The following is a 64,853-nucleotide window of genomic DNA, read 5'->3' as shown; positions in this document are numbered from 1 at the left end:
TTCAGCCTCTCCCCGCGCCTGGGGCTGCTGACAACCATGGCGGTCCTTGTACAAGCGTCACTGTGTCTCCCTCGCCTCCCTGTCTGTGCCCGAATCTCCCCATTGGGTAAGGACAGGAGTCGCCTCGGACAGAGCCCTCTAGTCCTCTATGGCCTCACCTTTCCCCTCAACGTCACGTTCTTTCAGTCCCAGCAAGAATGTAGGAGCAGTCTAAAGAGACGCCTGCTGATGTCACTTGTAGGACAGAATTTTCTTTTCTTTTTTTTTTTTTTGAGAGAGGGTGACAGACAGACAGGAAGGGAGAGAAATCAGAAGCATCAACTCCTAGTTCAGGCTCCTTAGTTGTTCACTGATTGCTTTCTCAGATGAGCCTGATTGAGAGGGGACTCCAGCCGAGCCAGTGACCCCTTGCTCAAGCCAGCGACCTTGGGTTTAAAGCCAGAGACCTTCGGGCTCAAGCCAGAGAGCATGGGATCATGTCTGTGATCCCACACTCAAACTGGTGACTTCCCAGGGTTCCAACCTGAGTCCTCAGCGTCCCACGTCCAGGCTCTATCCCCTGCACCACCACCTGGTCAGGCTCTTTTCAAATTTTTTTATTCATCTTTAGCATCATTCATGTCCATTCTTATTTCTCTGTCCGAATTTCTGAAAAATATTTCTTTCTTCTTTTCTTTCTTTTTCTTTTTTTATGCGCACACGAGAGGGGGGGGGAGAGAGAGACAGAGAGAGAGAGAGACAGAGAGAGAGAGAGAGAGAGACAGAGAGAAGGAGCAAAGGAGCAGGAAGCATTGACTTTTCGTATGTGCCTTGACCAGGCAAGCCAAAGGTTTCGAACTGGCGACCTCAGAGTTCCAGGTTGAGGCTTTACCCACTGCGCCACCACAGGTCAGGAGCCATTCACTTTTATTTTTTTAATGATTTAAAAAAAATTTTTTTTTTCTTGCCTGACCGAGCAGTGGTGCAGTGGATAGAGCATCGGGCTGGAATGCAGAAGAACCAGGTTCGAGACCCCAAGGTTGCCAGTTTGAGCGCGGGCTCATCTGGTTTGAGCAACAGCTCACCAGCTTGGAACCAAACTCGCTGACTCGAGCAAGGGGTTACTCGGTCTGCTGAAGGCCCGCGGTCAAGGCACATATGAGAAAGCAATCAATGAACAACTAAGGTCTCGCAACAAAAAACTGATGATTGTTGCTTCTCATCTCTCTCCGTTCCTGTCTGTCTGTCCCTGTCTATCCCTCTCTCTGACTCTCTCTCTGTCCCTGAAAAAAAAACCCAAAAAACCAACAAACCAAAAAAACAACATTTTTTTCTTGCTTTTACACAGAGAAAGGGATGGTGGTGAAAGAAGTATCAACTCATAGTGGACACTCCATCCACTGAGCCAGCACAGGCCTGGCAGGCATCATTCACTTTTTTTTTTTTTTTTTTTTTTTTTTTTTTTTTTGATGGGCTGTCATCTTTAATTCTAGCTTGCACCTGGAAGGCAAGTAAAACACACACTGGGCACCAATACCCACTCACATTCATTTTCACAAAGCTACTGACCTTTTTGAGTTTCCTAGAATCAAAGGTTTCTAGCTCACCAGCCTTATTCACCTCTGTTCCCCATCTCCTTCCTTCTTTCTGCAACTGGCTTCTCACTCAACACTCCACCATCTTGGCTGCTTCTCCTGGCCTACTCCATGTGGCCTCCTTCTGCTCTCTGCTCTGCTCTCTCCTCTAATGATAATCTCAGGAACCAAGAGAGAAAGCTCTCGTTCTGCCCCTATTTTATAATGTAGAAATCAAAAACTTAATCCAATATACAAAATAAGGAAGTCTCTAATACAAAGTCACTTATCTGGGGCATAATGGGATTGCACCACCCCACATCTAAAAGGGTGGGAAAGGCTTAATCCCAAAACCAAGCCCCAGACTACAAGGATTTGCCTGCCCACATCCTTCCCCCAACAAACATTAATATCACTTGGGTAATGGCCTCCACGTGGGCAGCGCCATCTTTAACAAAGTGAGCATAATATATTTTATCTGCCCAACAATGTGAAATAAAAGAAAGGAGGGAAGAAAGCCTAAGAGCTAGAGCCAGACAGGATGAGAAAGTAGGGAAGAGTTTGTGCTCACCCCATCTTGCAGGAGGGGACTGTCAGGGGGCAGGTCAAAGGTATTGTTGGAATCCATGAGAGTCCAAAAGACCAGATTAGCAGGCTTTATTGAAAGAAAGAAAGGAACCCTGCTGGGCACTTCTCCCAGGGAGAAGAGCGCCAGTTACAGACTAGGGGCAAATTATATAGTGTTCAGGAGAGCCTGAGGGGATACTGAGGCAAAAGTTCTGGTATGTCCGGAATACTCCTCCTTGGGGGTCTTGCCAGCTTCTTGGAATTCCTCTGTCTCAGGGGCAATACTCCAGTCAGTATGAGGTCTGACAGATAAGCAGAACATCAAGAGGGCAGTTTGGAATTCACGTATCTGTTATTTCTCAACTCTGTGGTTACATATCAAAGAAAGGCAGTTATTAATTTTATAATATATGGTGACGGGTGATGAGAAGAAAGAGGAGAGAAAAATTGGAAAATTATTGCTTTTTCATGAGATAATTCAAGAAAAGAACCTTGCCATCCAGTTAAGGAGGTTGTCAATTTCTGTGCTATCAGGTCTGAACCAGGTGATGTCTTTGAAAACCTGAGTTAGGAAATAAAACAAAATTTTGTGAGGTAATAATTGTGAATTGCTTGCTGCAAGTTCTGCGTGGACAGAGTGACAGGGTGATCCATGGCCTCCTGGATGAGATTCACGAGACATGCTGGTCTGGGTCCTCTCAAATGGGAGGACATGTCGAGATTTGTAGAGACAGGGAACCTGTTGTTGTAAGTTTTTAGAAGGACTGAATATGTGAGGTTAAAAGGAAGGTGGTTTGGAGAACATTCATGAGGGACCTTTTCAGGCTGAGGGACCGTTTCTTCCTGCTGTCATCTCTACTGATTTGATATTTCCCTCATGAAGTTCTCCTTGGGGTACTGGGGAATAGGAGTGTAGGAGCATTTGATTGTAGGTAATTCTAGAGATCTCCCTCATCTGGGCCTATAGGAACTTGATAAAGAAGGGGGCAAGCATTAAAATTAGGCACAGAATTAGGATTGGTCTTGTAATTGGTGCTAGCATGGAGAACAAGAGTTTTTTTTTACCATTTTTAAGAGTAGGGATCAGTACTTGCCTGGCCACTGTAAATTTGTTCTTAAAGTTTTCAGAGAGAGTTGATATTCTCCTCAACCAGGCCAGAGTTGTTGATGTAATAGCAACACTGTTTCTGTAAAAAGAGACAAGTACCAGCTTTCTTGGCTGTTAGTATATCTAAAGCCCTCTGGTTTTGTAGGGTGACCTGAGCTAGAGATGTCAGTTGTCTCTGGAGGAAGGCTAGAGAGAATAGAAAATGGAGGAAGAAAGAGGTGTTTAAGGTTTTTAGAATGGTTACATTGCACCAGAAATGAGTTCCATTAAGGCTGGTTAGAGAAGTTTTGATTGGGATAGCCTTACTACATAATGGGGTAGACCAATTGAGAGGGTTGAGGTGGGGTCTTCTTGGAAGAGAGGAACTCCAGAAAGAGAAAAAGGGTTGGATTTTTGGTAAGGTTGAGTGGGTAGGGTAAAGGAACCGCAGTGATGGGAGGCTTATTAAGAAAAGCACAGAGAAAGTAGTAAGAAGTGTTGTATACAGAAGTGAGGTTGAGAATTTAGATGCCCTGTTTGATGAGTCCTAGCCATGGCAAAGTTTGGGAGTAAGGGTGTATTTATAGGGTTTTTGATTTTTTCTGTTTCGTGAGGGCAGGTTTTAGGGTTGGTGTGTAGGGTTAGGTAGCTTTTTTTTTAATTTTCTGATTGGCGAATGTCTACATGCGTTTCTGCAAGAAATTAGTGAACAAACATACAAGGAAGGGTCCAAAAGTTAGAAAAATAAATAGGAGTGAGTGGACTAATGAAAGGCAATAGTCAATGTAAGGTCAGTGAATAATGGAGGATGGTCACATGGGGAACCCAGACCCACGAACTTTGGCTAGGACTGCCCACAAGCAAGCAAGCCAAAAGAAGTTTCACAGGAACCCTTTGGAAAAAAGCGACTGTAATCCAGTGAGATTTCGCTATGTCATATTAGCCCGACTTCCCTAGAGGACCCCTTTAAATATCTCCTATGTGGTTTAATCCTTGCAACTTCCCTGGCCTCCATCTCCTCTATCTTTCTTTGAGGCCAGGGAACCTTGTTGGGCAAGATGAGCTGTACTCAATAAAGCCTTTTGTTATTCCACACCTCGTTGCTCCGGCCCCTTCCTTCCTTCTCGGCAGGGAAAAATACCTTACATTTTGGTGCCAAAAACCCGGGAAGAGTTAGAAGTCTGCAAGGACCACTCCTCTTCCTCATCTCCTCTGAGAAAGAACCAGGATCTTTGACCTTCCACCCACTTCGGCTCATGGTGTGGTAAGTACCCCACCTCCAACCTCCCCCTGCCTCAATTCTTTCCTCCAAGAATCCCTGTCCAAAACCGTAGCTACATCAGGGAAGTCTTTCCATTTGAGTGCGTGTGCTTGTGGAGACATCCTGAGCATATCCACTTTAACTTGTCCATCCGTGGCCAGACCTTGAGTTTTAGGACGCTAATATTCAAATCTGACCACTCCAAGGACTGAGGGTGGCTGTGGGGGCACAGAAATCTCTCTTCCTAAAGAAGAAGAAACTGTTCTTCTCAGCTGTGACCAGGCCACAGAACCCACTGAACTAGCCTCCTGAAGGGACTTTTGGTTTTACCACTCTTACTAATTTAACTATCACCAAAAAACCTGAGAACTGATTGGAGATCTCTTACATTTATGGCTTCTAATTATTGGTGCACCCGTCCTGAATCTCTGTACGGCCTATTTCACCGTGCAGGCCTTTTTCTGGCCAGAGAAACCTCACCTAAAACCTCCACTCCTGATCTTTTCTTCTCCGTGGACTCTCAACTCTCTCCCTCCTATCTGACCTCCAGGGCATCCCCTCTCTTGGGCCTTTTCTCTGGTCCCTCTGTTGACCTCTTTTGTGCTCAGGTCTCTTCCCTCTGAGAGCTCCCTCCCCTCCCTTTGCAAAAACCTGTTTCATATCCACCACTACCATCTCTTTTTCTCCTCCCCTGCTGGCCAGGGGCCCTTCCCTGCTCCACTGTGTTCTTAAACCCCTCCTCCATCAGGCCATTCTCAGCCTGGCATTGGCTCTTACACTGGTTTTCAGGATGTCCAACCCCAATTTTATGGCAGGAAGTTCTGGCCTTGTCCTGCCTTTGGCTCCAGCATTTCCTGCAGGATCTGGGTGCCAGGCTCCACACAAGCCCTCCTCCTCTTATTCTCAACCCCCCCCCCAAAACCCTATCCAGGACCTGTGAACATGGCATTTAAAGTTTTTAACAGTCCCAACTAGTAGAAACTGGCCAAGGTTATTCACCAGGCCTGCATGCAGCAGAAGGTAATGCACCAAACCTCAGCTCTGGTGGCAATCCTGACGCCAGTAGAACAGAAGCAAGGCACAGAAAGTGCCCGACCCAAATCCAAAGTATAAATAGAAACCACACCAGCAGCTTGCTTTAAGTATAGCAAGCAGGACCACTGGTCCCAGCAGTGCCCCTGCCAGCGGCTGCCCACTGAGCCCTGCCCTGACTGCAAGCAGTCCAGTCACAGGTGGAGTGATTGGCCCTTTGTGTAACAGGTTTTTCCTCAATGCCTCTATGTGGAGGCCAAGCCTCCCGAACGGCAAGACCAATGCAGCCAAATGGATGAATCGCTCAAACTCCTAGGACACGGCCTGGACTCAGAGAACCCAGGGTATGCTGCAACTAGTGGATAAGTCCATCTCATTTCTTGTGGACACCGGGTTACCTTCTCTGTTTTGCCATCACACTCTGGACCTCTAGTTCCCTCACAACTCTCAGTTATGGGAGTGGGCAGGACCCCATCCTTTCCTCCCCTTTTTTAAATTTACTAAATTTAATGCAGTGACATTGATAAATAAGGTACATATGTTGAGAGAAAACATCTCTAGATTATTTTGACACTTGTGTTGTATACCACTCCCCCAAAGTTAAATTGTCTTCTGTCACCTTCTATCTGGTTTTCTTTGTTCCCCTCCCCTCCCCCAACCCCTCTCTCCTTCTTCACCCCATCCACCCTCCCCCACACCCACCCCTGTTGCCATTACATTCTTGTTCATGTCTCTGAGTCTCATTTTTATGTCCCTTCTATGTATGGATTCATATAGTTCTTATCCTTTCCCCTTTTTACACCACTCCTGACATGCAGTTTTGCCTCCTTACAGGACCACTGGCAGTCGGAACCACTGGACTCCATCCATCTCCAGCTCACAAAAATACTGGACCCTACAAATCCCCCTATTACTCCTCTTTTTTTAAATCTTTACAGGACCGCTTCCGTGAAGTTTCTCAACTCACGGCCACACAAATGTTCCTCCTGACAGCCCTCAAAACCACTACCTTCTGATCTCCCCGTCCCCATCATGCCCATAATCAGCAGGAAGTAGCCAGATTTAACACAAAAGGTCAGAATGTAAGGTCAAAGAATAATGGGGGATGGTAACGTGAGGAACTCAGACCCACGAACTTTGGCTAGGACCACTCACAACCAAGCATGCCAAAAGAAGCTTCACAGGAGCCCTTTGGAAAAAAGCAACCATCTCTCAGCCAGTGAGATTTTGCTACATCATATTAGCCCGACTTCCCTAGAGGACCTCTTTAAATATCTCCCATGCAGTTTAATCCTTGTGACTTCCCTGGCCTCCATCTCCTCCATTTTTCTTTCTTTGGGGCCAGGGAACCTTGCCAGGTGAGATGCGCCGTACTCAATAAAGCCTTTTGTTATTTCACACTTCGTGGCTCTGGCCCCTTCCCTCCTTCTTGGTGGGGAAAAATACCTTACAGTCAGGATGCCCAGTTTGTGTGAAACCACTGATTCCATGTATATAAATTTGCTGGTCTTCAGAGAGAGAGAGAGAGAGAAAGAGAGAGAGAGAGAGTAGGAATAAGACAGGAAAGTGGCAAGTCCCCTTGTCCCTAGACCAATTTTTTTAGAGATGTTTAAAGCAACAAGCAGAGGGATTACCTGTACAGCTTGTTTTGTCCTTAGATTGATGGGTAGTGTACTAGGAATTAAAAGAGACTCATGGGGTGAGATTAGGTTGATACTTGGTGTGAGATAGATTAGGGTACAGGTTTCTGTCCAATTAGTAGGGAGATACATAGATGCTGGTCCCACATGAGTAGAAAGCCCCTGATTGGATGAGGCAGGCTGAAAGGTGAATAGAGAATAGAAGGACAAGGGGTCGGTTTTATGTCTCTGTTTCTGAGCTCCAGATGGTCAGGGTGGAGGAAAGAGTCATCCCAATAAGTGGGCAGAGTAAAAGATTGTTAGTTAGGATGAGTAGTTAAACATTCTTGGAAAACCCGTTTTCTGATTGTTCAAATTCTTTTTTCTTGGTACAAAGCTCCTACAACCTGCACAAACTTTATAAACCTTCAACTTTCATAAACTTTCTTATAACAACTTGCTTTTCCTTTTCCTTTTAAAAGTACATACTATTATCAAAACCATATATATCTTTTCTAGTCAGAACTCTTGATTTAAAAATCTTTAACCTTTAGTGATAATTAAGTTGACTTTCTTTTTACCCTAGTTTCCCTTTTCCCAAAGTCTCATTAGAAGAGTCCTTAGTTTTTCATATATCCACCATTCAGACCCAACCAGCTTCCAGTGTGTGGTAAGGCATGGCATATTTCTATTTTAGTAGCAGTGAGAGTTGTCAGGATCATGGTGTGGACCTGTCCATGTGAAAATTAGTTTTTGGGTGATGTAATGCTGGAATCACCTTTTGGACAGTCTTTAAACAGTTTGCTGAGTAACCTGTAAATCCTGCAAGTGCTTAGGGAAAGGATGGTTACATTTCTACACTTTGCCGCTAGAGTTTAAGACCTAGTGACCACTGCTTCTAGCTGAAATTAGCAGCAGGGAATGGGGCATTGAGATAAGAGAAATAACAAAGATATTATACATTAAATAAAGCAACAAAGCCACACTGTCAATACCCACAGTAGAGATCTTTGAGAGATAAATAAAACTCAAATATTCAAGCAAGGCATAGTAGATGGCCCTTGTGTTTACAAGAAATGAGATCAGCTTGCTACTTGGAAGAAATACCTTAGGTTCATGAACAATGTCCTTGGGCCTTCAGAGGCAACTCTCAGCATGCTGGGAAAGGTCAGGTAAGAGGTAGCTTGAGCAGGGATAGAAGAGACTGAACCCTCCCTCCATGGAGCAAGGGGGCAACTTACTTTCTCATGTCCCTCTTTCCACAGCAAAGGTGTGTCAACCAGTGGGGCCAGGAAGCCTCACAGTCTTCAATTCAATGAGCATTCTTTCTACTCTGAAGCAGGGCCCTGATGAAATCCTATGAAGCCCTTTGGGGTGCTGGAGCCTTTAAGAGTGTATGTCAAAAGCTGGTATTTCCTGACTTCTTTTGGGCCTTATTTGCCTTTACTGTTACTTCCTTAGCCATTATAGACCTTAAAAACCATGCTCAGAAGACCTCACTGAGGGGCTTGACTAAGAGAGCAAAATTGGGAATCCAGTTTTAAAAAGCCTATTAGGCCAAGGAAAGAAAGGTTTTAATTTGCAGTGGTAGTTGGTTGGAGACAGTGGAGGGTCTGAGTTTGATCTAGGGTGAGACTTCACATGGTGGGGGTTAAGGCGATGCTTAGATATGCTACAGACTAAGTCAAGTTGAACCTTAGCAGAGAAGACGCAATATCCTTTCACAGTGAGGAAGTTAAGAAGGGTGGTGGTGTGTCTCCTTGATGCAGGCAGGGAGGGGCCTCAAAGAAGTAGGTTATTTACATATTGTAAGAGAGTACTAGTTTTGAGATTGCATGCTGCTAAATCCTGAGCTAATGCTTGCCAAAACAGGTGTGGGCTGTTTTTGAACCCCTGGTGTTAGACAGTCCATGTAAGTTGCTGGGCTATATTAGTGTCTGGGTCAGTTTAAATAAAAGTAAATGCAAACAGAAAGTAAGAGTCAGGGTGTAGAGGAATGGTAAAGAAGGCATTCTTGAGATATCATTCACTTTTAAAAGTAATAATAGGCCTGACCAGGCGGTGGCACAGTGGATAGAGCGTATTGGACTGGGATGCGGAAGATCCAGGTTTGAGACCCCGAGGTCACCAGCTTGAGCACGGGCTCATCTGGTTTGAGCAAATTCTCACCAGCTTGAGTCCAAGGTCAGTGGCTCGAGCAAGGGTTTACTCCATCTGCTGAAGGCCTGCAGTCAAGGCACAGATGAAAAAGCAATCAGCTCTTGCATTTCAGCTGCCATGCCTTCCAGACTGAGGAAGACCCGGAAACTTCGGGGCCACGTGAGCCACGGCCACGGCCACCTCGGCAAACGCAGAAAGCACCCGGGAGGCCGAGGTAATGCTGGTGGCCTGCGTCATCACAGCATCAACTTCGACAAATATCACCCAGGTCACTTTGGGAAAGCTGGGATGAGTCATTACCACTTAAAGAGGAACCAGAGCTTCTGCCCAACTGTTAACCTTGATAAACTGTGGACGTTGGCCAGTGAGCAGATACGGGTAAATGCTGCCAAAAATAAGACTGGAGCTGCTCCTGTCATTGATGTGGTGCGATCGGGCTACTACAGAGCCCTCGGGAAGGGAAGCTCCCAAAGCAGCCTGTCATTGTGAGAGCCAAATTCCTCAGCAGAAGAGCTGAGGAGATTAAGGGTGTTGGTGGGGCCTGTGTCCTAGCAGCTTGAAGCTACACAGAGGGAAGCCCATTAAATGCTAAGTGATTTTGAAAAAAAAGAAAAAAAAGAAAAAAGAAAAAGCAATCAATGAACAACTAAGGTGTCACAACAAAAAACTGATAACTGATGCTTCTCATCTCTTTCCGTTCCTGTCTGTCTGTCCCTGTCTATCCCTTTCTCTGACTCACTCTCTGTCTCTGTTAAAAAAAAAAAAAAAAAAAGGGCAGCGGAATAATGGAGTTCACCTCATTTAAAGTGTGAAGCTTCTGCCTGGCCGGATAGCTTGGTGGGTTAGAGCGTCTTCACAATGTGCAGAGATTGCCGGTTCGATCCCCAGTCAGGGCACATGCAGGGACAGATTGAGGTTCCTGTCTCTCTGCCTATCTTTCTAAAACCGATAAATAAAATAAAAAACAAATAAAATGTAAAGTTTTATTATTACTTTTATTTTATTTATTTATTTACTTATTTATTTATTTATTGTATTTTTCTGAAGCTGGAAACGGGGAGAGACAGTCAGACAAACTCCCGCATGCGCCCAACCGGGATCCACCTGGCACGCCCACCAGGGGCGATGCTCTGCCCACCAGGGAGCGATGCTTATTTTATTTTATTTTATTTATTTTATTTAATTTTATTTTTTATTTTTTACAGAGAAAGAGAGAGTCAGAGAGAGGGCTAGACAGGGACAGACAGACCGGAACAGAGAGATGAGAAGCATCAATCATTAGTTTTTCGTTGCAGGTTGCAACACTTTAGTTGTTTTGTTTGTTTTACAGAGACAGAGAGAGAGAAAGGAACAGACAGACAGGAATGGAGAGATGAGAAGCAGTCAATCATCACTTTCTCATTGCACATTGTGACACCTTAGTTGTTCATTGATTGCTTTCTCATATGTGCCTTGACCGTGGGCCTTCAGCAGACCGAGTGACCCCTTGCTGGAGCCAGTGACCTTGGGTCCAAGCTGGTGAGCTTTGCTCAAACCAGATGAGCTCGCACTCAAGCTGGCGACCTTGGGGTCTTGAACCTGGGTCTTCGCATCCCAGTCCGACGCTTTATCCACTGCGCCACCGCCTGGCCAGGCTACTCCGCTGTTCCTAATGCAGCCAGTGCAGGGGCTGTGTGGGGCCTTTGGTAAGCTGGCCCTGACCCCATGTAAGCCAGACGTCCACTGGGCAGCTCGCTCCCTACCTGCCATTATATAGGACCGGGCCGTCCACATGAATATCACATTATATACGGACCGGGCAGTCCACATGAATATCACATTATATACGGACCGGGCAGTCCACATGAATATCACATTATATACGGACCGGGCCGTCCACATGAATATCACATTATATACGGACCGGGCCGTCCACATGAATATCACATTATATACGGACCGGGCAGTCCACATGAATATCACATTATATACGGACCGGGCCGTCCACATGAATATCACATTATATACGGACCGGGCAGTCCACATGAATATCACATTATATACAGACCGGGCAGTCCACATGAATATCACATTATATAGGACCGGGCCGTCCACATGAATATCACATTATATACGGACCGGGCAGTCCACATGAATATCACATTATATACGGACCGGGCAGTCCACATGAATATCACATTATATACAGACCGGGCAGTCCACATGAATATCACATTATATACGGACCGGGCAGTCCACATGAATATCACATTATATACAGACCGGGCAGTCCACATGAATATCACATTATATACGGACCGGGCAGTCCACATGAATATCACATTATATACAGACCGGGCAGTCCACATGAATATCACATTATATACGGACCGGGCAGTCCACATGAATATCACATTATATACGGACCGGGCAGTCCACATGAATATCACATTATATACGGACCGGGCAGTCCACATGAATATCACATTATATACAGACCGGGCAGTCCACATGAATATCACATTATATACAGACCGGGCAGTCCACATGAATATCACATTATATACGGACCGGGCCGTCCACATGAATATCACATTATATAGGACCGGGCAGTCCACATGAATATCACATTATATACGGACCGGGCAGTCCACATGAATATCACACGCAAATGAAAATCATGAAGCTAACATGGAAACGTAGGACAATGTATTTGATCCCGTCCCCCTTCCCCTTTCCTCTGACTGCTGTCCATCTCTTCCTGTGTCCCTGCCTCTGTTTCTATCTTGTTCCTCAGTTTACTGTGTTTGTAAGACCTCACACATAGGGAGATCATATGGTATTTGTCTTTCTCTACCTGGTTTGTCTCACTTAGCACAATAATCCTCAGGACTATCCGAAAGGTAAGATTTCCTTTTTCATAGCTGTGTAGTATTCCATTGTGTAAACGTACCAGTGCTGGGTATTTGGGGTTTTTGTTTGTTTGTTTGTTTGTGACAAAGACAGAGTCAGAGAGATGAGAAGCCTCAATTTTTTGTTGCGGCACCTTAGTTGTTCATTGATTGATTTTTATTTTTTTAATTTTTTAATTAATTTTAATGGGGGTGACATGAATAAATCAGGTTACATATGTTCACAGAAAACATCTCCAGATCATTTTGACATTTAATTATGTTGCATTCCCATCACTCGAAGTAAATTGTCTACCGTCACCTTCTATCTGGTTTTCTTTGTGCCCCTCCCCTCCACCCTCTCCTCCCCCCCACCCACCGTAACCACCATACTCTTCTCCATGTCTCTTAGTCTCGTTTTCATGTCCCATCAATGTTTGGAATCAAGCAGTTCTTAGTTTTTCCTGATTTACTTATTTCACTCCGTATAATGTTATCAAGATCCATCCATGTTGATGTAAATGATCCAATGTCATTTCTTATGGCTGAGTAGTATTCCGTAGTATATATGTACCAAAGCTTCTTTATTCAGTCACATTGATTGCTTTCCCATATGTGCCTTGACCAGGGGACCACAGCAGACTGAGTGACCCCTTGCTGGAGCCAGTGACCTTGGCCTCAAGATGGTGAGCCCTGCTCAAACCAGGTGAGCCCGTGCTCAAGCCGGCGACTTCGAGGTTTCAAACCTGGGTCCTCTGCATCCCAGTTCACGCACTATCCGCTGCGCACTGCTAGGTCAGGCATGCTGGGTTTTTTTTCTTTTTTTAAATTAAAGTTTTATTTATTGATTTTAAAGGAGAGAGAGAGAGAGACTTGGAAGGGGTGGGAACCATCAACTCATAGTAGCTCTCATATGTGTCTTGATTGGGCAAGCCCTGGGTTTCGAATACGTGACCTCAGCATTCCAGGTCAACACTTTATCCACCGCACCACCACTGGTCAGGCTGCACCACAGGTTTTTCTCGGATCGCCCACTGAGGGGCACTTGCGCTGTTTCCGGATCCTGACTATTGCACACAACGCTGCAGTGACCGTGGGGGTGCATGTCGTGTTTCTCATTAGGGTTTTGGAACCCACAACTCCTAAGGTGACAATGGATGGAGCTGCCCCAGGACTGCACACACCACGTGTTCCCTTCCGTCCCCGCTCCCTGTGAGGACAGACAGGGACTGTGGTTAACGGGAGAGGCCAGGAGACGCCTCCGTGCCACCTTCCGTGTTGTGCAGCAGGAGGAGTCCAGAGACGGGGTCCCCCAGGGAGTTCGGGGCGGAGTTCCAGTCTGGCCACTGCGGGGTGGCTTCAAGCACAGATCTTCTCAGGCATGGGTGTCTAAGTTAGCAGTGACCCAAATGGCCTGGGACACACTGCGGCCCGGTGGTCAGAGAGGGCCTCTCCAGGCTGGATCGGGCTCCTCGGGGGGAATGGCTGCTTCCGAGGAGACTGAGAGGAAGGGGTTGGGATGGACGGGGCGTGCATTCCAGGAAGAGGGGACTGGCCTGCACGTGGCCCCAGCAAAAAGCAAGGCACTGAGACTCAGCGTGACCACAGGACACGGGGCTTAAGGCACAGGCTGAGGCTGACACCTCCTCCAATGTCAACCCTGGGGGAGCTCCACCCTGGGTGTGACAGGAGGGCATGGCCAGCTGTGTGCTTTGATGTTCATTCCAACTGCCCAGTGCAGGCAGCGTGGATTCAGGCGAGCCCACAGTGGAGCAAGACTGATCAGTGGTCAGCAGGGGAGTGAACTGGCCCCGTGGGGTGAGCACAGCTGTGGAAGGACCACAGAAGGCCACTGATGCTGATTCCAGTGGCGTCAGGTGGGAGGTGGGTGGAGATGGTGCCCAGGTTCCTGGACAAGAGGGTGGGTGGTGTGGCATTTACGTCATTGATGGACTAACTGGAGTTGAACATGCTTGGTGCTCGAGGGGAAGGAGTGGCCGAGTTGTGACTGTTGCCAAGGACTGGGGAAGTTGGGGTGAGTGAGGAGGGCGCAGGGTGGGGCCCCCATTTTGAGCTGAGCCCTGGAAGGACTGTGCTGTCCTTTCCTGAGACAGAGACCCTCGGGAAGGCCACAAACCAGGCAAGAGGCTTCTCTGGCCTTTGATCTCTACTCCAGAGCCCCTGCACCCCCAGGGCACATCCCTGGTGTCTGTGACGTTCTCTGGGCAGGACACCACCTTCCAAGGACATCACACCCAAGAGTATGCACCCAACAGGAATGACACACAAAAAACACAACTGCTGAAAATACGTTTTTTATTATGCAAAGAATAACTTTTTTTTTTTTGTATCTTTCTGAAGCTGGAAACAGGGAGAGACAGTCAGACAGACTCCCGCATGCGCCCAACAGGGATCCACCCGGCACGCCCACCAGGGGCGAGGCTCTGCCCACCAGGGGGTGATGCTCTACCCCTCAGGGGCGTCGCTCTGCCGGGACCAGAGCCACTCTAGCACCTGGGGCAGAGGCCAAGGAGCCATCCCCAGCGCCCGGGCCATCTTTGCTCCAATGGAGCCTTGGCTGCGGGAGGGGAAGAGAGAGACAGAGAGGAAGGAGGGGGAGGGGGTGGAGAAGCAAATGGGCGCTTCTCCTATGTGCCCTGGCTGGGAATCGAACCTGGGTCCCCCGCATGCCAGGCCGACGCTCTACCGCTGAGCCAACCGGCCAGGGCCTGCAAAGAATAAATTTAAAACATATATTAAATAGCACCAATATCTTACGCGTCAAGATGTTTAAATATAAGGCACTTAAGAAATAGCTGTATAGACCTGGGGTGGCACAGAGGATAAAGTGTCGGCCTAGAACACTGATTGCTGGTTGGAAACCCCGGGCTTGCCTGGTCAAGGTCAAGGCACATATGGGAGTTGATCCTTCCTGCTCCTCCCCCCGTTCTCTTTCTCCTCTCTAAAATGTTAAATAGACTTACACATTTTTCTAAAAAAAATAAAAAATTTAAAAAATGTAAAATCCTAAAAATTATTTTTCTAAAATGGCTCTGTAAACTGTCCCCCATGCCTCACCTGAGATGATCTAGTGCTAGCCCAGGACAGCTGCAGGCTTGCCTGTCACTGAACTGATCGTACATTTCACCCACTTAATAATGTCACATTCTGTTCAGGGCATGCGGACAACACAGTAACTCGGAGATCAAGGAGTTGGTGGGGACAGAAGACAACCATCAACCCCTCCTGCCCACAGTGCCTAGAAGAGGGTCTGTGGAATGTGACTCCACCCCGCACAATAAGGGGGTCCATTCCCGAGCAGATTAGGGACCCTGGGTAACCTTAGGACCTGCTACAGGTCAGCCACACTGGCCACAAGGAGTCCCGGACGGGCCGTGTCCAGCAAAGAAGCTCTCTTGGTGCACGGACCTCCCACTGGAAGCTTCACACGAAATCCATGCAGACAAGAAAGGGGCTGAGCCCCGTCTGGGATTCATGAAGCTTCCAATGGGATCAGACCCAGGAAAGAAGATCACCCCTCCCCATTCAGGATGCTGCTTAAAGTCACACCCTGTGCCCAGAGGTTACTCTACTTTGGGGTCTCTGCATGCCTCCCTAAGATATTTTCAGCAACCAAGTGGTTTATAATATTGTGCAATTCCTCATGGAGCTCCATTTTATGGAGGGCCGCCATGAGTGTGAACGGGGACGCGTCCCTTCCCAGCCTGTTCTTCCAGCGGACGAGCATCTTGTAACATTGTTCCCTCAGATTCCCTGGGTTCTCGTGTTCACAAATATCAATGTCATTTTCTCCGAGTCCGACAAGCCTCATGAACATCTTCCAGTCTTTCGCTGGAACCTTACGTACAAATTCATAACAGATCTTATTCTTAGCTGAGAAAACAGAAATGAGAAAGGAAGACTTGGTTACAATTCCGGAAGGCTCACGGAGCGTCGCTGTAACCGTTCCCACCTTCCTCCAGGCCTGGCTCCGCCGGCACACCATGGCACCGGGGAGGGGGGCCCTGGGCCACCCAGGCTGACCTAGAAGAAATGCAGGGGCTATGGGACCAGGTGACCGTGGTTAGCCCTGACCTGCCATGGGTCTCGACCTGCCTGTTCCTCATTCACTCTGCAGCCAGTGAGCCGTGAAGGGACCCGGTATCCCAGGAATGCAGGACTGGGCGGGATAACGAGTCTGCTGGGGTCGGCCCCGCCCTTCCTCCTACCTCACCAGAGTGGCCGTGAGGCGTCAGGACAGAAGGCTGATGCCAGGGGCCCAGTATAGGATCTGACACCTGGGGCTGAGTTCTGTGGCCTCACTGGGCTGTGGACCGTCCGATATCTAAGTCTATAAAGAGGGTGGATCCCCACAGCTGTCAGAGAGGATGAGATGAGAAATAGCACCAGGCTATTTACATAATTCCCCTTTCCAGAATTCAGACATTATATCTTGACATTCACACCAAACAAGAAAGAGTTACACCTCATCAGTCACTATAACTGAAGAATTTGAATGACTTACCATCACAGGACGTGTCCTTCAGAAAATATTATTGTTTATATTGCTGCAGAGAAAAGACAATGAAATTGTACCGGGAGAAGACACCTGTGTGAACACTTGCAGGAAATTCACAGAAAACTAAAGTGTCATTGGGTCTGTGTGGCAGCAGTGGGTGGGGACAGGGCAGCCTTTGTGACCACACTCCAGAAGTCACCAGCTGTCCCCCCAGGGGGAGCAGGGAGCTCACAGCCACCTGCCTCTGTGTCACACTCCCCCAGGACACAGCCTGGGCCTGGGGCAACACTGCGTTGTCCCTCTGCCCCAGCTCTGGAGGGCGAGGGTCCAGGGCCCGGATGCTCTGAGTGTCCCCCTGACCCCTCCCAGACCTGGGCCCAGGGGAGACGCCTGGACCAGAACCTCCCTCACGGCCTCGGATGGAACCAGCCCTGCCGACACCTCGACCTTGGACATCCTGTCTCCCGAACTGGGACAGTGAACTTGTGGTGTTTACGCTGCCTGGTCTGTGTGCTCTGCCGTGGTCGCCCCAGGAAACCCAGACAAGAACAGACGAGAGCACAGAGGGAGCAGTTACCACAGCCCTGCACACAGTAGGTGCTCTATAAACGCAGGCCGCACTGTTACGCAGACCCTCCCAGGGAGCTCACTCACCTGCTCCAGGTGCCTGAGGGAGGCTGCCGCCTCGGCCTGAGCCTGCAGCCCCGGGGCCGGGGGAGCAGCAGTTTGCAGCTCCTGCTCTGGGGCTGCCTGGCTTCCTCCGGCCACCACCTCCTGCAGCTCAGTGTCCTCCCCAGGCTCCTCTGAGGGTCCTGGGCGAGTCCCGGCCCCAGGTGCCAGGGCTGAGTCCCCCTCCTGCAGCAGTGGTGTTGTGGCCTCGCCCGGGGCAGGTGGGCCCCTCTCAGGGTCCGTAGCCGGCAGTGTGCTGAGCTGGATGGTACCCAGTGACTAAAAAACAAAGTCATGCTTTTTGTGACAGGATTCAGTAGCACAGTCTGATACAAGCCAGTTTAGGGGGACAGAAATGACAAGGTGTCTGGTAGACCACCAGGGCCGTGCACTTTCACTGAAGAGTGCTTCACGGGGTCAGGGTCCAGCTCTGTCCCCAGCTCCCTGGGGGTTCCCCAAACGTGTCTCTCTTTTTTTTTTCCCCAAACGTGTCTCTTATGGGCTGAATGGTGACTCCAAAAGGGATGTCCACATCCTAAACCCTAGCCGGGACCTGAGAAAGGGTCTTATTTGGAATGGAGTCTATGCAGATGAGGCCACACGGGATGACAGTGTCCCTAATCCCTGTGATGAGGGAGTGTCCCCAGAGAGAGCTACTCAGAGACACAGAGTCACTCGGGGGAGGGGGCCAGGTGAGGACGGAGGCGGAGACCAGAGTGATGTGTCCACAGCCAAGGAACAGCAGGACTGCTGGCAGCCAGCAGAAGAGGTGAGGGGAGGGGCGGGAAGGACCCCCCAGGGCCTGGGAAGGAGCCAACTCCCCCACATGGATTGCAGACTTCTGGCCTCCACAGTGGGCAGACAGGGAGGCCCTGTGTTTAAAGCCACACGTTTGGGGTTATCTGTTTCGACAGCCCTGGGGAACCCGGACAAAGCCCTGTGCCCTCAGTGTCTCAGTTTCCACTCCGGGGTCTAGACCAGCAGAGATGAAGTCGTCTCTAGCACAACGTTTAGGATCTGCTGAGGGGGTGCAGATGGTTCCGCAAATGCTGAGGTGTGTATATGGGGGGGACCCCGGCTGCCTCCTGCCACCCTGGGGACTCTCTGCGGTCCTCAAGGCCTGACGACCCGACCGCAACACTCTCAGGAATACTCACACGGCTGCTTGGCTCACTCGACTTTTCTGAAAATCAAAAAGAAAAGGAAATGAAAATGCTGTCATGCACCACATAACAACGTTTCAGTCAATGACAGGCCACATGCCTGACCGGGCGACAGAGCAGTGGATAGAGCGTTGGCCTTGTATGCTCAAGACCAGGTTTGAAACCCAAAGGTCACTGGCGTTAGCACGGGCACACCAGCTCAAGTGCGGGCCACTGTCTTGACCATTGGATCATAGACATGACCCCATGGTGGCTAGTTTTAGCCCAAAGGACGCTGGCTTGAGCAAGGGGACATTGGCTCGGCGAGAGTCCTCCCGGTCAAGGCACATGCGAGAAAACAATCAATGCACAAGTCAAGAGTTGCAATGAAGACTTGACATTTCTCCTCTTTCTATTGTACCTTCCTGTCTGTCTGTCTGTCTGTCTCTCTGCCTCTCTATCTCTCCCTCTGCATCTCTCTCTCTCTCTCTCAGTAAAATAAATAAATAAATAGGCCTTCCTAGCACTCTCTAGCAAAGAAAAACATTTAAGAACAATAAAAAACGAAAGGCCACACAGATAACTGAGCAAGCACTGGAATACAATGGAGCTGAAACCATCCTATCACCTGGTGACATGGTCCTGCCATGGGGCCACATGTCATTTCTCCCAAGGCTGGGGAGACTCAGGTGTGAACAAACCTACCTAGTTGCCAGCGGCACTGAAATGTAGCAGATACGATTATGTACAGTAGCCATGCCGAACAATACAGAGCAACTATGTTACTGCTTTATGGACGCACTAGACTCAGCTCATGAGATGAAGCTGCCCTGTGTGATTTAATCTGCTGTCTGCACAGTAACGTGCTTGCAGGTCTGAAGCCCAGGTGCGACGGGCTACACCACACAGCCTGGTACAGGCTCTACCCTCCAGGTGCCCGGGCCCTAAGTCATGTTTACACAAAGATGAAATCGCCTAGGGACACGCTGATCAGAGCATGTCCTGTCATTACGCGACAGATGACTATGACTGATGTAACTGGACAAGGACTTCTACGGAGGAAATGCCTGCATTCAAAACAAAGGAAAAGTACTTACTTTTCCACAACATGCCCAAGGTGTGCAAAGCCTTCAGTCCTGCACACAAGGGGGAGTACCCAGTGAGTGAGCACGCTCAGTGCTCTCACCTCCCCGACCCCCTGTGGGGAGCTCCAGCCTCCTCCAGCTTCCTGGCCAGGAAACCCGGACACCCTGCCCCTGCCCGCTGCCCTGGGGTGCTGGTCTGAGCCCTGAGCCTGGTCCAGGCACATGGCACACGGCGCCCTGCCCAGAGCACCAGCTCAGGCACGAGGACCCCTGAGTGAGGAAGTGAGCGCAGCTCTGTTTTAAATGAAGAACGCCCCGCCTAGCACCTCCTGCGGTTCCTGACCTGGTTGCTGACCTGTGTCCCCTGCGGGGCAGCGCGGACTCTACTCTACCTGGTCTTCTACAGCAGCGGATGCCGATGCCGATGCCGATGCCGATGAGGAGGCAGATGACAGAGATGATGGGCACCCCCACTTTTACAAAGGAGGAGGAGCTCTCAGCAGAACCACTGGCTGGGTTTCCTGGAAGGGGGCAGACAGAGAGAGCCATAGTCAGGTAAGCATGTCACCCCCCAAGGGACACGTTAGAGAAGGAAATGCCTGCTTTCAGAGCTGGAACGGTTCTCCACGTCCAGGCCCCGAGTCTCTCTGGGTGGAGGCAGGACAGGCTCATCTGTCCGGCTCGCAGATGAGGACCCAAATGTGAAGGCAGTACCAAGTCAGTCCCACAAGAGTGGCCAAGATTGTGGTGTCCCATTAAAGGGCTCTAGTTTGAGTGGTCACTTCCTCCTGGGCCGGCAGGAGGCAAAGCCTGGCGGCCGGAGAGAGGGGGACGACAGCTGGTCCTGAGTAGAGCAGAGCCCGGCCACAGCGGCCCAGGGGACAGGCCAGAGCCCACCCCCAGGGGAGGTCTGTTGAGACCACTCTGGTGCCCTGTCCTCACGCTGGTGACATTACAGCACCAACAGGAGGCACAGACAGAAAAGCTACAGGCCAATCGGAGCGTGGACACGTGGCCACCCCACGAGAACAGAGGGACGTAGGACTCTTCCACATGAAGCCACTGATGCTCCAATGGCTTCTCTTTAGAATCAGATCAGGCCCTAACGAATATATCTTATTTTGGCATTAAGATATTCTTTAAATGGATGATTTCAAATCATTTTATGGAAATCGACAAGCTAATTCAGAACTATAAATTGATACCCCAAAGTACAAGAGCAGCTCCGAGAATACTGTGGAAATATGGTGTCATGTCCAAGGACAGATAGAAAGTCCCAGATGGACGTACTCAGGTGCTTGGTTTACGACCAGGTGACACCGAGACTGGGGGAAGGGTCGATGTTCCCCACACGGTGCTCCGTCATCTGTGTGTGTGTGCACAAACCACATGGAGCCACAACACCTGCCTCACACCACGAACACACCAATGCCAGCGTCATTGTCAGATGAAATAAGAAAGATTCTGCGATCATATGAGCAACATCTTGGGATAAGGAAAGACTTCTCACAGGGGATCAGAGAGCAGCAAACATAGGAAAGTGGGGACAGACCAGACCATGTTACCAGGAGGAACCTCGGTCTATCACAACCCCCCACAAACTGGTACAGAGGTACCCTGACTGGGAGGAGACATTTCTAGAATAAAGGGTCTGCATCCTGAGTTATAAATGAGAAACAATCCCAGATACAACCATGAAACCCACATAAAAATGGGCACGGGCCTTGCCCAGACTTAACCCAAGAGGCACAGGCTTTCGGGCCCCCTGCACCCCCGTCCCCGCCTGGGCCCTGGAGCGGCTTCCTACCTGGCTCTGGGTTTCTGTCCGTGGCACACACAGTATCCATGCTGGCATTGCATGTCTGGAGGGTGGCACCTTTACATCTGACCAGAAAGAGGGAGGAAATCTGAGTGTGATCTCCGGGCTCAGGCCCCGCCCAGGCCCCGGGACCTCCCCCCGCCCTGGGCTCTCGGTGCCTGGCATTCCCCAGCTATCTGGCCCAGTGTGCTCCAAAGAGAGCAGAACCTGGGAATGCTCGGTGGTTCCCGGGGAAGGGGTCCCGCTCCACCTGCTCCTAGAAAAAGCTGTGTGGTGCGAGTGTGGACCTGCGGTCACCACATCTCTTCCAAGAGGGAAGACGGTCCACAGCTGGAGCCCACGGAGAAGGGCACAGGCGAGCGAGTAGAGAGAAGCCAGAGCCCTGAGCAGACCAGACCTGCAGGCAGCTCTGACTGTACACTCGTCAGGCACATGAGTGAGCCCGCCGGTCAGCCTGGCCGGCGTGTACTAAGGGGCCTCCAATGCACCCCACAGACTGCACTGTTCTGCAAGTGCTCTATCCACCTCTGGGTTATCTCCCTGGAAGATTCCCCCAAGCCCAGGCCCACCCAGCATCTCAGGATGAAACCTTATTTGGAAGCAGGGTCTTTGTAGACATGCTCTAGTCAGGTGAGCTCATACCGGAGTAAGGCAGGTCTTAACCAATGACCATGGCCCTTCAAGACAGCAGTCTGTATGCAGAGAGCAGTCTGTATGCAGAGAGCAGTCCATATGCAGAGAGCAGTCTATATGCATAGATCAGTCCATATACAGAGAGCAGTCTATATGCAGAGAGCAGTCTATATGCAGAGAGCAGTCCATATACAGAGAGCAGTCCATATGCATAGATCAGTCCATATACAGAGAGCAGTCTATATGCAGAGAGCAGTCCATATACAGAGAGCAGTCTATATGCAGAGAGCAGTCTATATGCAGAGCGTTCTAGATGCAGAGAGCAGTCTATATGCAGAGAGCAGTCTATATGCAGAGCGTTCTAGATGCAGAGAGCAGTCTATATGCAGAGAGCAGTCTATATGCAGAGGTCAGTCTATATGCAGAGAGCAGTCTATATGCAGAGCGTTCTAGATGCAGAGAGGAGACAGCACACGGAGAGGGTGACGTGCAGACAGAGGCAGAGGTCAGAGCAATGCGTCTAGGAGCACAGGGGCACCAAGGAGCGCTGGCCCCACCCAAAGCTGAGAGCCGCAGAGGCCGGAAGGATCCTCCCCAGAGCCTTCGGAGGGAGCGTGGCCCTGCCACACCTGGACGGCGGACTCCCGGTCTGCAGAACTGCAGGAGAGTCATTCCTGTTGGTTTTGAAAGTGTCCCGTTGTGGTGCTTTGATACAGATGGACCCGGGACACGCACGCAGTGACAATGGTCATTCCTGGGACACAGTTCTGCCCTTCTCCCAGCCCAGAGCTCCCATCCTCTGGAACTTTGTATGGCTTTCGTCCTCCCTCCCTCCCCACCTTGCTGCAGAGACCTGTCTGTAAAGGCAGCTCTGCGCCCTCTGCCCCTCATGGAACCGTCACTGTCCATGTGCTGACTGACTCCAGCACTGCTGGGCCTTGAGCCCGCAGTTCCACCTGCAGACTGCAGGGGGCACTGTTGTCTGTGGAATGAGGGGATCTAGGAGTCAGTGGATGAACTGAGTCAGCCCTGCCATTTGCTTGATTTAATCTACAGAATGGCTCCTCCTGGTGGCTGGTGCTACCATTTCACAGATGGGGAAACCCAGGGGGCAGCTGCATAAGTGACCCACAGAGGACAAGTGGTGGATGGGGGAGCTGGACCCAGGTTGTTGGATGGCCCCGTGCCCCAAGGCTGACACACCTGGTACAGCGATTGCAGTTCTCTGTGCAGTCCTCGGAGTCGCAGTAGGTCCCGGTCTTACACTGACACCGCCGGTCTCTGTACCGGTCGCAGTCACTCACCATCTCCTGGTCGTCTAGAGGGAAGGCAGGGGGTCAGTCACCAGGGCTGGGACTCTGTCCCTGGCTATGCTGGCATGTCTGGCCCCTTAGTCACCGGAACTGACCTGCTCACTCCGTCCTTTCTAACGTTTAGGGACGAGGTAACAATCAGGCTGGATTTCCTGCAACTGGGGTGACTGTGGAGGAGCAAGAAGGACCGAGCCACACCTCAGAGACACCCCAGATTATTCCTGTCTGCTCCTTTGCTATGAGTATTGCCAGCAGCACACAGAGAACGGACCGCAGAGAACCCCTTGCACCCACACCCACTGGGACAGCTCTGCGGTCACACTGATGACACCCTTCCGGGCACAGGGGCGACCACCGCAGCCCGCCAGACCTCCTCCCACGCTGATGCTTTACAGACAGGCAGGGTTTCCAAACACCTCTGTCCAGCTGTCCCGTCTTCCCTTCTGACCCACTGGAAGAACCATGAGCTACATGTGACATGAAATAAACATGAGAGGGACCACAGCCCAGTCTGAGACCAAGACCGTCACCCACACCCCTGGGGCCCCGACCCCACACCCCCGAGTCAGCCCTCTGTGATTTTACCTCCAGCCCCACGTCAGTGCAGCCGAACGTACCATGCTGGGCAACTGTCCACTCCTTTGGGGCTCAGTCCTGTTGTCATGGTCTAGTGTCACTGGGGGACACTATGCAAACTCACACAGGATTTATACCCACTCCTCTGTCAGTGGACACTGGGTGGCTCCTTGTGATGCCATTACATACTGTCCCCAGTGTCAGCGGACATGGGGAAGAGCCAGCCCCGGGGGAGACAGGCAGGGACGGGTGGTGGGCAGCGGCGTAGGCACCCTTTGAACTCGTGATACCGAGCTGAGCCGTCTTCTTGTCTCTTCAAATCTTAGTATGTGGGTACCCGGAGCTAGCTTGTGTTCATGCTGTCAGTGTATCAAGTTTCATGAATATTCCTGTTTTTTCCTTTTCCTTTCTTCCTCCCTCCCTCCCTTCTTCCTTCTTTCCTTCCTTCCTTCCTTCCTTCCTTCCTTCCTTCCTCCCTCCCTCCATCCCTCCTCCCTCCTTCCTTCCTTCCTTCTTTTTTGTGACAGAGTCAGAGAGAGGGACATATAGGGACAGACAGACAGAAAGAGAGAGAGATGAGAAGCATCAATTCTTTGTTGTGGCACCTTAGTTATTGATTGCTTTCTCATATATTCCTTGACCAGAGAGGGGGCACAGCACATTGAATGAGCCCTTGCTCAAGCCAGCAACCTTGGGCTCAAGCTGGTGACCTCGGAGTTTCAAATCTGGGTCCTCCACTGTACCACTGCCTGGTCAGGCTTCTTGTTTTTTCAGAAATAAAATGTATACGGCCCTGGCAGATAGCAGAGGTTGCAGGTTCAATCCCTGGTCACAGCACAGACAGGAACAGCTTGATGTTCCTGTCTCTCTCTCTCTCTTTCCCTCCCTTACACTTTTACTGAAACCAATCAAAAATATTTTTTAATTATTTTTATTTACTCACGTTAGAGAAGAGAGAAAGAGAGAGAGAGATAAAGAGAGAGACAGAAGGGGGGGAGGAACAGGAAGCATCAACTCCCATATGTGCCTTGACCGGGCAAGCCCAGGGTTTTGAACCAGCAACCTCAGCATTCCAGATTGATGCTTGATCCACTGCACCACTACAGTGTCAGGCCAATCAATAAATATTTTTAAAAAATAAAAATAAGCCCTGGCTGGTTGGCTCAGTGGTAGAGCATCAGCCCAGTCTATGGATGTGCTGGGTTCAATTCTTGGTCAAGGCACACAAGAGAAGCACCCATCTGCTTCTATCTCTCCACCTCCTGCAGCCATGGCTGGATTGGAGCGAGTTGGCCCTGGGCACTGAGGATGGCTCCAAGGCCTCTGCCTCAGGCACTAAGAAGTGCTCGGTTACTGAGCAACGGAGCAACGCCCCAGATGGGCAGAACATAGCCCCCTAGAGGGCTTTCCGGATGGATCCTGGTGGTGGTGCATGCTGGAGTCTGTCTCTCTGCCTTCCCTCCTCTCACTGAATAAAAAAATAAAACATAAAATTGTCGGAATGAGGTGCACACCCTGTGCTGAGATTTTCCTTCAGAATGCACTGATCCTGAGATTCTTTCCCTATAACTGACATCTTTGAAACGTTGTATCTTCTTTCTCATCCTCTTATCCTCAGAGCTTTCAGGTTTTCTTAAATGTTGTTTGCTCACATAAACACCCAACACATCCTCTGTTAGATTAATTCTAAAGTTATCTTCTTTTTTGCTTTTGTAAAAAATAATGGTATCTTTTCTCTACAGTTATATATTTTTTAATTTTTATTTATTTATTTATTTTATTTTTTACAGAGACAGACAGAGAGTCAGAGAGAGGGATAGACAGGGCAGACAGACAGGAATGGAGAGAGATGAGAAGAATCAATCATTAGTTTTTCATTGTGCATTGCAACACCTTAGTTGTTCATTGATTGCTCTCTCATACGTGCCTTGACCCCGGGCCTTCAGCAGACCAAGTAACCCCTTGCTGGAGCCAGCGACCGTGGGTTCAAGCTGGTGGGCTTTTCCTCAAACCTGATGAGCCCGCGCTCAAGCTGGCGACCTCGGGGTCTCGAACCCGGGTCCTCTGCATCCCAGTCCCATGCTCTATCCACTGCGCCACCGCCTGGTCAGGCTACAGTTATATTTTTAAAACCACTTTGTTGCTGATATATGGAACCTGAGGCAAACGTCTGTGTGCTATTCTTGTAGACGGCAGCTCTGAAATCCTACTAGCTAAGAGGATTCTTTAACTGCAGACACGTTTTGTCCTGGTAAACGTGCCCCTGTGATGGGGACCTGGCAACCCCATCACCCTGCTCATCTGTAATGACTGCTCTTGGGGTGAGCTCTACAGCCTGGTAGAAGGGGTGTGTGCTTTAAAATCCAAAGAATGCGTGACCGGGTGGTGGTGCAGTGGATAGAGCATCAGACTGGGATGCAGAGGACCCAGGTTCGAGACCCGAGGTCACCAGCTTAAGCGTGGGCTCATCTGGTTTGAGCAAAAGCTCACCAGCTTGAACCCAAGATCGCTGGCTCCAGCAAGGGGTTACTCGGTCTGCTGAACGCCCGCGGTCAAGGCACATTTGAGAAGGCAATCAATGAACAACTAAGGTGTTGCAATGCACAATGAAAAACTAATGATTGATGCTTCTCATCTCTCTGTTCCTGTCTGTCTGCCCCTGTCTATCCCTCTCTGACTCAGTCTCTGTAAAAAATTAAAAAATTAAAAAAAAAATCCAAAGGACCCCGCATGCCTGAGAACAGCGTACTTACCCTGCCGGCACCGGGAACACTTTTTGCATTCGCTCTCCCTATTGTCGTAGGGCATGAAGGTGTCAGGTGGGCATGGACTGCACTGTTTGAGGTGCTTCATGTCACAGGGTCCACTGACAAAGTAGCCTGTGGGAGGGGTGGGGACATACGTAAGGTTGCGGCTTGAGAAACAGACTCACCTGGTCGCTGAGGCCTCTGCCCCAGGAGGTCCCTCAGCACCTGACGGCCAGTCCCCAGCACAGCGCCAACCCTCACCTCCTAGCTCCTTGGAATGTTCTGGATGGTACCTGGCCCCAAGTATCCCAGGACCTGGGAACCTGAGTCAGCCCAGGTGTTCCCGATACCCTGCAGCTCGGGCAAGAGGGGTTCTCAGGGTGCACTGGGGTACACTGGGGCCCAGCTAGGGCAGGAGGGGTTCTCAGGGTGCACTGGGGCCCAGCTCAGGCGGGAGGGATTCTCAGGGTGCACTGGGGCCCAGCTCGGGCAAGAGGGGTTCTCAGGGTGCACTGGGGCCCAGCTCGGGCAGGAGGGGTTCTCAGGGTGAGCACTGGAGCCCAGCCGACCTCCTGTGCCTCTACCCACCCGGGGCCGCTCAGCAGCTTCCGGGACAGTTTCCTGTGGAGCCTAGAGACCTAGAAACAGGTGCTGGGCCCGCAGGAACCCGGTGGACTAGCTCCTGCATTGTGCAAAGACTGTCCCTGAGGCTATAACAACGTGCCGTTTGCATGCATGTTGAGAGCTCAAAGGTTTCATGTTAGACAAACTGTGCCTTTTATTCATAGGTGTACATATGTGTGTGCAGTGTATTACAGGTGTGTGTGCACACGGGTGTGTGCCTGCATAGATACGCATACCTGTAGAAGTGTGTACTGTATGGACTGGTGGTGTGTGAGCAGCTGTGTGTGGGGTTCAGTCCCTGAGCTGGGAGCCCCGTACGGCTCAGACTCATGGCTAAAGGGAGGCATGTGGCGGTGTGGGTGGGGCTCAGACAGCGGGGGTGCAGGTGTGTGGCTGTGTCTTTCTAAGAGGAGACCCTAGAAGGTAGGGGCACTGATAGTGTGTGCGCAGCAGCCTGTGTGTGTAGATGGGGGTGCAGTGTGGGGGCCGTGGCCTTGATCACATTCCACAGAAGGCCCAGGAGCCTGGTCCTGACTGACAATGAGGGGATGTGGTGGGAGGGAGGGCAGAGCAGGCCCTTGGAGCCTGGGGCCCCCGCTGCGTTACGGGATAATTCAGAGCATCTTCATGATTGTGAGTGAAACTCCGTGGATTAGCTGGGCGTGCTGGCAGCAGCAGCCACTCACTAGAGCTACCGACCACAGGTGTCCTTCACACTTCCCCTGAGAGGGGGACGCTCCTGACAGGATGCTCAGGGGGAGTGTCCACCCTGGGCACGCACCCCACTTCTGTCCTCCAAGCTCTATGAATGCACCTCACCAATGTCAGAGTAAGCACAGAGACCCCTCTGATCACAACAGAGCCCTGCAGTGGGTGGGTGGGTAACTGCTCAGGTGAGGCCCGCCCACCTGGTACTCCCCACCCAGGGCGGCCTGCAGCTCTGCACAAGGGGCTGAGCCCCCACTCCCAGGTCAGGTCTGCCCAGGGCCCAGGAAGACGTCCTGACACTCACCAGGGGGGCAGAGGTCACAGCAGCGGCTCCCCAGCTCATACTGGTTAGGTTTATATTGGGTCACGTTGGTTGCCAGGATCACCTTCAATCACAAAGGGAGACTGGGTTAATCAAGAGAGGCCTCTGAGCCGGATGGACGTACATGTCCCCTGCATAGACACATGTCAGCCAAGGTGGACGGCCACCCACCAAGCACTGTGCCCATCACGGGGAAAAGGGTCTTATATGCCTGTGTCCTTGCACTTGCTCTGTGGGGCAGGTGTAACGCGGGGCCATCTGTAGTTTCCTGAGGCACATGGTCGTGGATATCGCATCCCCTGCACCTTTAGAACCAGGGCCCGCCTGCTAGGCAGCCTCGGACCTGAGTCTTTGCTCCAGGACGCAGTTGGCTGTCTCAGCAGCTGCATGGGACCTCCCTTCCTGCCTGAGTCCCCTCGTGTCCCATTCTGAGAATGCCACTCCCGCCGTCCTTACGGGACAGTGCCCGTCACCTGTCTCCCCCTTCGTCTCCCACTTGTGTCACTCAGGGTGTCCTGTGTCCTTCCTTTGAGGCTTGGCTCTAAAAACACCCAACACTAAGTTTTTCTTCCTCATTCAGCCTGATAACCCACAGATGTGTCTAACCTATGTCTATGTACAGGTGTACGTCCTGGGTGGCTCCTGTATTTAGATTCTGTCTACCCTCTTAATTAGAAGTTTGATATCTTACTTTCTGCTTGACTATTTCCTTCTTTTCTTCTGGCTTTTACTTTCTTTATTTTCTGTTCCCCAGATCCTTTTCCCCCTTCACTGCAAATTCGATTCTATTGTAAGAATTTACTGATTTATGCTGTATGTTTGGTTGGGGAAAATGAAACTGATACAGATAGGTTTACAGACAAAAACTCAGTTTGCAAACACCATAGGAGTAACAACAACAACAAAAATAATAGTAACTTAGCCTGACCAGGTGGTGGCGCAGTGGATAGAGCGTCGGACTGGGATGTGGAGGACCCGGGTTCGAGACCCCGAGGTTGCCAGCTTGAGCGCGGGCTCATCTGGTTGAGCAAAAGCTCACCGGCTTGGACCCAAGGTCGCTGGCTTGAGCAAGGGGTTACTCGGTCTGCTGACGGCCCGCGGTCAAGGCACATATGAGAAAGCAATCAATGAACAACTAAGGTGTTTGCAACAAAAAACTGATGATTGATGCTTCTCATCTCTCCTCGTTCCTGTCTGTCTGTCCCTATCTATCCCTCTCTCTGACTCTGTAAAAAAATAATAATAATAAAAAATAATAGTAACTTAAAGATGATGGATTCCGGCAAACAGGGCTTGAGCTAAGTCATCACAGTCAACAAGCCAGGAAAGGGACAAAGCGATGTCACAGGTGCTGTCTCTTTAGATGATGCAGCTAAAATGACACATCACTTCTGTGGTATTTTTGTCGAGAACACCTAACTGGGCTTTATTCACAAGAAACCATGAGAAGGGCCTGACCAGGTGGTGGCGCAGTGGATAGAGCGTCGGACTGGGATGCGGAGGATCCAGGTTCTAAACTCCAAGGTCACTGGCTTGAGCACAGGCTAACCAGCTTGAGCATGGGGTTGCTGGCTTGAGTGTGCGATCATTGAAATGACCCCATGGTTGCTGAGCTTGAGCCCAAAGGTCGCTGGCTTGAAGCACAAGGTCGCTGCCTTGAGCAAGAGGTCACTAGCTCTGCTGTAGCCCCCCGATACCCGTCAAGGCACATACGAGGAAGCAATTAATGAACAACTAAGGAGCTGCAACGAAGAATTGATGCTTCTCATCTCTCTTTCTTCCTGCCTGTCTGTCTCTGTCCCTCTCTCTGACTCTATAACTCTGTAAAAAAAAAAGGCCCCAGCCGATTGGCTCAGTGGTAGAGCTTCGGCCCTGGATGTGGAAGTCCCAGGTTTGATCCCCAGTCAGGGCACACAGGAGAAGCACTCATCTGCTTCTCCACCCTTCCCTCTTTCTTTCCTCTCTATCTCTTTTCTCCTCCCGCAGCCAAGGCTCCATTGGTGCAAAGTTGACCCAGGTGCTGAGTTCCATGGCCTCCGCCTCAGGTGCTAGAATGGCTCTAATTACCAAGGAGCAACAGCCCAGATGGGCAGAGCATCACCCTCTGGTAGGCATGCCGGGTGGATCCCAGTTGGGCTCATGCAAGAGTCTGTCTGACTGCCTCCCGCTTCTCACTTTGGAGGGGGGGGAGGAAAGAAAGAAAGAAAGAAAAAAGGAACAAAACCATCAGACAAACCCAAATTGGGAAGCACTCTATGCAATCACGGGCCGTGCTTCTAAACGGTATTATGGTCGCGGAAGGAAAGGCAGACTGAGGAAGGGCTCCAGCCTGCTCAGGACACCATGGCAACAGCTGCCCAAATATGAAGGTGGCCTGCAGACCCAATGCCACCCTGACCCGGATGTCACCCGATCTGGTCACTGCACAGCAGGGACCTGGGATGCCGTTACCTTTGCAACATCTGGGTGGGAGCAAAGCAAGTCTGTGGTCTGGTTTATTTTAAATTTTTCTTTTCTGGAAACTAATTTTTATAATTGGTTTCAAATTCACATTTGTTAAGCCCGTAGGCACGGCCACCATCACAGCCACCTGGCCCATGCATTGGATTCGGACAGTCAGTAAAGAAACAACAGAGCCAAGAACTGGTGGGCCATTATCTTTAATCCTAGCTTGCACCCAGCGGGCAAGTAAAACACACACTGGGAAAACACTTCCCTTTTCATTCAGGGCTCCCAAAGCCACGGACTTATCCGAGTTTCCTAGAATCAAAGTTTCTACCTCACCAGCCTTATTCACCTCTGTTCCCCATCTCCTTCTCTCTGCACAAACTCTGCACAAACCGGCTTGTCCTTCAGCACTACACCATGTTGGCTGCTTCTCCTCTCCTCCACATGGCCTTTCTCTGCTCTCCTCCTAGAACACAATCACTTTTCCCCTAGAACATAATCCCTCATCTTTTAAAACCCTTTTGGCGCGAAAGCCCTCCCTCAACACACATTAATATAATCACGCCCATCCCAAGCAAGAAGGGCAACTAATATCATCACCTGGGAGGCAGGCTTCCACGTGGGCAGCGCCATCTTTAACAACGTGAGCATAATATATTTTATCTGTCCAACAACATCACTAAAAAGTGACCATTGGAAAGAGCGGCATTTGGTACCTACACACCATTGTGCAACCATCAGACTTATTTGGGTAATTACAAAGTGGGAAGTTAATGCAAAAGGAAACTTTAAAAAAATCAAAAACCTTTTCAAAGAGGAAAAGAGGCTGAGACAAGAGGATGAGTCTTTCCTGTCGGGCACCCGGCCGGGCCAAGAACAGGGAGGCTATCAATCCCACACCGACCCGGAGAGCCATCTCAGCCCAGGCTGGTCCCACCGAGTCTGGAAGAACACTGAGGGCAGCTGTGTCCTGGACTCCAGCCCCACCTGGCTGCCCCTGAAGTCTCATTTCTAGCACCTGCCCCTCCCAACACCGCCCATTCTCCCAGCTCCTGTCCTTCCTCCACCTGACCAGGCAGTGGCGCAGTGGATACAATGTCGAACAGGGATGTGGAGGACCCAGGTTCGAGACCCTGAGGTCACCAGCATGAGTGCGAGCTCATCTGGTTTGAGCAGGACAAACCAGCTTAAGTCCAAGGTTGCTGGCTCGAGCAAGGGGTCCCTCGGTCTGCTGGAACACCCCCTACCCCCGGTCAAGGCACATATGATATGAGAAAGCAATCAATGAACTAAGGAACCACACGAATTAATTGAAGTTTCTCATTTCTCTCCCTTTCCTGACTGTCTGTTCCTTTCTGTCTCTCTCTCTGACACAAAAAAAAAGAAAAAAGAAGAAGCTCCCTCTCCAACCATCCCCCTTCGAAGGTGGCCAGGGAGAGTGCAGAATTTTAGTAACTCCTTTACGTGTGCCAAGAGATGAAAAGGGTTGAAAACAGCTATGCTATTATGACAATGTAATTACGGGAACTTACACTTGAAAAATGTTACTGAGCCTGACCAGGAGATAGAGCCTTGTACTGTGATGTAGAAAGCCCAGGTTCAAAGTCTCAAGGTCACCGGCTTGAGTGCAGGCTCGCTGGCTTGAGCGTGGGGTCATAGACATGACCCCGTGGTCTCTAGCTTGAGCCCAAAAGTCGCTGGCTTGAGTCCATAGTCACTGGCTTGAGAAAGGGGTCACTCACTCTGCTGTAGCCCCCACCCTCTCCCCTCAAGGCACATATGAGAGAGCAGTCAATGAACAACTAAGGAGACTAAGGAGCCACAATGAAGAACTGATGCTTCTTATTTCATTTCTCTCCTTTCCTGTCTTTATGGGAGGGAGGGAGGGAGGGAGGGAGGGAGGGAGGGAGGGAGGGAGGGAGGAAGGAAGGAAGGAAGGAAGGAAGGAAGGAAGGAAGGAAGGAAGGAAGGAAGGAAGGAAGAGAAAACTGTTACCGATATTCAGAAAATAGTGAAACATCCGGCCTGTGGTGGCGTGTTGGAGAGAGAGACCTAAAATGTTCAGGTCGCCAGTTGGAAACTATGGGATTGCCTGGTCAAGGGACATAGGACAAGCAACAAGCCAGCAGTGAACAACTAAAGTGAACCAAGCATGACTTGATACTTTGCGCTGCCACCCCCACCTGTAAATAAATCAATAAATAAAATCTTTTAAAAAAATAATGCAACAGAGTATCTGTAGGAAACCATTTCCGAGTGAATGCTAGCAGTAGACAAAACTCACTTTATTTATAAGAAAAAAGCCCCCCTCTCCAACCCTGGCAGGATAGCGCCCCAAAGCACAGAGGTTGCTAATTCCATCTATGTTCCTCTCTCCTTGTCTCTGCTCCTTCTTCCTTCTCTAAAATCAATTTAAAAAAAAAATGGACCAGACCAGTGGTGGCGTAGTAGACAAGGCGTGCACCTGGAATGCTGAGGACTGGGGTTTGAAACCAGAGGCACATTGAGAAGCAACTACTAAGAGTTGGTGCTCCCACCCCTTCTCTCTCTTTTCTCTCTAAAATCAATGAGTAACATCTAAAAAGAAAAAAAACAACCTCTCCTCCTCCTCCGTAGGCGATGGTTCTTCGAGCAGCTGGGTTTGCCACCCTGGATGGCGGGGAAGCGACACTCGCTGTCACGCGCACACAGCGCCCGCGGTTAACGCCTGAGACCGCCACCGACAGCGGCGTGGCGGGGTCGGGGTGGCGGGGAGGATGTGGACGGCACTCCTGAGACGTCTGGAACTTGGACAGTCTCCAGCTGCCCGCAGAACCTGGGCGCCACCTCGGGCCCACCCTGCAACCCCGTGTCCCCCAGCAGGGCGCCCGCACTCCGTGTCCGAGCGCCGAGCGCGCGGGCAGCTCCCGCTCCGGGCATCAGCCGAACCCGCAGCTCCAGGCTGCGCTCCGCCCTCGGCTCCGCAGGATCGGGGACAAAGCGGCCAGGGAGCGCCTGGGGCCCGGGGACCCCTTAGATTCCTTAGTCTCCCCGCCTGCACCCGAATCCCGGCGCCCCCGGAGGTCCTGAGACCCGCAGGCGTTGGGGGAGGGGGACCCCATTCAATCCCCGCGTCCTCGCAACTCCCCGGAGCAGATCTGGTCCCGGCACGAGTTGGGGGAGGGGGACACCATCCAGTCCCCTTAGGCCTTGTCGCATGGTCGTACCCCGGATTCCCCATCTCGCGCCCGGCTCCACGCGCACCCACCACGGCGAGAAGCTACTCACCGAGACCGGTAACAACAGGAGAAGCTGCAGCGACCAAGCCATGGCGCCGACAGCCAGGAGGGCGGGCCTGAAGTCCAGATATAGGTCTGCTGGCTCGAGCGGGGCGGGGCGGGGCGGGGCGGGGCGCGGTTCCGGCTGCCGGGCCGCTTCCTTTCTGAACTCGCCTTGGGCGCAGCTGCGGGAAAGAGATTTGTAGGCGGTCTCGGTCCAAAGGTGGGCGGAGCCTCTGATCCGTTCGATTCCCCACAGTGAAGGGCAGCTATCTAAAGGGAATGTCCTAGTCTGGGGGGGGCCAGGCAGGCCACCCGGAGGGACCCTGGGTCAGTTTGCCGGGGCGGCCCTGACAAAGCCCCACACCCCGCGGCTTAAACCACAGACGTGCAGGGAGGGCCTCACCGTCCCGGAGGCTGGAAGTCCCGCATCAAGGTGTCCAGGTGTTTCTCTGAGCGAGAGGGACTCTGCTTCAGCCTCTCCCCGCTCCTGGGGCTGCTGACAACCATGGCGGTCCTTGTACAAGCGTCACTGTGTCTCCCTCGCCTCCCTGTCTGTGCCCCAATCTCCCCGTTGGGTAAGGACAGGAGTCGCCTCGGACAGAGCCCTCTAGTCCTCTATGGCCTCACCTTTCCCCTCAACGTCACGTTCATTCAGTCCCAGCAAGAATGTAGGAACAGTCTAAAGAGACGCCTGCTGATGTCACTTGTAGGACAGAGTTTCTTTTTAATTTAATTTATTTATTTATTTATTTTTCTGAGAGAGAGGGTGAGACAGGGAGAGAAATCAGAAGCATCAACTCATAGTTCTGGCTCCTTAGTTGTTCACTGATTGCTTTCTCAGATGAGCCTGATTGAGGAGGGGGGACTCCAGCAGAGCAAGTGACCCCTTGCTCAAGCCAGCGACCTTGGGCTTCAAGCAAGAGACCTTTGGGCTCAAGCCAGAGAGCATGGGATCATGTCTGTGATTCCACACTCAAACTGGTGACTTCCCAGGGTTCCAACCTGGGTCCTCAGCATCGGATGCCGATGCTCTAACCACTGCACCACCACCTGGTCAGGCTCTTTTCAAATTTTTTAATTCATCTTTAATGTCATTCACATTCATCCTTATTTCTTTGTTCGTGTTTCTGGAAATTAAAAAAAAAATTTCTTTTCTTTTGCTATTTTTATTTATTTATTTTTTTTTGCAAGAGAGAAAGAGAGAGAGTGACAGAGACAGAGACAGACAGAAGGGGCAAAGAGCAGGAAGCATCTCGACTTCCCCTATGTGCCTTGACCAGGCAAGCCCAGGGTTTCACAGTGGTGACCTCAAAGCTCCAGGTTGAGGCTTTATCCACTGCGCCACCACAGTTCAGGAACCATTCACTTTTATTTTTAATGATTTTTTTTTTTTTTAATTTCTGGAGAGAGAGGGATAGATAGGGACAGACAGACAGGAATGGAAAGAGATGAGAAGCATCAATAATTAGTTTTTTGTTGCGACACCTTAGTTGTTCATTGATTGCTTTCTCATATGTGCCTTGACCATGGGGCTACAGCAGACTGAGTAACCCCTTGCTCTAGCCAGCAACCTTGGGTCCAGGCTGGTGAGCTTTGCTCAAACCAGATGAGCCCATGCTCAAGCTGAGCTGACGACCTCGGGGTCTCCATCCTGGGTCCTACACATTCCAGTCTGATGCTCTATCCACTGCACAACTGCCTGGTCAGGCTATTTTTAATGATTTTTTTAAAAAGGATATTTTTCTTCCTTTTACAGAGAGAAGAGGATGGTGGTGAAAGAAGTATCAACTTATTTATTTATTTATTGTATTTTTCTGAAGTTGGAAACGGGGAGGCAGTCAGACAGACTCCTGCATGCGCCCGACCGGGATCCACCCGGCACGCCCACCAGGGGGTGATGCTCTGCTGCGACCAGAGCCATTCTAGCACCTGAGGCAGAGGCCACGGAGCCATCCTCAGCACCCGGGCCAACTTTGCTCCAATGGAGCCTTGGCTGCGGGAGGGGAAGAGAGAGACAGAGAGGAAGGAGAGGGGGAGGGGTGGAGAAGCAGATGGGCGCTTTTCCTGTGTACCCTGGCCGGGAATCGAACCCGGGACTCCCGCACGCCAGGCCGACGCTCTACCACTGAGCCAACTGGCCAGGGTGAAGTATCAACTTATTTAGGACACTCCATCCACTGAGCCAACACAGGCCTGGCAGGCATCTTTTACTTTTAAAAATAATAATAGAATATTATATATATATATTTTTTAATTTTTTATTTATTTATTTATTCATTTTTAGAGAGGAGAGAGACAGAGAGGGAGAGAGAGGAGAGAGAGAAGGGGGGAGGAGCTGGAAGCATCAACTCCCATACGTGCCTTGACTAGGCAAGCCCAGGGTTTCAAACCGGCGACCTCAGCATTTCCAGGTCGACGCTTTATCCACTGCGCCACCACAGGTCAGAATATTATATATTTTTAAATTGATTTATTGACTTTAGAAAGAGGGGAAGGAAGAGAGACAGAAACATCAATCTGTTCCTGTACGTGCCCTGACTGGGGATCGAACCAGCAATCTCTGCTTATTGTGACCATGCTCTAACCCACCGAGCTATCTGGCCAGGTAGAAGCTTCATGCTTTGAATGTGGTGAACTCCATTACTCTGCTGTTCTTAATGCAGCCAGTGCAGGGGCTGTGTGGGGCCTTTGGTAAGCTGGCCCTGACCCCACGTAAGCCAGACGTCCACTGGGCAGCTCGCTCCCTACCTGCCATTATATACGGACCGGGCAGTCCACATGAATATCACATTATATACGGACCGGGCCGTCCACATGAATATCACATTATATACGGACCGGGCCGTCCACATGAATATCACACGCAAATGAAAATCATGAAGCTAAACATGGAAACGTAGGACAATGTATTTGATCCCGTCCCCCTTCCCCCTTTCCTCTGACTGCTGTCCATCTGTTCCTGTGTCCCTGCCTCTGTTTCTATTTTGTTCATCAGGGGTTTTTTGGGGTTTTTTTGTGGGGTTTTTTTTTTGTATTTTTCTGAAACTGGAAATGGGGAGACAGTCAGACAGACTCCCACATGTGCCCGACCGGGATCCACCAGCATGCCCACCAGGGTGCAATGCTCTGCCCATCCGGGGCGTCGCTCTGCTGAGACCAGAGCTATTCTAGCACCTGAGGCAGAGGCCATGGAGCCATCCTCAGCACCCGGGCCAACTTTGCTCCAATGGAGCCTTGGCTGCGGGAGGGGAAGAGAGAGACAGAGAGGAAGGAGAGGGGGAGGGGTGGAGAAGCAGATGGGTGCTTCTCCTGTGTGCCCTGGCCGGGAATCGAACCCGGGACTCATGCACGCCAGGCCGACGCTCTATCACTGAGCCAACCGGCCAGGGCTTGTTCCTCAGTTTACTGTGTTTGTTAGACCCCACACATAGGGAGATCATATGGTATTTTGCCGGGGTCCAGCCCCGGGGGGAATCCAGGGGTCCCACAGGAAGAGACGGCATTGGCACAAATCGAGTGAGAGAGCCGAATTCTTTTCTTTCTCTTTATTCTCTAGTTAGCATTTATTGCCAGGCATCTCCGCCAAATGCTGGTCTAGCTTTCTTTTTATGCACACACACTAAGTTACAATCACATGGTATTTTGTTTCACTATGGTTACATATTCCAGATAACAGTTAATTCATATCTATAAGCTACAAATCAGGTGGTAAGTCATTCAAAGTACAGATATACAATAACTTGAATAGCAATAACAATATCAGTACAAACTTCTAAAAGATTAGTACTAATTAATAACTCTACTGTTGTTGTGAGTCAAGGGCGCAGAGAGAGAGATTAACAGACGAAATCATCAAGGACTAGCAAAGGACCACCGCTTGCTCAGGCAAATGGCCTTGAGTTCATGCAGTGTCCTAATTTTTCTCACAAAACTTCAAAAGGCTTGCTTATTAAGAAATTGGCATAACATCAAAAGTAATTTTTGCTTAAAGATATATAGAGTGCACCTGCAAGATAGCTTAGTAGCAACATAATATCAGAAGGCATTAATTGCTATTGCTTCTACGGATCCCCCCATATTCCTCTTTATTATCTGAATGAAAAACCTTGGAAAGTATATAAATCTCATGAGAATGTCTCACTGAGAAAGCCCAGCAACTGCCTTCAGTCATAAAACAAGTCTCTTAGCAAAGCATTCTTTTCTTGCTGACTGCGCTCCCATCCCAGGCCACGCAACGGGCCATTCCATAACACCTTACCTAAGATTCTATTGTCCAGTCAAATCTTATTTATTTACTATATTCACACACTAGTTAAGTTCTAACTATATTCTTCTCAGAGTGTTCCACCATCTGCAGGTCAGGTGAGCAAGAAGAAAGGAAAGTTTCTCTACTCTATCACATGAAAAGCATAGGGAGGAAAGATGATGAATTAAGTGAAGGCCGAAAGGTGCTCTGTGCACAGCCACTGCCTCCTATCCATTTACAAGTCACAATCTATTCTTTCTAACATGATTAATAAGAAGAAATTCTCCTACAAACTTAACCCTTTACGAGGAATATCATAGCCAGTCTCTTATGTTTATGAGCCCAGTTCAAGGGGCTGGCTTACAGGCTTTTCTGTGGAACTCACACCCTCTGTCTCATTTCCAAAGAAATCACTACGAATCTACAGGGAAAGCACGGTACTATTATCCCTGTGCCACAAATAATAGCACACAACCAGAAAAGGGGAGATATAAGGCCAGATTAATTCAAAAAGTCAAAGGGGGAAGTATCGTTGTGCCTTTCCTTTGCGGTGACTTTGTCAACCCGCAGCCATTGGTCTTCTCTGCTGTGACTTTGTCAACCAGCAGCCGTTGGTCTTCTCTGCTGTGACCTTGTCAGCCAGCAGTTGTGGGTCTTCTCCTGCTGTGACCTTGTCAGCCAGCAGTTGTGGGTCTTCTCCTGCTGTGACCTTGCCAGCCAGCAGTTGTTGATCAGCTCCCGACAGTATTTGTCTTTCTCTACCTGGTTTATCTCACTTAGCATAATAATCCTGAGGACTATCCAAAAGGTAAGATTTCCTTATTTTTTCATAGCTGTGTAAATGTACCAGATCTGGGTGTTTTTTTTAATTAAAATTTTATTTATTGATTTCAGGAGACAGAGAGAGAGAGAGAGAGAAAGGGAGTAGGGAAGAGTGGGAAGCATCCACGTTTAGTTGCTTTTCGTATGTTTATTGACCGAGCAAGCCCTGAATTTTGAACTGGCGACCTCAGCCTTCCAGATGAACGCTTTATGCTCTGCGTCACCACAGGTCAGGCTATAGCAAGGGTTTTATCTGCTAGTCCACTGATGGGCACTTGGGCTGATCCAGATCCTGACTTGCACACAATGCTGCTGTGACCGTGGGGTGCATGTCCTGTTTTTAATTCGTGTTTTGGAACCCACAACTCCTAAGGTGACAGTTGGTGGACTTGCTCCAGGACTACGCACAACACAAGTTCCCTTCCGTCCCCGCTCCCTGTGAGGACAGACAGAAGACAGTGGTTAGTGGCAGGTGACAGGAGACACCTCTGTGGTGAGAAGACGGGAAGAGTGGTCGTCCCCTCCCCAGGCAGGAATCACATCGGGGAAGCTGCAGCCCACCTGCTTTCTCCACTGACCCACCGGACACCCTGCCCTGGCCCAGGTCTGCCTCTGAGATGGGGCTGGCACCCCAGTCACCATGCACGAGGGCCCCGAAGCTAGCCAGGCCCCTCCTTCAGCCCAGAGGCCGGGACGTCATGGAGAGGGCACTGTGATGCCACCCAGAGTGTTCTCCCTTCCGGCCACTCGTGGGCAGGAGGAGCCCCCGCTGGTGATAACCAGGGACTGAGGACAACAGCCCCGCCCGTCGAAACTCAGGCTCCCCGGGACCCGCCCCGCAGCCCAGGTCCTCACTCACCCTCATCCAGTGGCTCTAACTCGATGTTCACAATGTTTGGGCGACCATGATGTGAGGCCTGGGGTCTTCTGTCTCTTATTTTCTCAATGCAGAAATAGACAAAGGGCATCAAAAATGGCAACACAGCAGCAGCAAGGACAGGAATCCCGAGGACAATGAACAGGTGCCCGCTCTCTGAAACTGGGAATACAGACAAGGTCCCAGAGAGGTCAACTCTGAGCGTTCCCTCAGCAGCCACGGGACGCAGGACGGCAGCCCAGTGACGCCCGATGGGACACACCCGGAGAAAACACAAACACGGGTGAGATGTCTGCACCCCGTGATCAGGGAGCAGTGCTCAGAAGGACCAGACACGGAACCACGGAAGTGTCCGAGGAAGGAGGGAGGGATAGAGACATTGTGTGAGTACACACATGCAAACACATGTACATGCGTGCACACACAAACACACATGGACACTCACATGCACACACATGAACACTTGCATGTACACACATTCACACACAAACGCATATGCACATGCACACACATGGACACTCACACGCACACATATGTACACGCATGCACACACACATTGACACAAAAACACATATGCACACGCACACACACATGGACACTCACATGCACACACACCGGGATATTATTCCCCATAACAAAGATGGAAATCCTGCCACGTGTAAGGACAGGGAAGGACCTTGAGGACAAGGATGTATGAGTCACAGGGGAAGGGGACAGGAGGAGGGCTGCTGTGTGTATGTGTGTGTGTGTGTGTGTGTGCAGGCGGGGAGGGGAGGGAACAGACGTGGACACAGACAGACAGACAGACAGCGCTCAGCAGGAGCCCGTACTCTGGGCAGGGCCTCCCTCACGTCTCTCAGTCAGTCTAGAGCAGCCTCGTGGACCACAGGGTGACACTCACGTCCAGTGCCCTCCTTCCCGGCACTGAGGTCACAGGGACCCCTCTGTCTCACAAGGTGGACGATGTCCTGTGTCTGTCCCTTTCTCAACAAGCTCGCTCAGCGGAACACCACACAGGCCGTGACTCGAGAGAATGGGGCCCAAGGGGCCACCTGATAAACGAGGCCTTGGGAGAAACTCACTTGACACCACAGATGTCACCTGGGTCACTGTGTAGGACCAGGCAACCCTCAGCAAAGACATGGACCAAATTCACATGAAGCCCAGGCCATCCTGACGGAAGGACAGGACACTGCCTGGCTGCCCACCCCTCCCATCAGCTCTGAAAGCTGTGCCTTCAACCCCTGTGGTCACTTCCACTGCCTCCGTCCTCTGTCCCCACTGAGGCAGGTCCCAGCCCCTCCGCAGCACTGGAATCTGGTGCACCCAGCACCCCGCCCTGTTCTATGAACACCCTGCCCTCAGAGACTCCTCCAGCTCCCCCTTGAGTCCCCCCACACCCTGTGGGGGCTCCGGGCCTGCCCAGGGGGCTCTGAAAGGGGGCTGGGAAAGATGTGGAATGCACCCCTAGAGAGGCACCGGCACCCGGCCCCCCACCCCTGGGGGAGGGCGGCGCTCTGGGACCCAGGACTCCTCCACAGGCCTCCCCCCTCAATCACCTCTCCAGCCCCTCCCTCCTGAGCAGCAGCCCTGATGTATAGTTGTCACGTGTCCACGGGGTGTCCCAGGCAGCATGTCTAACCCCAAACCTGGACACGAATCCCGGGAACGGATGGCATCTCCCTCCACCCCCGGGGCTGAAGCTGAACCCCTCCAGTTCTTACTCCCCTTCCTGAACCAGCACCAACCCCGGTCCTCCCACGTCTGCCCACTGCAGCCACGGGCCCAGGCCACCATGTCTTGGGGCCTCCCTGGTCTCCCTGCCTCCCTCCATTCCTCCACGGGAGAGGGGCTGCTGATCCTTCCAAAACTCAAAGGCCAGACCTAAGCTCCCTCCATGTGCACAAGGCCCTTGCAGACCCGGCCAGAGGCCCAGCTCCAGCCTCCCCAGCCTCCCCAGCCTCCCCGACCCGCGGCCCCAGGGCCTTCTGCAAAGCAGTGCAGTCTGTCTCCAGCCTCAGGGCCTATGCTGCTCCCTGCCCACCCCTCCTCCTGCTCCTCTGGGCTCAGCCCACCTGCCCTCCCTGCCAGCCGTCTTCCTCAGGAGCCCAGTGCTGGGGGCTCAGACTCAGGTCCGAGTCTACGGCTCCCGCCTTGGGACCAGGCTTGGCCAGCCTGCTGTCTGCCCAGCGGAGCTCCTGTGGCCCTCCGCAAGGCACCCCACCTAAGGAATACCGGCTGGAAGGACGCAGCCAAGGTCCTGGCAGACTGTGCAGCCCAGAGGGAAGGAACCCGGGCTCCGAACCACCCGGTGGGCTGCGGCTCACCCAGCAGCGTGTGCAGAGGGTGGCGAGCGACCCAGAGGAAGCACTCGAGTGACACTTCAGGCTTTGGGGCTGTGTGTTCCAGCTGTCAGCCCACCTGACAGTCACACAGATGAATGTCCCCCTTCACTGTCATGGCCTGTCCCCCGCCACCGCCCAGCCTGAGACAGCTGCACCTTGCTGCTGGGGGGTACCAGGGGCCTGGCGAGTCTGGCAAAGCAGGTGTTCCATGCACGCTTACTGAGTAGTGACTCAATTAAAGTGACAGACCAACCTAAGTAACCGTCCCCCCCCCCCCCTCCGAGGGACAGCTTCCCACTGCGGTCGAGGGCCTGATGCTTCCGCCTGGGGTGTCTCTTCTCCAGTGTCGCTGACACACCTCCGCTCATACGGGTTCCGGATTCCCTCACAACCTCCTGCCCAGTGACACGTGGGTGGTCGGACGGCACCAATGCCAAGACGGTGGCTTAGCTCTGCCCCAGGGGCACCATCTCATATGACTCTGATGAGAAAGTAAGTCCCAGAGATATGAGTTCACAGATGGGCAAGTGTCTGCAGCCTAGAGATACATACATTTTATTCTCCTTTGGAAACGCAGCGAAGCGTCCTGGCATGATCCCTGGTCCGCCTTGACACCCGGGAATGGTGGCCATTCTGCAGACAGTCCCCTGAGCTGCACAGGGCGGCACTCAGGGTCCCTGCTTTAGTCACACTGCCCGGGCTGCAGGCCTGGCTCCACCTCTGACTCTGGACAAATCACGGAGCTTCTCTGGACCCCAGGAGTCAGGCTGCCCAGGAAGACAGGGCAGCGGCTACACGAAGGGTTGCTCTGAGGATCACCGGCCATGGCCGATGCACAGACCAGAGCTGACACAGACTCGCGCTGACAGAAATGCCAGCCACATTATCACCGTGAGACCGGTGCATTAAACGGTATCAAAAATCAAGCTGGGTGCCTGACCTGTGGTGGTGCAGTGGATAAAGCATCAGCCTGGAACGCTGAGGTCGCTGGTTCGAGTCCTGGGCTTGCCCGGTCAAGGCACATCCAAGAAGAAACTACAAGTTGCTGCCTGCTTCCCCTTCACCCTTTCTCTCTCTTTTTCTCTAAAAATTAATAAATAAAATCTTTAAAAAAAAAAGCAGGCTGGGCCCTGGCCGGTTGGCTTGGTGCATAGAGCATTGGCCCTGTGTGTGGCCCGGGTTCGATTCCCTGTCAGGGCACACAGGAGAAGTGACCAACTGCTTCTCTTCCCCCCCGCTCCCCTTCTTGCTCCTCCTCTGTCACAGCCAGTGGACCAGACTGCTCTGAGAGCTCGCCCTGGATGCTGCGGATAGCTCAGTTGAGTCGAGCATGCATGTGGAAGTCTATCTCCCCTCCTCTCACTTAAGAAAATAAAATAAAGCCAAGATGTATGTCTGACCTAAGCGGAGGCCACCAGAGTGCCTGAGTCTGCAGGCAAGGCTTTGGAGAGTGGCGCCGTCCCCCTGGGGTCCTCAGAGATGAGCCTCCTCTCCCTGACCGGCTGCAGGCACCTGCAAGCTACAGGGAGACGCTGTGCAGCCGGTGTCATCACAGGGGACCCGACATCTGAGTCAGTGCAGAAGTGACCAGAAAGGGGAGACTATTCTAGACGAGGGCCTCCCTCCCTGAAGAGTCTGGGGAGGGGGTCACTTTTGATGAATGCAAGCTTGCAAACAAAAGGCAACCAGACACTGGACACCAAGACCATCCAGAACTCAGGTAGTTCTGTGAAGCCTTTTCCATGTCACTGAAGATGTGTGGTCTTTGAGGGGAAGCCTGGGGACAGGTGTGTGGGGGTGGCAGAGAGCAGGGGGGCTGTGTCCCAGGACAGGGCTGCGGCTGGTGGAGGCGTACGGTGAAGGACCAGGCACCTGTCAGCCATCCAGACATCCTGGGCGGTTAAACCCAACCTAAGTATCGGTTGTCAAGACGGGGCCATTCTCTCTCTCTCTCTCTCTCTCTCTCTCTCTCTCTCTCTCTCTCTCTTTCACAGAGAGATAGAGACATAGAGACAAAGAAACACTGATTTGTTGTTCCATTTATTTCTACATTCAATGGTTGATTCTATTTTTTTTAACGTATACTTTTAAAAATTGTTTTGAGAGAGAGACAGGAAGGGAGGGAGCTGAGAAACATCAGCTGGTTGTTGCATCACTTTAGTTGTTGTTCATTGACTGCTTCTCATACATGGCTTGACTGGGGGCTCAAGTCAAGCCAGTGACCGCTTGCTCAAGCTGACTTTTGGGATCAGACCAGCAACCACGGGATCACATCGATGATTCCACTCTCAAGCTGATGACCTTAGGGTTTTGAACCTAGGATCTCAGTGTCTCAGGTCGACGCTCTACCCCATGTGCCACCAATGCTCAGGCTCATTAGTTGATTCATGTGTGCATTCTCCATGTCCTAACAGGAGATTAAATCTGCAACCTTGCATATCCAAACAATGCTCCTACCAACTGAGCTACCCAGCCCCGATTCTTACTAAGACTCTGAAACCTCAAGTTCTAAAGCAATGAAAAAAAAAAAAAAAATGTCATTTATATTACAAAATGGACCAAGAACACACTTTCATTTAAAAGACCATGAGACCCCTTCTCTCTCTCTTCCTCTCCCACAGCCACGGCTCGATTGATTCCAGCGAGTTGGCCCCATGCTGAGGACGGCTCCTGGGGGAGCCTCCACACTTCAGGTGCTAAAAACAGCTTGTTTGCCAAACAGCAGCCCTACATGGGCAAAGCATCGCCAGTAGGGGGCTTGCCTGGTGGATCTCACTGGGGTACATGTGGGAGTCTCTCTGTCTCCCTCTCACTTAAAAAAAAAAAAAAAAAAAAAAAGACAATGAGAGCCTGGCCAGATAGCTTAGTTAGTTAGAGCATCATCCAGAAGTGCAAAGGTTGCTGGTTCAATTCCCAATCAGGGCACATACAGAAACAGCTCAATGTTCCTGTGTCCCACCACCTGCTTTGGTGAAATCAATAAATAGAAAAAAATTTTAATTAATAATAACAATAAAAGACACGAAAACCAAGCTGCACTTTTCTGCCTGGTCAGCACCTATTCTGGGCCAAGTGCCCCCTAAAGGTCTTGACATCCACTGCCCCTCACCCCTGCACATTGGAGGAAGGAGTGTTCCCAATGGACCCCAAGGAAGGGGCAGAAATGGGAACTCTGAGTCCGAGATATGAACCACGGGAGGGAGGCCTGGCTCTGGGGTGGGTGGAGACTGACCTGGAATCCAGGCACACCTGTGGGTGGCATGTGGAGGGCCTAGAAGGCGGGCACTAGTGTTGCCCATCAGCCCTGCCATCTGGGTGCTCCCCACCAGGAATCCCAGCCCGTACTGGGTCGGGGGGGGGGGGAGCAGGGGCACCATGGGGCGCCCAGGGAGCCTGGCACAGCTTGAACTGTGGGCAGGTGCAGTGTCTCAGAAGAACAGGCATCTAATTTTCTCCAGCCAGGAGTACACACTGCACACTGCGCTTTTCCCCAGGAAACTGGCTCCAGACTGTCAGGAATCGGCCCGCCCTCTGATCTTTCCAGCACCTGCAGCGTGACTCTTCAGATGTCCACCAGTGGACGCCCTTGTCTGCCCCCGAGGACAGCAGGGGCTCGGGAGGCAGAGCCGGAGCTGCTCGGGGGGAACCTCTCCGGGGGCAATAAAGCGGGTAACGACGCCCTGGCCAGGCTGACCCCAAAGGCCACTCTGTTATCCGCGATGACGCCCCGTCCTGTGCCTGTCTCCCTGGCGTCCCCGCCGCAGTTGCTTGAGTGCCAAACCTACGCGTTCGCCGCCCACCCCGGGTACTGCCCGGTCTGGAGCACAATCCTCGGGCTCGGCCTGTCCCTTAAATCCAGCTGGGGTAGGAGCGGGGCCGCCGGCGGGGGAAGCACGGGGTCACCTCGGGCGTGGGCAGGCGACCCCCTGTCAATTTCCAAGGGAGCTGGAGGGTGGGCAAGCGGTTAACTCGGCGGGGCCCAGGCAGGGGCGGTCCCAACAGGGTGCGACCAGCGCAGGCCCAGCCCGCTGGGGTCCCGAGGTCGCCGGCGCCCGGCCAGGGTCTCTCCTCCATCCCGCCGACCGGAGCCCCCAGCGTCTAGCCCCGGCACTGCCCGGGGACCCGCCCCTCGCGTCCAAGGACCCGGCCTCTCAGACCTGGGGTCACCCCTCTCTCGGCCTGGAGACCCGCCCCTCAGACTCGGGGTCACCCACCGCCCCGCCGCGCACTCACCCTGCTTCCAGAAGGAACCTGCCATCATCCTACGAATCCCGGACCAGCACCTGCAGAGAGATGTCCGCAGAATCTTATGCAACCGCCAACCCGGAAGTTCCGCCCTACACTGGGCTAGTCTTCCGAGACAAGCCGGTCGCCGAGCAACCGAAAGACACCACCAGCCCGGAGCATTCTGGGAGTTGTAGTCCTTGACTTTGGCGAGCTCTCAGCAGTTCAGCCTCAGGACCTGGTCCCTTTTGGGGAAGAGGCTGGAGACCAGGACCCGCATGGGACGCGTGGGGGAATTACAGTCTAGCCACGAGTTGGGTGGGGCACGTTAAACACAAATCATGTCATGCATGTGTGCCTAAGCCGTGACCCAAATGGCCTGGGGACAAACTGCAGCCAGGTGGTCAGAGAGGGCCTCTCCGGGCTGGAATGGGCTCCTCGGGGTGAATGGCTGCTTCAGAGGAGACTTAGAAAAAGGGGATGGGGATGAACGTGGCGTGCATTCCAGGAAGAGGGGACTGGCCTGCACGTGGACCCAGCAAAAAGCAAGGCACTTAGAGATTCAGTGTGACCACAGGACACGGGGCTTAAGGCACAGGCTGAGGCTGACACCTCCTCCAATGTCAACCCTGGGGGAGCTCCACCCTGGGTGTGACAGGAGGGCATGGCCAGCTGTGTGCTTTGATGTTCATTCCAACTGCCCAGTGCAGGCAGCGTGGATTCAGGAAAGCCTACAGGGGAGCAAGACTGATCAGTGGTCAGCAGGGGAGTGAACTGGCCCCGTGGGGTGAGCACAGCTGTGGAAGGACCACAGAAGGCCACTGATGCTGATTCCAGTGGCGTCAGGTGGGAGGTGGGTGGAGATGATGCCCAGGTTCCTGGACAAGAGGGTGGGTGGTGTGGCATTTACGTCATTGATGGACTAACTGGAGTTGAAGGTGCTTGGTGCTCCAGGGGAATGAGTGGCCGAGTTGTGACTGTTGCCAAGGACTGGTGAAGTTTGGGTGAGTGAGGGTGGGGCCCCCATTTTGAGCTGAGCCCTGGAAGGACTGTGCTGTCCTTTCCTGAGACAGAGACCCGTGGGAAGGCCACAAACCAGGAAGAGGCTTCTCTGGGCTTTGATCTCTACTCCGGAGCCCCTGCACCCCCAGGGCACATCCCTGGTGTCTGTGACGTTCTCTGGGCAAGACACCACCTTCCAAGGACATCACACCCAAGAGTATGTACCCAACAGGAATGACAAAAACAAACAAACAAACATTACTTAAGATACAATTTTATTACAGAAAGAAATATTATAACAGCATGTGAAATACTGTCTTCCTGGTTAAAGAAAACTTATACGAGCATGTAAAAAGTTTATTTAAGATATAAATTTAGGCCTGACCGGTGGTGGTGCAGTGGATAAAGCATCGACCTGGAAATGCTGAGGTCGCCGGTTCGAAACCCTGGGCTTGCCTGGTCAAGGCACATATGGGAGTTGATGCTTCCAGCTCCTCCCCCCTTCTCTCTCTCTCTCTCTGTCTCTCTCTCCTCTCTCTCCCTCTCTGTCTCTCTCTCTCTCTCTCTCCTCTCTAAAAATGAATAAATAAAATTTAAAAAATAAATTAAAAAAAAAAAGATATAAATTTAAGTACATAAAGAAAAATATAAAAGCATGTATTAAGCACTACATTCATTGGCTAAAACAATATCTTTGGAATTGATTGTTAAACAGTGTAAGGCACTTGACAAATGTCTCCGTAACTGTTACTGTCACCCACGCCTCCGCCCCCCAGATAGTGTAATGACCACTCAGAGCGCTTATAGGGCTCCGTGTCACTGACTTGCTCACACATTTCACCCAGTTCAGGCCACACTGTTCCAGGTCATGGGGACATCACAGTAACTTGGAGATCAAGGAGTTGGTGGGGACAGAAGACAACCATCAACCCCCCCCCTGCTCACACAGCCTAGAAGAGGGTCTGTGGAACGTGAGCCCACCCCGCACAATAAAAGGGTCAATTCCCAAGCAGCTTGGGGACCCTGAATAACCTAAGGACCTGCCACAGGTCAGCCACACTGGCCACAGGGAGCCCTGGACGGGCCGTGTCCAGCAGAGAAGCTCTCTTGCTGCACGGACCTCCCACTGGAAGCTTCACAGGGAATCCAGACAAAAAAGGGGCTGAGCCCCGTCTGGGATTCATGAAGCTTCCAATGGGATCAGACCCAGGAAAGAAGATCACCCCTCCCCATTCAGGATGCTGCTTAAAGTCACACCCTGTGCCCAGAGTCTACTCTAATATGGGGTCTCTGCATGCCTACCTAAGATATTTTCAGCAACCAAGTGGTTTATAATATTGTGCAATTCCTCGTGGAGCTCCATTTTATGAAGGGCCGCCATGAGTGTGAACGGGAACGCGTCCCTTCCCAGCCTGTTCTTCCAGCGGACGAGCATCTTGTAACATTGTTCCCTCAGATTCCCTGGGTTCTCGTGTTCACAAATATCAATGTCATTTTCTCCGAGTCCGACAAGCCTCATGAACATCTTCCAGTCTTTCGCCGGAACATTACGTACAAATTCATAACAGATCTTATTCTTGGCTGAGAAAACAGAAATCAGAAAGGAAGACTTGGTTACAATTCCGGAAGGCTCACGAAGCGTCGCTGTAACCATTCTCACCTTCCTCCAGGCCCGGCTCCTGCATGGCCCCGGGGAGGGGGGCCCTGGGCCACCCAGGCTGACCTGGAAGAAGTGCAGGGGCTATGGGACCAGGTGACCGTGGTTAGCCCTGACCTGCCATGGCTCTCGACCTGCCTGTTCCTCATTCACTCTGCAGCCAGTGAGCTGTGAAGGGACCTTGTATCCTGGGAATGCCGGACCGGGGCGGGATAAGGAGTCTGCTGGGGTCGGCCCCGCCCTTCCTCCCCACCTCACCAGAGCGGCCATGAGGCGTCAGGACAGCAGGCTGATGCCAGGGGGCCGAGTATAGGATCTGACACCTGGGGCTGAATTCTGTGGCCTCGCTGGGCTGTGGACCGTCTGATATCTAAGTCTATAAAGAGGGTGGATCCCCACAGCTGTCAGAGAGGATGAGATGAGAAATAGCACCAGGCTATTTACATAATTCCCCTTTCCAGAATTCAGACATTAGACCTTCACACCAAACAAGAAAGAGTTACACCTCATCAGTCACTGTAACTGAAGAATTTGAATGACTTACCATCACAGGACGTGTCCTGCAGAAAATACTGTTGTTTATATTCCTGCAGAGAAAAGACAATGAAATTGTACCAGGAGAAGACACCTATGTGAACACTTGCAGGAAATTCACAGAAAACTAAAGTGTCATTGGGTCTGTGTGGCAGCAGTGGGTGGGGGCAGGGCGGCCTTTGTAACCACACTCCAGAAGTCACTAGCTGTCCCCCCCAGGGGGAGCAGGGAGTTCACAGCCACCTGCCTCTGTGTCACACTCCCCCAGAACACGGCCTGGGCCTGGGGACAACACTGCGTTGTCCCACTGCCCCAGCTCTGGAGGGCGAGAGTCCAGGGCCTGGATGCTCTGAGTGTTCACCTGACCCCTCCCAGAACCGGGCCCAGGGGAGACGCCTGGACCAGAACCTCCCTCACGGCCTCGGATGGAACCAGCCCTGCCGACACCTCGACCTTGGACATCCTGTCTCCCGAACTGGGACAGTGAACTTGTGGTGTTTACGCTGCCTGGTCTGTGTGCTCTGCCGTGGTCGCCCCAGGAAACCCAGACAAGAACTGACGAGAGCGCAGAGGGAGCAGTTACCACAGCCCTGCACACAGTAGGTGCTCTATAAGCGCAGGCTGCACTGTTACGCAGACCCTCCCAGGGAGCTCACTCACCTGCTCCAGGTGCCTGAGAGAGGCTGCCGCCTCAGCCTGAGCCTGCAGCCCCGGGGCCGGGGGAGCAGCAGTTTGCAGCTCCTGCTCTGGGGCTGCCTGGCTTTCTCTGGCCACCACCTCCTGCAGCTCAGTGTCCTCCCCAGGCTCCTCTGAGGGTCCTGGGCGGGTCCCGGCCCTGGGTGCCAGGGCTGAGTCCCCCTCCTGCAGCAAAGTTTCTACCTCACCAGCCTTATTCACCTCTGTTCCCCATCTCCTTCTCTCTGCACAAACCGGCTTGTCCTTCAGCACTACACCATCTTGGCTGCTTCTCCTCTCCTCCACATGGCCTTTCTCTGCCCTCCTCCTAGAACACAATCACTCTTCCCCTAGAAGGTAATCTCTCATCTTTTTTTTTTTAATTTTTTAAAATTTATTTATTTATTTTTTACAGAGACAGAGAGTGAGTCAGAGAGAGGGATAGACAGGGACAGACAGACAGGAATGGAGAGAGATGAGAAGCATCAATCATTAGTTTTTCATTGCCCGTTGCAACACCTTAGTTGTTCATTGATTGCTTTCTCATATGTGCCTTGACCGCTAGGCCTTCAGCAGACCGAGTAGCCCCTTGCTGGAGCCAGCGACCTTGGGTTCAAGCTGGTGGGCTTTTCCTCAAACCAGATGAGCCTGCACTCAAGCTGGTGACCTGGTCTCGAATCCGGGTCCTCTGCATCCCAGTCCGACGCTCTATCCACTGCGCCACCGCTGGTCAGGCAATCCCTCATCTTTTAAAAACCCTTTGAGCCTGACCTGTGGTGGCGCAGTGGATAAAGCATTGACCTGGAAATGCTAAGGTCGCCGGTTCGAAACCCTGGGCTTGCCTGGTCAAGGCGCATATGGGAGTTGATGCTTCCAGCTCCTCCCCCTTCTCTCTCTCTCTCTCTCTCTCTCTCTCTCTCCCCCCCCTCTCTCTCTCCTCTCTAAAATGAATAAATAAAATAAAAATAAAAAAAATTAAAAAAAAAAAAAAAATAAAAAATAAAAACCCTTTGATGCGAAAGCCCTCCCTCAACACACTTTAATATAATCACGCCCATCCCAAGCAAGAAGGGCAACTAATATCATCACCTGGGAGGCAGGCTTCCACGTGGGCAGCGCCATCTTTAACAAAGTGAGCATAATATATTTTATCTGCCCAACAACATCACTGAAAAGTGTCCATTGGAAAGAGCGGCATTTGGTACCTACACACCATTGTGCAACCATCAGACTTATTTTGGTAATTACAAAGTTGGAAGTTATTGCAAAGGAAACTTAAAAAAAAATCAAAAACCTTTTCAAAGAGGAAAAGAGGCTGAGACAAGAGAATGCGTCTTTCCGGTCGGGCACCCGGCCGGGCCAAGAACAGGGAGGCTATCAATCCCACACCGACCCAGCTGCCATCTCAGCCCACGCTGGTCCCACCGAGTCTGGAAGAACACTGAGGGCAGCTGTGTCCTGGACTCCAGCACCCAGGGCCCCGCCCCAGCCCCACCTGGCTGCCCCTGAAGTCTCATTTCCTGCACCTGCCCCTCCCAACACCGCCCATTCTCCCAGCTCCCGGAGGCTGGAAGTCCCGCATCAAGGTGTCGCAGGTGTTTCTCTGAGCGAGAGGGACTCTGCTTCAGCCTTTCCCCCGCGCCTGGGGCTGCTGACAATCATGGCGGTCCTTGTACAAGCGTCACTGTCTCTCCCTCTGCCTCCCTGTCTGTGCCCCAATCTCCCCGTTGGGTAAGGACAGGAGTCGCCTCGGACAGAGCCCTCTAGTCCTCTATGGCCTCACCTTTCCCCTCAACTCACGTTCATTCAGTCCCAGCAAGAATGTAGGAACAGTCTAAAAAGACACAATTTCTTTTTAATTTTATTTATATATATTTTTTCTGAGAGAGAGGGTGACAGACAGACAGGAAGGGAGAGAAATTAGAAGCATCAACTCCTAGTTCAGGCTCCTGACTTGTTCACTGATTGCTTTCTCAGATGAGCCTGATTGAGTGACCCCTTGCTCAAGCCAGCGACTTTGGGCTTCAATCAAGAGACCTTTGGGCTCAAGCCAGAGAGCATGGGATCATGTCTGTGATCCCACACTCAAACTGGTGCCCTCCCGGGGTTCTAACATGGGTCCTCAGCGTCCCACATCCAGGCTCTATACACTGCACCACCACCTGGTCAGGCGACCTCAGCATTTCCAGGTCGACGCTTTATCCACTGCGCCACCACAGATCAGGCCTTGACAGTCCAGCTTCCCCTTTAAACCCCCCCACGCCCTGTGGGGGCTCCCGGCCTGCCCAGGGGGCTCTGAAAGGGGGCTGAGAAAGGTGTGGAATGCACCCCTAGAGAGGCACCTGCACCCGGACACCCACCCCTGGGGGAGGGCGGCCCTCTGGGACCCAGGACTCCTCCACAGGCCTCCCCCTCCCAACAACCTCTCCAGCCCCTCCCTCCAGAGCAGCAGCCCTGATGTCTAGCTGTCACGTGTCCACGGGGTGTCCCGGGCAGCCTGTCTTACCCCCAAACCTGGACACGAGTTCCGGGAACGGATGGCATCTCCCTCCACCCCCAGGACTGAAGCTGAACCCCTCCAGTTCTTACTCCCCTTCCTGAACCAGCACTAACCCCGGTCCTCCCACGTCTGCCCACTGCGGCCACGGGCCCAGGACACCATCTCCTCACTGGTCTCCCTGCCTCCCTCCATTCCTCCACGGGAGAGGGGCTGCTGATCCTTCCAAAACTAAAAGGCCAGACCTAAGCTCCCTCCATGTGCACAAGGCCCTGGCAGACCTGGCCCGAGGCCCAGCTCCAGCCTCCTCAGCCTCCCTGACCTGTAGCCTCAGGGCCTTCTGCAAAGCAGTGCAGTCTGTCTCCAGCCTGAAGATCCGTGGTGCTCCCTGCCCGGACCCCTCCTCCTACTCCTCTGGGCTCAGCCCATCCCGCCCTCCCTGCCAGCCTGCCTTTCTCAGGAGCCCAGTGCTGGGGGCTCAGGCACAGGTCCGAGTCTCCGGCTCTTGCTTGGGTCTGGCTTGGCCAGCAGGCTCTCTGCCCAGCGGAGCTCCTGGGGCCCTCCCTCCACATGGCAGTCTGTCCGAGAGAACATTGGCTTGCATGGTAGCAGCCGAGACCCTGGAAGACTGTGCCGGCAGAATGAGATCCCGGGCTCCGAACCAGCTGACAGGACGTGTCACACCCAGCAGTGTGGGCTAGAAAATGCCCTACTCCTTCTGGAAGTCAGTCTCAGCCGCCCCTTAGAGCAGCCGGCTCCTACAGCTCCTGAACTTGCCCGCAATGCACGAGAGGGAGACATTGGTGTAAAGCCAGTAGGCACAGCCACCATCACAACCGCCTGGCCCTTGCAGGTTCGCATTGGATTTGGACAGACAGTAATGAAACAACGGAGCCAAGAACTGGTGGGCCATTACCTTTAATCCTAGCTTGCACCTGGTGGGCAAGAAATACACACAGTGGGAAAATTCTTCCCTTTCCATTCACGGCTCCCAAAGCCATTGACTTAGCCGAGTTTCCTAGAATTAAATGTTTCTAGCTCACCAGCCTTATTCACCTCTGTTCCCCATCTCCTCCTCTCTGCACAAACTCTGCTAGAACTGGCTTCTCCTTCAGCACTTCACCATCTTGGCTGCTTCTCCTCTCTTCCACATGGCCTTTCTCTGCTCTCCTCTCTGCTCTCTCCTCTAATGCTAATCTCAGGAACAGAGAGCAAGCTCCTGGTCTGCCCCACTTTATAGTGTAGATCAGTGGTAATCAACCTCTTCCCTACCGCCCAGTAGTGGACGTTCCAGCTTTCATGGTGGGCAATAGAGGAGCAACCAAATTATAAATAAAAAGATAGATTTAACAATAGTAAGTTGTTTTATAAAGATTTATTCTGCCAAACTTAGCGAAAATCCAACATAAAGTACTTGTTAAGTAATTATTATTATATGCTTTAACTTGCTGTAACTCTGCTTTATAAATTTTGTAAAGTAAAGTTACTTCCCTACTTTATAAATCACCATTACTGTGGAACTGGTGGGTGGTAGAAAATTTTACTACTAACAGAGATACGAAAGTGGGCGGTAGATTTAAAAAGGTTGACTACCTATAGTGTAGATTCAAAACCTTTAATCCGATATACAAACAATGAAGTCTCTGATACAAAGTCACTTATCTAAGGCATAATGGGATTCCTCATGAGAGTGCACCACCCCACATCAAAAAGGGTGGGAAAGGCTTAGTCCTAAAACCAAGCCCCAGGCTACAAGAATCCTGCCTGCCCACAGCCCGCCACCAACACACATTAATATAATCACGCCCATTCCAAGCAAGAAGGGCAACTAATAATCTGACTTCTGGTGGCGCAGTGGATAAAGCATCGACCTAGGAGGAACACTGAGGTTGCCGGTTCAAAACCCTGCACTTGTCTGCTCAAGGCATATATGGGAGTTGATGCTTCCTGTTCCTCCCCCCTTTCTCTCTTTCTCTCTCTCCCTCACTCCTCTCTAAAAATGAATAAATAAAAATTTAAAAAGGGGAAATTAATATATATTATCACCTCGGTGATGGGCTTCCACATGGGCAGCGCCATCTTTAACAAAGTGAGCATAATATATATATATATACTAGAAAGCCCGGTGGTCATACGAAATGACCGCTGTTCTAGATATTATAAATTGTAATTAAAATGATTTGTGCAAAGGTGTCTGCTAATTCAAACTGAATTACCCAGGGCAGGCGGCGAGGACGCCCCTTTGCTTACTGCCCCATGGGGTTTCCCCCTTCTACTTGCTTAATTGCTTAAAGTAGAGTGCAATGAAGGAAACCACTGGCGGTACATTTCTTAAGAGCCACCTCCGCTAGCTCAATAAAGGTGATTTAAATAATAAAATGTTAATTCACATGTCAAAGATCTCTTTGTACACAACATTTCTTGTGTAGATCTTTCCATCATTTTTAAGCTCGCCTTGCAGAGGACCATCAATTATTTTTAATTTTACGTCCGCTCTTTCATGAAATCTTGAACAGGCAACATAAAGTTGACCGTGTCCAAATGCAGGCTCAGGTAAAAAAATGCCAACACGCTTAAGCGTTTGGCCCTGAGACTTATTGATGGTCATAGCAAAGGCAAGTTTTACAGGAAATTGTCTACGTCTCAATTGAAACGGCAACCCTGTTTGAGATGGAGCCAAATCAATTCTTGGAATGACGTGTATTTCACCTTTAGAGGAGCCAGTCAAAGACTTAGCTATTATGACATTATTTTTCAATTGGAGAACCTCTAGTCTTGTACCATTGCAAAGACCCCTTCTGGTGTTAAGATTTCTTAACAGCATAATAATTGCTCCAATCTTTAACCTCAATTTGTGAGGTGGCATGCCAGAAGGCGGGACTATTTGAATGCAGTGGCAACTTCACCTCATTGGCTAGTACAGTTACGCAAGCAACCAATAAGCTATCGGCGACAAACAGACACTTAAACCGCATATAATAAAGATGTTTTTTGATTAATTTTAATGAGGTGACATTGGTAAATCAGGGTACATATGTTCAGAGAAAACATCTCTAGGTTATTTTGACATTTGATTATGCTGCATTCCCATTTCCCAAAGTTCAATTGTCTTCCGTCAACTTCTAACTGGCTTTCTTTATGCCCCTCCCTTCCTCCAACCCCTTTCCTCTCCTCCCCCTGACCCTGTAAGCCCCACAATCTTGTCCATGTCTCTGAGTCTCATTTTTATGTCCCACCTATGTATGGAATCATACAGTTCTTAGTTTTTTCTGATTTACTTATTTCGCTCAGTATAATGTATCAATGTCCATCCATGTCGTTGTAAATGACCCGATGTCATCATTTCTTATGGCTGAGTAGTATTCTATAGTATATATGTACCAAAGCTTTTTAATCCACTCGTCCACTGACGGACACTTGGGCTGTTTCCAGATCTTCGCTATTGTGAACAATGCTGCCATAAACATGGGGGTGATTTCTTCTTTTCAAACAGTGCTATGGTGTTCTTGGGGTATATTCCTAACAGTGGTATAGCTGGGTCAAAAGGCAGTTTGATTTTTAATTTCTTGAGGAATCTTCATACTGTTTTCCACAGTGGCTGCACCAGTCTGCATTCCCACCAGCAGTGCAGGAATTCCCTTTTCTCCACATCCTCGCCAGCACTTATTCTGTATTGTTTTGTTGATGAGCGCCATTCTGACTGGTGTGAGGTGATATCTCATTGTGGTTTTAATTTGCATTTCTCTAATGGTTAGTGATGTTGAGCATTTTTTGATATGCCTATTGGCAATCTGTATGTCCTCTTTGGAGAAGTGTCTATTCATTTCTTTTGCCCATTTTTGGATTGGATTGTTTGTCTTCCTGGTATTAAGTTTTACAAGTTCTTTATAAATTTTGGTTATTAACCCCCTATCAGATGTATTGTCAAATATATTTTCCCATTATGTATCAATAGTTTGTCTTTTTATTCTGTTCTTATTGTCTTTAGCTGTGCAGAAGCTTTTTAGTTTGATAAAGTCCCATTTGTTTATCCTGTCTTTTATTTCACTTGCCTGTGGAGACAAATTGGCAAATATATTGCTGGGAGAGATGTCAGAGAACTTACTGCCTATGTTTTCTTCTAAGGTGCTTATGGTTTTATGGCTTATGTTTAAGTCTTTTATCCATTTTGAGTTTATTTTTCTGAATGGTGTAAGTTGGTGGTCTAGTTTCATTTTTTTGCAGGTAGCTGTCCAATTTTCCCAACACCATTTGTTGAAAAGTCTGTCTTTACTTCAATGTATGCTCTTACCTCCTTTGTCAAATATCAGTTGTCCATAAAGGTGTGGGTTTATTTCTGGGTTCTCAATTCTGTTCCATTGATCTATATGCATGTTCTTATGCCAGTACCAGGCTGTTTTGAGTACAATGGCCTTATAATATAACTTGATATCCGGAAGTGTGATATCTCCCACTTTATTCTTCCTTTTCAAGATTGCTGAGGCTATTTGTGTTCACTTTTGGTTCCATATAAATTTTTGGAATATGTGTTCTATATCTTTGAAGTAAGTCATTGGTATTTTAATCGGTATTGCATTGAATTTATAAATTGCTTTGGGTAATATAGACATTTTAATGATGTTTATTCTTCCTAACCATGAGCACGGTATATGCTTCCACTTGTTTGTATCTTCCCTGATTTCTTTGATCAATGTTTTATAATTTTCTGAGTACAAGTCTTTAATCTCCCTGGTTAAATTTATTCCTAGGTACTTTATTTTTTTTGGTTGCAATGGTAAAGGGGGTTGATTCCTTAATTTCTCTTCCTGACAGTTCATTGTTAGTGTATAAAAATGCCTCTGGCCTGACCTGTGGTGGCGCAGTGTATCAAGCGTTGACCTGGAACACTGAGGTCGCCGGTTCAAAACCCTGAGTTTGCCTGGTCAAGGCACATATGGGAGTTGATGCTTCCTGCTCCTCCCTCTTTCTTCTATAAAATGAATAAACAAATAAAAATTAAAAAAATATTTAAAAAATGCCTCTGATTTCTGAGTATTAATTTTATATCCTGCCACCTTGCTGAATTCATTTATCAGGTCTAGTAGTTTTTTTACTGCGACTTTAGGATTTTCTATATACAGTATCATATCATCTGCAAATAATGATAGTTTTTCTTCTTCTTTTCCAATTTGGATGCCTTTTATTTCTTTTTCTTGTCTGATTGCTGTAGCTAGGATTTCCAGAACTATGTTGAATAAGAGTGGTGAAAGGGGGCACCCCTGCCTTGTTCCTGATCTTTTTTATTTTATTTTTATTAGCCTTTATTTTAACGTTTTTACACTGAAGAATTCAAAAAGAGGTAAAGTTTTTTGGGGGAACTTACTGACTTGTATTTAAAAGGAACTCTTGAGAAATATTCACCAAATATAATCTGAACAAGTGGGAAAATACAGTTAATAATACTGAAACACTACTAAAATAACTCTAGGCCATACGGTTTATCTTACATAACAGTATCTCTTAGATGCTGTCACTGACATGAAACCTCACTGCTCTTGACTTTTCTAAACATACAGTGGTACAATTAGCAATATTCAATCACTCTCTACCTTTGTGAATATATAAAAATTAAAATACCAATTAAGGCTAATATATTTTCTCTTGAAATGTTTCTTACACATACAATTTCAGTCTTTTCATTTAATAGTGGTGTGATTTAAGAGATTTTCCATTCACAAGTAAAGTAACAACCCACCAAGGGGAACTGATAGTCTCTAGGCTCATAGTGCAAATAAAAGGTTCCCGAATGCAGCAACTGACACTTGTCAAATACAACCAGATACAAAGTCTTCGAAGTGACATGTAATAAGCTCTAAGCAGCTGGGCACAGAACTAGAACATCTGATAGCTTTCCTGGTGATTTCAATAGGACTCCAGGGCTTTCCAAACTCAACTTGAACTCTCATCTTAGGCTTTGTATTTTGCTTTTCCAGTTTCACTAATAACACAAACATGATTCAAATCCCTGAAGTATTCGTTATAGTCAAGGGCATATCCCACAACAAACTTGTCTGGAATTTCAAATCCAACAAAGTCCAGTCTATATCCAACACTTCGAGGGGTCCTTTTAACCAGCAAGCTTGCGACCTTGACCATCTTCGGATTGTGCTACTTGACCAAGGAAAGCAAGGTTTGCATTGTTTTGCCAGTGTCAATTATAACTTCAAAAATCAAGACATTCTTTCCAGTTAAAGCTGAGAGATCATCTCTACCAATTACTTTTATGTCCCCTGTTGATTGATCATTACAGTAGCTCTTCAGCCTGATAAAATCTACAGTCATAGGTATGGACCTATCACTATTTCTGTTCAGTGCTTTGATGTAATCCAGCAGGTCAGCAAAGAATTTATAGCCTCCCTTCAGCACACAAAGGGCTACGATGTGATGGCCTCCCATCTCCTTCATCACATCTCACGCAAGGCGCTCGGTCCTGTCCATAATTAGTCCATGAGGAATAAACACCTTTTCCAAATCCTCAGCATAATGATTAGGTATACAAAATAAATCTAGGTCGTAGCCTGGTTCATCATCACTAATCACGACGCTGGGGCTGCGAGTCGCCATAACGAAGCCAGCAGGCACGCCGGTGGAGAGCAGCCTGGATAGGAAGAACCGGTGCAGGGCCTTGTTCCCGATCTTAAGGAGATTGCTTTTCATTTTTGCCCATTGAGTATGATGTTGGCTGTGGGTTTGTCATAGATGGCTTTATCTTGTTGAGCTATGTTCCCTATATTCCCACTTTGCTGAGAGTTTTGATCATAAACGGGTGCTGAATTTTATCAAATGCTTTTTTTTGCATCTGTTGAAATTATCATGTGGTTTTTCTTCTTCTTTTTGTTTATGTGATGAATCACATTGATTGATTTGCGAACATTGTACCAGCCTTGCCTCCCAAGAATAAATCCCACTTGATCATGGTGTATGTTTTTTTTTTCATATATTGCTGGATCCGGTTTGCTAATATTTTGTTGAGGATTTTTAGCATCTAAATTCTTTAGGAATGTTGGCCTATAATTTTCTTTCTTTGTGTTGTCTTTGCCTGGTTTTGTGATCAGAATTATGATCGCCTCATAAAAGGAACTTGGAAGTCTTCCTTCCTCTTGAATTTTTTGAAATAGCTTGAGAAGGATAGGAGTTAGTTCTTCTTTGAATATTTGGTAGAATTCACTCGTGAAGCCATCAGGCCCAGGACTTTTCTTTTTGGGGAGTTTTTTGATAACTGTTTCAATCTCATTTGTTGTAATTGGTCTGTTTAGCTTTTCTGATTCTTCCAGATTAATTTTTGGAAGATTATATGTTTCAAGGAATTTGTCCATTTCATCTAGGTTGTCTAGTTTTTTGGCGTACAGTTCTTCATAGTGTTTTCTTACAATATTTTGTATTTCTGTTGTGTCAGTTGTTATTTCTGCACTCTCGTTTCTAATTTTATTTATTTGAGTCCTCTCTCTTTTTTTCTTGGTGAGTCTGGTTAAAGGTTCATCAATCTTGTTTACCTTTTCAAAGAATCAGCTCCTGGTTTCATTGATCCTCTGTATTGTTCCTTTAGCCTCTATGTCATTTATTTCTGCTCTGCTCTTTATTATTTCCTTCCTTCTACTAGCTCTGGGCTTTACTTGCTGTTCTTTTTCTAGTTCTTTTAGATGTAGGGTCAAGTTGTTTATTTGAGCTTTTTCTAGCTTCTTGAGGTATACCTGTAATGCCATGAACTTCCCTCTCAGGACTGCTTTTGCTGTGTCCCATAAATTTTGAGTTGATGTATGCTCATTATCGTTCATTTCTAGGAATTTTAAAATTTCTTCTTTGATCTCATTGTTTACCTATTCGTTATTTAATAACATGCTCTTTAGTTTCCAAGTGTTTGAGTATTTTTCAGTTTTTCTGTTGTGGTTGATTTCCAGTTTCATGCCATTGTGATCGGAGAAAGTGCTCGATATGATTTCAATCTTCTTAAATGTGTTGAGACCACTTTTGTACCCTAACATGTGGTCTATTCTAGAGAATGTACCATGAGCACTTGAAAAGAATGTATATTCTGCTGTTTTAGGGTGAAAGATTCTGAAGATATCTATTAAATCGAGTTGATCTGTCCTTTAAGACTGCTGTTTCTTTGTTAATTTTCTTTCTTGAGGATCTATCTAGTGATGTTAGTGGGGTATTGAAATCCCCTACTATTATAGTATTGCTGTTGATCTCGCTCTTTAAAGCCATCAAAGTCTGCTTTATATATTTAGGTGCTCCTATATTAGGTGCGTAGATATTTATTTATTTATTTTATTATTTTTTTAACTATTTTTTTTTAATTTTTATTTATTCATTTTTAGAGAGGAGAGAGAGAGACAGAGAGGGAGAGAGACAGAGAGAGAGAAGGGGGAAGGAGCTGGAAGCATCAACTCCCATATGTGCCTTGACCAGGCAAGCCCAGGGTTTCGAACCAGCGACCTCAGCATTTCCAGGTCAATGCTTTATCCACTGCGCCACCACAGGTCAGGCCGTAGATATTTATAACGGTTATATCTTCCTGTTGGATTGCTCCCTTTATCATTATGTAGTGACCCTCTTTATCTCAAACTATAGTCTGTTTTAAAGTTCATTTTGTCTGATATAAGTATTGCTACCCCAGCTTTTTTTCATTTCCATTTGCGTGAAATAAATTTTTCCACCCTTTTATCTTCAGTCTATGTGCATCTTTTGTTTTAAGGTGTGTCTCTTGTAGACAGCATATGTACGGGTCCTGTTTTCTTATCCATACAGCTACCCTATGTCTTTTGATTGGATCATTTAATGCATTTACATTTAAGGTTGTTATTGATATGTAATTGTTTATTGCCCTTTTAATCTTTAAAACAGTATTCCTCTTTTGCTATATTCTTTTTCTCCTCTGATCTGGATACAACAGGCCCCTTTGCATTTCTTGCATCCTTGGTTTGGTTGTAGTGAATTCCTTGAGTTTTTTTTTGTCTGGAAAGCTTTTTTTTTCTCCTTCAATTTTATTTACTTTATTTTTTTTTAATTTATTCATTTTAGAGAGGAGAGAGAATGAGAAAGAGAGAGAAAGGGGAGAGGAGCAGGAAGCATCAACTTCCATATGCGCCTTGACCAGGCAAGCCCAGGGTTTTGAACCGGCAGCCTCAGCGTTCCAGTTCAACGCTCTATCCACTGCGCCACCACAGGTCAGGCCTCTCCTTCAATTTTAAATAATAGTCTTGCTGGATAAAGTAATCTTGGTTGTAGGTTCTTGTTATACATTACTTTGAATATTTCTTGCCATTTGCTTCTGGCCTCAAGTGTTTCTGTTGAGAAGTCAGAAGTCATCCTTATGGGGTGATGGTCTTTTTTTCTCTAGCAGCTTTTAATATTTTCTCTTTATCACTTAGCTTTGGTATTTTAATTATGGTATGTCTTGGTGTTGATTTCTTTGGGTTTCTCTTTAGTGGAATTCTCTGTGCTTCTTGAACATGTGAGTTGTTTTCCTGCCTTAATTGAGAAGAGTTTTCAGCTATGATATGCTTGAACAAAGTCTCTATCCCTTGTTCTTTCTCTTCTTCTTCAGGAACCCCTATGATGTGGATGTTATTTCTCTTCATGTTGACACAGAGCTCTCTTAGAGTTTCCTCAGACTTTTTGAGTCTCTTTTCTTTTTTCTGCTCTGCTTCTGTGCCTTTATTTATCGTGTCCTCTAACTCACTGATTTTATTCTCAGGTTCATCCATCCTGCTTTTAATTCCTTCCATTGTGTTCTTCATTTCTGATATTGTATTTGTCATTTCTGACTGATTCTTTTTTATTATTTCTTTTTTTTTTTTTTGTATTTTTCCAAAGCCAGAAACGGGGAGGCAGTCAGACAGACTCCCGCATGTGCCCGACCGGGATCCACCCAGCACGCCCAACAGGGGGCAATGCTCTGCCCATCTAGAGTGTCACTCTGTAGCAACCAGAGCCAGTCTAGATCCTGAGGCAGAGGCCACAGAGCCATCCTCAGCACCCGGGCCAACCTTGCTCCAATGGAGCCTCGGCTGCAGGAGGGGAAGAGAGAGAGACAGAGAGGAAGGAGAGGGGGAGGGGTAGAGAAGCAGATGGGCGTTTCTCCTGTGTGCCCTGGTCGGGAATCGAACCTGGGACTCCTGCATGCCAGGTCGATGCTCTACCACTGAGCCAACCGGCCAGGGCCTTTTTATTATTTCAATGTCCTTTTTTATATTTGCTATCTCTTTATTTAGATGTTCGTAATGACCATCTATTGTTGTTCTAATATCTTTGAGCATCCTAACAATCATTATTTTAAACTCTGCATCTGGTAATTTGGTTATATCTGATTCATTCAGGTCCTTTTTTGGGGTTTTCTCTTGATTCATTTGTGTTGCATTTTTCTGCCTTCTCATTTTCTCTGTGTAAAGGAAGGTTTTGGCCACTGGAGCCTACTGGGTGTGGCCTCTGTTCCCTAGGTATGGTCTGTCTGCAGCCCACCACCCCCTCTGCTGTTGCTGCTTAGGGCATTTGGGTATGGGGTTGCCGGTGCCTGACCACTGGGGCTGTTGCTGTGGTTTCCACCTCTCCTTCACGAGAGTGGCTGTAGTCACGTGCTCTGGTATACAAGCCTTGGTGGCCTTGGCCTTTGCCCCACCCCTGTGGGTGGCATTATGCTCTGCCCTGAGGGCAGTGGCGAGCACCTTTGCTCAGCTGTGGGTCTCTGCCTGTTTCTAGGCTTTCGCCCCACCCTTGCAGGAGGAGCCCACTCCTGGGAAGGCTGCAAGCCTTGACTCCACAGGCCAGGTGGGACTGCGTGCCCATGCTCAGTAGCGGGACTCTGCCTGTTCTGGGCTTTTGGCTCCACCCCATGGGAGGAGCCGGCTCCCAAGTCAGGCCACAAGCCTCGGTCTGTGGGTGGGGCAAGGCTGTGCTCCTGCGCCCTTGCTCAAGGGCTGGTCTCCACCCCTTCTGGGTTTCCCACCCTTCTCCACAGGCTGCATTATAGGCAGCCCGCAACTGGGCTTGACTGCTTTTGCACATCCCCTCCTCCCCAGCTGGGCAAGATGGAGCTCACACCTGGGCCCAGTGGTGGCCAGCAGGCTTCCGCCCTTGTTGACAGAACCGCACTTCCGCGTTGCACCACCACCCACCCTCCGACGAGCCCTCAGCTGTGTGGGGTGCGGGCGCTGCAGCTCAGACCCTAACACTCACTACTTTAGTCTCGAAAGCTCCCTCCTTCTAAGCGACTCTGCTCTGAGTGCCGCGGGAGACCTTGTTTGGCTGGTGTCCCGCTTCTCTTTGCTGGTATTGCTGTTTCCAGGGGAAATATTCACTTCAGATTTGGGGAGTGACTCGTCCCAGAGGTTAGGGTGGCTGTCTCCCAAAATGTTTCTCCCTGTGCCTCCTAGATTACACTCTCTTCCTGTGACTCTGGTATTCTCCTCTTTCCCCCTGTCCCCCGGAGCCCCGGGTGAGTGGTTGTGAAAGAGGTTTTCTGCGTGGTCCCTTTAAGAAGAATCCTGGGTCTGAGAAATCAGTCTCTTTCTCACAAACAGTATCCTGGTTTGTTTCCAGCTAAATACTGTCCTTATGCCTCTTCTGGGCTCTGGAGCTGCAGGCTGGGGCTTTGTTCCTGGGGCTCAGGACCCTCTCCTCTCTGCTAAACTCACTTCCCACAACGTGAGTCTCTCCTGGCTGCTATTCACTCCGGGGCGCTGGGCAGCCCTCTCCGCATTTCCGCTTTTCCTACCAGTCTCGGTGTGGCTTCATCAGTGATCCTTGGTTGAAGAGTCCTCTTAGTTTAATCCAAAGTTGGTTTTTCCAGATGAGAGTTCTTAAAATTAGTTTGTAATCCACTTTGGTTCTGGGAGGTGGATGTTGGTATGTCCGCCTACTCCAGTGCCATCTTGTCTAAAGCCACAAAGTGAGCATAATATATTATATCTGCCAAACAA

At 49.9% G+C, this 64,853-nt stretch overlaps 2 protein-coding genes, 1 long non-coding RNA gene and 2 pseudogenes across 3 annotated transcripts; 1 reads left to right on the top strand and 4 right to left on the bottom strand.

Annotated features, from left to right (window-relative positions):
• Positions 1-9,382: 9,382 nt before the first annotated feature.
• On the top strand, positions 9,383-9,839 carry LOC136320938 (large ribosomal subunit protein uL15-like; annotated as a pseudogene).
• Positions 9,840-14,494: 4,655 nt separating this feature from the next.
• Positions 14,495-34,521, bottom strand: LOC136319741 (tumor necrosis factor receptor superfamily member 14-like). Its single transcript, XM_066252867.1, has 12 exons — positions 34,418-34,521; positions 34,022-34,196; positions 28,289-28,370; positions 26,659-26,784; positions 23,220-23,334; positions 21,372-21,448; positions 19,957-20,085; positions 19,577-19,615; positions 18,495-18,520; positions 17,323-17,616; positions 16,675-16,717; positions 14,495-16,043 (listed from the first exon to the last, which is right to left on the bottom strand). Exons 1-11 carry the CDS (start codon positions 34,519-34,521, stop codon positions 16,703-16,705), a joined length of 1,182 nt encoding a protein of 393 aa, XP_066108964.1. The 3' UTR covers positions 14,495-16,043; positions 16,675-16,702.
• A 3,023-nt stretch (positions 34,522-37,544) lies between these two features.
• On the bottom strand, positions 37,545-46,673 carry LOC136319044 (uncharacterized). The gene is made up of 3 exons (XR_010728170.1): positions 46,538-46,673; positions 39,942-40,121; positions 37,545-39,518 (listed from the first exon to the last, which is right to left on the bottom strand). It is a non-coding gene; the product is annotated as an uncharacterized lncRNA (long non-coding RNA).
• A 1,505-nt stretch (positions 46,674-48,178) lies between these two features.
• LOC136319740 (tumor necrosis factor receptor superfamily member 10B-like) lies at positions 48,179-53,088 on the bottom strand. The gene is made up of 4 exons (XM_066252866.1): positions 53,010-53,088; positions 50,382-50,539; positions 49,732-49,774; positions 48,179-49,111 (listed from the first exon to the last, which is right to left on the bottom strand). The coding sequence occupies exons 1-4, from the start codon at positions 53,086-53,088 to the stop codon at positions 48,807-48,809; spliced, it is 585 nt and encodes a 194-aa protein (XP_066108963.1). The 3' UTR covers positions 48,179-48,806.
• Positions 53,089-58,517: 5,429 nt separating this feature from the next.
• Positions 58,518-59,551, bottom strand: LOC136320937 (hypoxanthine-guanine phosphoribosyltransferase pseudogene; annotated as a pseudogene).
• Between the last annotated feature and the right edge of the window lie 5,302 nt (positions 59,552-64,853).

This window comes from Saccopteryx bilineata, chromosome 1, assembly GCF_036850765.1.
Source record: "Saccopteryx bilineata isolate mSacBil1 chromosome 1, mSacBil1_pri_phased_curated, whole genome shotgun sequence".
Classification (NCBI taxonomy): Eukaryota; Metazoa; Chordata; class Mammalia; order Chiroptera; family Emballonuridae; genus Saccopteryx; species Saccopteryx bilineata.
The sequence above is the reverse complement of the archived record's forward strand: the minus strand, read 5'-3'. Positions and strand labels throughout refer to the sequence as shown.

Bases quoted from the DNA above. Each gene is read 5' to 3' on its own strand.
- LOC136319741 (XM_066252867.1), bottom strand. From the start codon at position 34,521: ATGGTTGTCAGCAGCCCCAGGAGCGGGGAGAGGCTGAAGCAGAGTCCC. The intron at 26,785-28,288 runs GTGAGTGTCAGG...CCCCTCCCACAG, and splicing joins CTGTGACCTCTGCCCCCCTG to GCTACTTTGTCAGTGGACCC. The intron at 21,449-23,219 runs GTGTGTCAGCCT...CTTTCTGGTCAG, and splicing joins AACTGCAATCGCTGTACCAG to ATGTAAAGGTGCCACCCTCC.
- LOC136319740 (XM_066252866.1), bottom strand. From the start codon at position 53,088: ATGGAGGGAGGCAGGGAGACCAGTGAGGAGATGGTGTCCTGGGCCCGT. The intron at 49,775-50,381 runs GTGAGTGAGCTC...TTTTCTCTGCAG, and splicing joins CTCTCAGGCACCTGGAGCAG to GAATATAAACAACAGTATTT. The intron at 49,112-49,731 runs GTAAGTCATTCA...CTGTTTTCTCAG, and splicing joins GCAGGACACGTCCTGTGATG to CCAAGAATAAGATCTGTTAT.